General features: G+C 32.8%; 1 long non-coding RNA gene across 3 annotated transcripts; it reads left to right on the forward strand.

Moving 5' to 3' along the window:
• Window positions 1-49208: 49208 nt before the first annotated feature.
• Window positions 49209-56104, forward strand: LOC125864316 (uncharacterized). Of its 3 annotated transcripts, none has more exons than XR_007446224.1 (3): window positions 49209-50595; window positions 51610-51742; window positions 55809-56104. It is a non-coding gene; the product is annotated as an uncharacterized LOC125864316 (long non-coding RNA). The 3 variants fall into 3 exon arrangements; XR_007446223.1 differs by having other exon boundaries at window positions 49209-49517; XR_007446225.1 differs by lacking the exon at window positions 49209-50595 and adding an exon at window positions 51221-51408.
• Window positions 56105-72089: the final 15985 nt, after the last annotated feature.

The following is a 72089-nucleotide window of genomic DNA, read 5'->3' on the forward strand; positions in this document are numbered from 1 at the left end:
TTTATAATATATTTATTTCACTTAAAAGGAATGTCTATTTCATCTGGCTATTCATCATTAAGCCTGATATCTTGAAGATATTTAATATTTTTTTGGTTAAAATGATAATTTTATTTAATAAAACAACGAATAAATGACTATTCAATTGACAACCAAAATAAAAAAATTATATTTATTTAAAACATGATTCGACTTTTATATTTTACAAAAAATAGTCAATAATGAAGTCTTGTAAGAAATTATAATTCATAATTACAATTTTATCTAATTTAATATTTATTAATTTATTAAGGGTAGTCATAAACTGCGATTGATCATCTAGGTATATTCTGCATAGTTTGCTATAACTAATACAGATTTACTTAAGATATAAGTGTTTGTTATGTTATGTAACGCAGAATAATTTTTATATATCAATTCGTGTATTACAAATTAAAGATAATTGAATCCTCTTTCCAACGCCACCAAGTCTGCTAAAATACAAGCACAGAGTAAAAAGTTATGCTTGTTGTAGTGAAGCCCTGTTGGGCAGACAACGAACCACAACCCAGTTGATAGGCAGTGGTTCAAACGATGGCCCGTCAGTCCCACCGTGAATTACCTTCGTCAGCTTTTAAGTGAGGGTCATTTTGGTCCTTTTTTCCTATGCATTAGGCATTTAAACTACGTCGTTTGATGCCTAAACTACATCCTTTTACTTAGTCTAAGTCTAATAATCTAGTCAGACATACCCAGAACCCTCATTCTCCAAAAATCATCCAAGTTAGAACGAAAAGAAGAGAAAGAGGCGCCAGTTTCTTTCAAGAACAAGCAGCAATGTTCTTCAAAGTTCAGCTCCGAAATCCAAAGTATTTCTCCATAGATTTCGTCACCATATATGTGGGATTTCACTAGTGGGTTCCTTTCACCAATTCCCTAGATTTCAGTCATTTCCTTGATTCTTCATAGTTTGTTTAGATCTAAGGCTTATAAAACCTTCGAGATTCATAGTGATTTTGTTGTTGTAGTATCTTTAATCGGAATATCATGTTTTGTTGGAAACTTTGCATAATTCCTTTTATAAAACTCAGAACCCTAGTTTATGTAATTTCTCTTAGTTCATGAATTATACTTGCTAGGTTAGTTAGACAGAAAATCATGCTCCAGATTTCGAATGTCACATTCTCAGTATATAAATGTTGCATTCTCAGTTAGCATGTCAGTATTTTGAGCTATTCAGTATTTAGTGCATTTTAGCTTCATGAATATTCAGTTGGGAGTAGACTTAGCACTGAGTTGGACTAGGGTTCAGCGTACCCTCAAAGTCCCAAAACTACGTGCCCACGTAGGTTTATAAGTTCCCTCAGTTGGGCATCCATTTTAGTGATCATGCCACAGGCATGCCTTTATAACCCTGGCAAGGTATATTGGGTCCTCTCGACGGGGCGTATACATCAGACTCCACGTTTAGCTCACGTGATTTTATGTCAGTTAATAGTAGCTCCCACAGTCAGACTCTTAGTGCATTGACCAAGTTTTCAGTGGTTACTTCAGCATACAGTTCAACCTTTTATCTTCATGATTAGTACTTGTTCATTGCATTCAGTTTATCTTTCGGTTATACTTCATTACATATCTATATCCTTGTTCAGATTATATCATTGCTCAGTTATTCATTGTTCAACTTATATACTTTGTTCAACTTAGCATTTCTATATCTTGCATGCTAAGTACATTCCAAGCACTAACACATATTTTGTGCTACATCATTTCATGATGTAGATTCAGGCACTCAGCATCTAAATCACACTTAGATCGATTCTAGATTTGACTCCAGCAGCTTCAGTGGTGAGTCATCATACTTCAGGGACAATGCATGCTTTCTAATTTAGTCTTTATTTTCAGTTTTCAGTTTTGTTAGAGTTAGCTGGAGGCATGTCCCGGCAACTCAATTCAGTAGAGGCTTTTCAGACATAGTAGTAGAGTAAGCTCGAGTTGTTAAGTGTTGTTTCAGTCATCACTAAACTCTTATTATTATATCTTATATATTCAGACTAGTTGGGTTTTTCCCAGTTCAGATATCCAATGTTTTTAGCTTCCGCATAGTACATGTTTTACTGAGTCATTTTCAGTATACTTGATATATACCAGACTCAGGGTTAGCTTGGGGTCACTCGTGATCCTAGATCCCGTGTTACATTTAGGGTTAGCCGGGGGGAGTGACAATTAACTTGCCATTTTGTTGTTATAGACAATGACCGGAGCTCAGAGGAAAACGAAGCAAAATCTACATGAGGTTTTAGGCTCAAATGAATGACAGTGTTAACGTGGAATATTTTTTGCATCAAATTATTTTTTATTTTGTTGTTGTTTTCGACTTCTTTACAATATAGACTTTGCATTGTTACTTTGTTACTTGCTATATAATCTTTACTATCTCCTTCTTCTTTGTACCTGGATTTGTTGCACTTGAGCATGAAGGTCTTTTGGAAACAATCTCTCTACCTCCACGAGATAGTAGTAAAGTCTGCATACATTCTATCTTCCCTAGACCTCACTTGTGAGATTTCACTAGGTGTGTTGTTGTTGTCGTTGGCGCTTGTAATTGTTTATGATCAGGTATGTGCAAAGTCTGATTAAATGTACACATAGTATTGTGTTGTATTGTATCGTATTGTATTGAGTGATATCCTTTTTCGTGGTTACATTGTGTCACAACATCAACAATTTGAATAACAAACCTACAAAAAATCAACAAAGCAGAAATTTAACAATAACATTTAGTAACAATCTAAACATACCGATGTACAACAACTTCAAGACAATTTACACAATGAATAAAGGCATTTGAGAATCCTTTGTCACTGCAGTTTAAACAAATTTTTGACGTCTGCATAACATGGAAAAATAATTATTAAAACTACAGTCATATGCATAGCAATATACAAATAATGCAAAAGATCTAGGTACTCTATATAATGGAAGTTAAAGCAAGATATCAAAGCATATGTCATAGTCTCCATTCTCCAATTTTAGGGTTTGTAATGAATCAAATCAAATTTGAGTTGTGCTATCAATGTAGTCAGAATAGGAAACACACTTTTGCTCTCTTTATGGATCTTTTGGTGGAGATAGCTAGAGTACCATAACTTGAATCCTCTTAATCAAGAAAATTATACTATAGATTTTAGCTAGAGTACCACATATTCTCAAAGTTTTATTATTTTCTTAAAATACGATTGATGTGATTATAATTGAAAAAATTATAGCAAATTAAATTTGCAATTACGCTTGACTTCTTAATTTGTCTAATTCACTTAAATATGAATCAATCATGTTTGAATATTAGCTTTGTAAAATTGTCTTCAATTCTTTAATATGTGTTCTTAGACATTTCAATCTCAAACTAATTAGATTATCAAATAATTAGCTTTAAAAAGACATTATCTTAACCTTGAATGTCTTCTAAAGCTTTACAATCACTACAATATTGATGGTTTAGACTTTATACCTATTTTTGTAATTAAAAGTAATACAAAATATTATACAAGTAAATTTTTTATTCTAATTAACATACTCAATCAGATGAAGACTTGATTCTATTTTTAAATATTTCTACTATTAGAATAATTTTGATAGCTTGTGCAACAATTGAAACTCCTTTTTCAAAATTTTATTGGAACTCTAACAATCAAAGATTGTAAAAAATTATACAAGATCAAACAAGGCAAATGAAGAAATTCTAAGAGACATATCATGATGAAAACAAAGATAATTGGAGATTGATGAGAATTCAGAACTAGGTAACAATATGGTAAGCGGATATGAAGCGATAGAAGTTTTTTTCTTTTTGAGAATTCAAGAAATCTTAGTCAATCCCTTTTTGTTGAACAAAATTAGCTTGACGTTGAAGCTAGGTGATGAAAATAAGGAAAACTTTATAGTTTGTATACATGTTGTATTGGTCAAACTTTATAGATTAATGCAATCTAGTAGGTGAGGTCTTGGGAGAGCAAAGATGGGATATGTACAATGTAGATAATACTTATTGATAAAACTAGTTTTTGGACACATGCTTTGCACGTGTATTCCATGTGATTTTTTTATATATAAATTTGTTAGAACGATAAATATTCTATTAAAACATACATGTAATGAGTAATAAAATACAATAGTTATAAATAATATTTTAAAATATGACAAAAAATATCAAATGAGAAGTATATTTTAATATTTAAAATTAACTTCTCTTACACAACCAACTATAAATTTTAAATTTTGGTTAGTAGTCAGCAAACTTTCAATAAAGTCACAAATGACTAATTTGAGCCCAAATAAATATATAAATTAAAGAAGTTTAATGGTGAGAAAAAAAAATAGAAAATAAAAATACAATGTACACATTCTTCCTAGGATTGTAATCATAACAATATTGATATAAAAAATATAGAATCAGTACAAAAAATTTCAAGTTATTGTGGACTCCTCCCATATCGCCTTCTTCATCGAGTCAAACTAAAGCATGATCTCACTTTTCAAAATTTTACTGAAATTCTTACATGTTAAAAGAAACACAACAAATTTATAACACACAAAAAGAAGAAGAAAAATACTAAAACAAACAAGATGAGTGAGGAAAATGTTAGAGACATATCATGATGTAATTAATAGAAACAATTTAGGATTGATGACTTTTTATTGATCTCTTTTTAAAATTTTAAGAGATCCTATTCAATCACTTTTTTATTGATATTTCCTACATAAGATTTTCATTCAAAAATGTTGACTAATAGAATAGTGAAATTAGATTAGACTGAGAAAAGGGCTAAGAGAGAAACTTAGGATATTACTTAAGTAAAGGGGTAGCATTACAGTCGAGGTCGAAGTAAAGGGTAGAATTAAAGTCGAGGTCGAAGTAATTAAGGGGTAGCATTACAGTCGAGGACGAAGTAAGGAGTAGTATCGGAATGTAAACGTTCACTATACGTCAACGGACCAGGTCCCTTGACTCAGCAAGAACAGTAATAGAAATAAATGCAGAAAATAAGTAGCTCAAAGTAGATCAGACACAAGGATTTTATGTGGAAACCCCCTTACTCAAGGGCGGTGAAAACCACGAACTGTACTCACATGATTTCAACCCAAACTCCATTTCACTCAAACAGAACAATGATTCAGATTACAACTTCTTGCAACCTAGGAATTTACCTCTAAATACCTTCCCCCTCAATGTAGCAATTGTACTACAAAGAAAGCAACTAAGCAATAACTCTATTGCCCACTAAGCCACCTAACTCTGGATGACTTAGACTTCAACTAAGCAACAACAATGTTTCCCACTAAACCACCTAACTCTAGATGATTTAGACTTCAACTAAGCAGCAATAATGTTGCCCACTAAACCACCTAACTCTAGATGATCAAGACTCCAACTAAGCAACAACAATTTACCGACTAAACCAGTTAACCCTAACTGACTTAGACTTTTGTTTGAACCGAAAAAAGATCTAATTCCTTTATAACATAGGAATAGATTTACAATTTAAGCACATAAGACACAAAGCTCAACATACAACAAAGACGCTTCAGCACCCTATCAGGTCCCTTTGTTGAGCATGAGCAGTGTTCTTCTTTGAAGATGACCTTTTCTTTTTGAGCTTATGAATTTTCAAAAATTCATAACTTGTTTGCCAAAACTTGGGTTTTTTTTTGGAGAAGAGACTATATCAAAATAGACATAAATTGTCACGCCCCAAGCCTACACCCTGGGCGGGACTGGCACTCGGAACCATTGATGGCCCCAAGTGAACCCTTGGTCTGGCTTACTTACTCAGCGGAAGAATTAAAAGCATTAATATAAGGATTCAATGCATCTCTAATCAACTATTTAATAAAATAACTTAGAACGTTTAAAATTCAAACATTCAACTTGGCCAAACTGGCCACTCAAGTCTCAACATAAGAAATAACAATGTAAAGACAACTGAACTACTAATGGTCTATGAAGCCTCTAAAACAAGGAGGGATGTTGGGACAAGGACCCCGATCATCTTAACAACTTAAATACTAGAAAATAGTGTAACAAGGAGCTCTCCAAAAAGCAAGGAAGCTCACCAACAGACTATGAGTGCTCAACTAGATCAACGAGGTGTTGGAAGATGATCCTAGTTACTTGTGTCTGCATCATAAAATGATAAAGGCCAAATAGCATCAGTACATTAAATGTACGGGTATGTAAGGGGAATTCTAAACATAACATAAGCTTGAAAGGAATCTGAAAGAAACACTTACCTTGGCTTTACTCAACTCCTCAATAACTTAACTCAATATAAAGCAACAATACACATGCAATATATGGAAAGCTTTTAAAAATAGTAGAAAGCAACTCAGTTTAAATAAATATAATAACAACTCAACTTACTCATATAATAAAGTAATATAATTTATGTGGGAGTTTCTCTAACCGACAACCACCACTATAAGCCTAAGTGGTGATACAGTGTCTTGCCCACGCTGCCAAAACTATTCTATACTTTTCCGTAATATAGGACTCCTTAACTAAGTGGATCCACTACTCTATGCTAAAAACCACTAAGGAATCATCTAGAAAGTATGATCCTTCTCTACCCATGATGGCTACATGGTTTATGGAGACTTAAGTTATTATGAACTCACATCACCATATCGGTTCTCAATACTACTCCCAAAAATATACTTAGATCATATATTTTTAAAACAAAACTCTTTCTTTGGTTTGAGATAATTACTCAAAACTTGCTCAAATGTGAAAACATTTTAACTCTTGGGAATACTTAGTTCCCGTATAACCTTTGAAGAAATGAACTCTTACTCTTATTCTTTAGTTAACTCAAAGCTTAAGTCTTTAAACAAAGTTAAAGCGTTTGTGAAAGACTTTTGAAAAACTTTTATGAATTTCTCTTGACTTGATTCTTAACTTCTTAGCTTGACTCTTAAGCTTCATTGAATTGAATTATGGATTCAAGGTTCATGATTTCATGTTTATGGATGATTTCATGATGTTTAGACGTACCTTAGAGTGTTGGAATCAACTAGAAAACATACGTACGTTGCTTAGGAACTAGTACGGAAAGAAGGAGGAAAAGTGGGAAGAACTGGCATCCCTGGCGCTTTGAAAGGCGCGGGGCACCAACCCTGAAACTTTAGAGAATGACTTGGGGCGTTCTGGATGGCACGGTGCCCTAGAGGTCATTTTTCAAAGACATATTTGGGGCGTGTTGAGAGGCACGGCTCCCCAACCCCTTTACCTAGACTTTTGACGAAATTCCTCCTTCGTTTTTCAACTCTAAACCCTCTAATTTCACTTAGTTCTTTCTCCAAAAACATAGAATCAACTATACCCTCAATATATACAAGATTCAACTTAACATCACACCTGATTATATGAATCAACCACAAAAAACTTCAACAACAGGAATCCACAAGATTTCAAACGAATTAACATCAAGAACTCATAGGATTTGCTTTCAAAACAATACAACTTCGCTAAATTGAATCATGTTTGTTGCGTGGGTGAACTAACCCAATGCTTTGTGATCTGACATACCTTGTAGGGATTAATCCTTGGCGAAATCCACATGCAATTATCCACAAAATTGACGAATCTTGAACATTTTTCTCCTTTCTCCTCTTTTCTCTTTTCTCCAAGCCCTAGCGTGAATTTCCAATTGACTAAACTGATATAATTCTTATTAGACCCCAAATAAACTACTAAAAATTAAATAAATAATTGGGTAAGGAAAAAACTAAAATACCCTTCCAAAATCCGATTTAGACTTTCCTTATTTGAACAGCCCAACTTCAAATGGGTATATCTCATTCATACGAACTTGGAATCGCGCAAACTCAGCGGTGTTGGAAATATAATTCCAAGATATTGCCTACGGTATCTAGAAGCACACCTAACTCATCCTAATCTAGCAGTTATAGTTGTTTCAAGTTTATCCAAAACTCAAACTTACCATAACTTTACAAATTTCCAGATTCTTCATTCTTTCCTAAAATGACAAATTTCCAATTCTAACTCTTTCTAGCTCTTACTAGGCTAAGGGTGTAACATCTAACATTCAGCTCAAACACCTAACAAGTAAATTAAAGAGTACTACGAAGAGAATTTATCCCTTGGTCTGGAATTTCTTCGGGCTCAAATAGATGTGGATATCTCTTTTTCATATCCTCCTCATCTTCCCAAGTAGCTTCCTCATCAAATTGGTTCTTCCAAAGGACTTTGACTGATGCTACCTCCTTAGTCCTAAACTTGCTGACTAGGCATTCTAGAATCTAAACCGGAATTTCCTCATAGGATAAGCTATTCTTGATACCAATATCTTCAGTTGGTATGATAAGTGAAGGATTTCCCATGCACTTTTTCAACATGGAGACGTGAAATGCCAATTGAACTGCGACTAACTCTTGTGGTAGCTCCAACTTATAAGCTACATTACCAACCCTTTTGGATATTCTGTAAGGGCCAATATACCAGGGACTAAGCTTTCCCTTCTTACCAAATCTCATAACACCCTTCATGGGTGAAACTTTCAAGTAGACCCAATCATCTACTTCAAACTCTACCTCTTTTCTCCTAACATCGGTGTAGGATTTCTGACGACTCAGCGCCATTTTCAACCTTTCTTGAATGACTTTCACCTTATCCATATCTTGATGAACTAAGGATGGTCCTATCAACCCAGCTTCACCAACTTCAAACCATCCAATAGTAGATCTGCATCTCCTCTCATAAAGAGCTTCATAAGGAGCCATTTGGATGCTAGAGTGGTAACTATTGTTGTAAGCAAATTCAATAAAAGGTAGGTGATCATCTCAATTTCCCTTGAAATCAATCACACAATCCCTCAACATATCCTCTAAGTCTGAATAGTGCATTCTTCTTGACCATCTGTCTAAGGATGAAAGACAGTACTTAAGTTCACCTTTGAACCCAAGCCATTTTGGAAAGACTTCCAAAATTGTGCAGTAAATTGCGTACCTCTGTTTGAAATAATGGAGACCGTTTCCCATGGAGTCTAACCACCTCTTGAATATACAACTTAGCATAATATTCTGCTGAATGGGTAGTCTTTATCGGCCAAAAGTGGGCTGATTTTGTTATTCTATCAACAATCACCCAAATAGAATCATGTTGCCTGCGAGACCTTGGCAAACCTATGATGAAGTTCATATTGATCATCTCCCACTTCCATTCTGGAAGTTCTATACTTTGAGTCAAACCATCGGGCCTTTGATGTTCTACTTTAACTTGTTGGCAATTCGGACACTTAGCAAAAAACTTTACAATGCCCTTCTACATACTACCTCACCAATAAACTTCTCTAAAATCATGATACATCTTTATGGAACCTGGATGGATAGAATATCTGGATCTATGAGCTTCCTCCATGATTCGCTCTTGGAGTTCATCCACCCTTGGTACACACAATCTACCTTGATATCTTAATACATCATCTCCCCTTTGCTCAAAAACCATTACTTTTTGCTTATGAAGATTTGCCTTTAATTCAAGAAAAATAGGGTCTTGATCTTGCTTCTCTTTAACTTCAGACACTAATGACAATTCAGCCCCATTCATCACCACGACTCCTCCTTCTGTGGAATCCATTAGGCGAACTCCTAAACGTGCAAGTCTGTGCACATCATTTGCTAACTCTTTCTTATCTTCCTCAAAATGGCGGTACTACCCATAGATAACCTACTCAAGGCATGAGCAACAACATTAGCCTTACCTGGGTGATAAAGAATACTCATGTCATAATCCTTGAGTAATTCTAACCACCTCATTTGTCTGAGATTAAGCTCTTTCTGACTAAACACATGTTGAAGACTCTTGTGATCGGTGAGCACATCCACATGAACACCATAAAGATAATGGCACCATATTTTCAAAGCAAATACTACGGCAGCCAACTCTAAATCATGGGTTGGGTAGTTCATCTCATGAACTTTCAACTGTCTGGAGGCATAAGCTACAACTTTGTTATTTTGTATTAACACACAACCCAAACCAACTCTAGATGCATCACAATATATGACAAAACCTTAAGTATCTTCTGGTAAGGTCAAAACTAGTGGCAGTAGTCAACCTCTTTTTCAATTCCTAAAAGTTTTTCTCACAAGATTCAAACCATTAAAACTTAACTGTTTTTTGAGTTAACTTGGTCAATGGGGATGAAATAGATGAGAACACCTCTACAAACCTTCTATAATAGCTAGCCAAGCCCAAGAAACTCCTAAAATCAGTTGGAGATATGGGTCTGGGCCAATTCTGCACTACCTCTATTTTCTGAGTATCAACTTTAATTCCCTCTCCAAACACAATATGGCCTAAGAATTCCACAAACTCAGGCCAAAATTCACACTTAGAGAACTTAGCATACAACTCTCTATCCCTTAGAGTTTGGAGAACTATTCTGAGATGACTAGCATGATATTTTTCATTCCTTGAATAGATTAGTATGTCTTCAATGAATACGATAACAAACATATCTAAATAAGGTTTGAATACTCTATTCATACGGTCCATACATGCGGCAGACGCATTAGTCAAACCAAAGGACATAACTAGAAACTCATAATGACCATAACGGGTCCTCAATGTTGTATTTGGTATATCACATTCACTTACCCTCAATTGATGGTAGCCTGATCTGAGGTCTATCTTAGAGAAACAAGTAACACCCTGAAGCTACTCGAAAAGATCATCAATTCTCAGAAGAGGATACTTATTCTTGATGGTAACCTTGTTCAACTGGCGATAATCTATACACATTCTAAGGGAACCATCCTTCTTCCTCACAAATAAGACCGGAGCGCCCAAAAGTGAGACACTTGGTTGAATGAAACATTTATCTATGAGATCTTTCAACTGCTCTTTTAGCTCTTTCAACTCTGCTGGTGCCATTCTATATGGCGGAATAAATGTCAGACGAGTATCTGGAAGAATATTTATTCTGAAGTCTATTTCTCTCTCAGGAGGGACTCAAGGAAGATCATCAAGAAAGACTTCCGGAAACTCTTTTACTACTGAAACTGACTGAATAGGAGGTATCTCAACACTAGGCTCATTAACTCGGACTAAGTGATAGACACACCCCTTGGAAACTAACTTTCTTGCCTTAAGGTACAAAATAAAACGACCCTTAGGCACTACTGAACTACTTTTCCACTCTAAGACTGGCTCATTAGGAAACCGAAACTTGCAAACTCAAGTTCTACAATCAATAGAGGCATAACATGCATGAAGCTAGTCCATACCAAGAATGACATCAAAATCTACCATGTCTAATTCAACTAAATCAGCCATGGTGTTCTTGTGATTGATGGAAATGACACAGTCACGATATACTTGCTCAACTAGGATAGACTCCCCAACATGTGTAGAAACACAAAAGGGTTCACAGAGTTTCTCAAGAAGAATATCAAAATTATTTGCAACATAAGAAGTCACAAAAGATAAACTTGCTCATGGGTCTAGCAAAGCATAAACATCAAGAGTAAAGACTTTGATCATACTAGTGATAACGTCTGCAGAATTCTCTTGTTCTTGACGACTAGTGATCGCATAAAGATGGTTTGCTGCTCCACCAATACCGGAAGTAGCTCCTCTAGGTGCAGCCATGTCTAGTAGAGCAACTGATGAAGATTGGGCCCTATACCTTGTCGGTTCTTAAGGCACTCTTTCATGAAATGACCCTTTTGTCCACACTTGAAACAACCTGTAGAGACATCGCGACACTTACCTGGGTGGGTTCTACCACACTTAGCACATGTAGGATCCAGTTACCTCCTTGTGCCACACTGCCCTGAGACTGTGCAGGTCTTGCTCTGAAGCGTTGGGAATTCTAACTATTTATACTCACCTTTGTTTCTGGGTGCAGGTGCACAGCAGATGATGGAGCAGGTCCCTTTTTCTTTTGTTGGAAAGAAGACCCGTTCACATTATTTCTTCACTGCCCGGACTCATTCCCTGACGTCTTAGCCTTCTTATTTCTGAATTCCTCCCTATCCTTCAGCTTCTCTCCCTCAACCTGCTGCACATAGACCATTAACCTTTCTATATACATGTCCCCAATTAGCATGGTTGCCTTACCTTCCTTACTCGATAGATGAGACAGCCCAGCAACAAACAAACTCATTCTACTCCTTATATCCGCAACCATCTCCGGAGCATAATGGGATAGTTGGGTGATATTCAGCCCATACTCATGAACACTTAGTGAATCTTGCTTAAGAGTGAGAAACTCTTGTACCTTGGCCTCTCTCAGTTCCTCAGGGAAAGAAACGCCCCAAGAAGGCCTCCTCAAAACAAGCCCAACTCGCAGGTGGTGCTCCCTCATCTCTACCCTTCTTCCACTAGTAAAATAAAGTCCTAGAAACATTCTTTAGTTGATATGCAGCTAATTCTACTCGCTCAGCATCAGCAACATGCATAACTTCAAATACCTTTTACAGCTCCTCAATAAAGTTCTCTGGATCCTCAGTAGTGCTTGAACCAGTGAAACTTGGAGGATTTATCCTCAAGAACTCTCGAATCCTCGAAGTATCAGCCACTTCCTGTCTAGCTCCTATTTGTTGCCCAACCTGGTTAGTCATAGTTTGGCTTAACATTCGAATTGCTTCTCTGAACTCAGCATTTGTGACTTCTCCTTGGGGTTGCACTTCAAGTGCATTAGGTACCCCTTTCTCCTCAAGGTTTCTCCTAGTAGGACGGTCTCGAACAGCTCTTCGTGGAGGCATGATTAGAAAGACATTTGCAAGCATGAATTAGAAGAAAATTTTTAGAGATCAAACTCTAATGCACGAAATGAGTGTGAAAGAAGTGAGATAATTTCCTAAGTGTTGCAGCCTCCTAATTATAGATGTGGCGTGCTTCACACCGAGAACTAGGACTCTACAGACACGGCTTCATAGACTCTCTATGACTCTTGAACACTATGCTCTGATACCAGATTCTCACGCCCCGAGCCTACACCCTGGGCGGGACTAGCACTCGAGAACCAGTGCTCGCCCCAAACGAACCCTTGGCTAGGCTTACTTACTCAGCGAAAAACTTAAAAGCATTAATATAAGGATTCAATGCATCTCTAATCAACTATTTAATAAAATAACTTAAAACGTTTTAAAGTCAAACATTCAACTTGGCCAAACTGGCCACTCAAGTCTTAACATAAGAAATAACAATGTAGAGATAATTGAACTACTAACGGTCTATGAAGCCCCTAAAACAAGGATGGATATCTGTACAAGACTCCCAATCATCCTAACAACTGAAATATTAGAAAACAATGTAACAAGGAGCCCTCCGGAAAACATAGGGGCTTACCAACAGACTCTGAGTGCTCAACTGGATCAACGAGGCGTTGGATGCTAATCCTGGTTACTTGTGTCTGCATCATAAAATGATGCAGGCCAAATGGCATCAGTACATTGAATATACGAGTATGCAAGGGGAATGTTAAACATAACATAAGCTTGAAAGGAATCTGAAAGAAACACTTACATTGGCTTTACTCAACTCCTCAATAACTTAACTCAATACAAAGCAACAATACACATGCAATATATGGAAAGCTTTTAAAAACGTAGAAAGCAACTCAGTTTAAAGAAATACAATAACAACTCAACTTACTCATATAATAAAGTAATATAATTTATGTGGGAGTTTCTCTAACCGACAACCACCACTATGAGCCTAAGTGGTGATACAGCGTCTTGCCCACGCTGCCAGAACTGTCCTATACTTTGCCGTCATATAGGACTCCTTAACTAAGTGGATCCACTAGTTTATTCTAAAAAGCACTAAGGAATCATCTAAAAAGTATGATCCTTCTCTACCCATGATGGCTACATGGTTTATGGAGACTTGAGTTATTATGAACTTGCATCCCCATATCGGTGTTCAATACTACTCTCAAAAATATACTTAGCTCATATGTTTTTAAAACAAAACTTTTTCTTTAGTTTGAGATAAATACTCAAAACTTAGCTTAAAAGCTCTCTTGGAAATTGGTGTTTCCTTTCTTTCTCAAATGTTAAAACATTTTAACTCTTGGGAATACTTAGTTCCCATATAATATTTGAATAAATGAACTCTTACTTTTATTCTTTATTTAACTCAAAGCTAAAGTCTTTCAATAAAGTTAAAACGTTTGTGAAAGACCTTTGAAAAACTCTTATGAACTTCTCTTGACTTGATTCTTAACTTCTTAGCTTGACTCTTAACTTTCCTTGAATTGAATTATGGATTCAAGTTTCATGATCTCATGTTTATGGATGATTTCATAATGTTTAGACGTAACTTACAGTGTTGGAATCAACTAGGAAACATAGGTATGTTGCTAAGGAACTAGTACGGAAAGAACGAGGAAAAGTGGGAAGAACTGGCGTCCCTGGCGCTCTGAGAGGCGCGGGGCACCAGCCTTGAAACTTAAGACAATGACTTAGGGCGCTCTGGCTGGCGCAGTGCCCCAGAGGCCATTTTCTAGAGATTGATTTGGGGTGCGCTAAGAGGCACGGCTCCCCAATCGCTTTACACAGATTTTTGACAAAATTCCTCCTTAATTTTTCAACTCTAAACCCTCTAATTTCACTTAGTTCTTTCCCCCAAAAACTTAGAATCGACTATACCCTCAATATATACAACACTCAACTTAAAATCACACATAACTACATGAATCAACCACAAGAAACTTCAACAACAAGAACCCTCAAGATTTCAAACGAATTAACATCAAGAACTCATAGGATTTGCTTTCAAAACAATACAACTTCGCCGAATTGGATCATGTTTGGCATGTGGGTGAACTAACCCAACGTTGTGTGATCTCACATACCTCGTAGGGGTTAACTCTTGGTGAAATCCACACGCAATTCTCCAAGAAATTGACGAATCTTGAACTTTCTTCTCCTTTCTCCTCTTTTCTCCTTTCTCCAAGCCCTAGCGTGAATTTCCAATTGACTAAGCTGATCTAATTTTGATTAGACCACAAATAAAATCCTAAAAACGAATTAAAATAATTAGTTAAGGAAAAGACTAAAATACCCTTCCAAAATTCGATTTAGACTTTCCTTATTTGCACAACCCACCTTCTAATGGGTATACTCACTCATACAAACTCAGAATCATGCAAAATAGGTGGCGTTGGAAAGATAATTCCAATATCTTTCCTAGGTATCTGGAAGCACACCTAACTCATCTTGAGCTAGGAGTTTTGATCGTTTGAAGTTTACCCAAAACTCAAACTTACCATAGCTTTACAAATTTCTAGATTTTTCATTCTTTCCTAAAATGAAAATTTACAATTCTAACTCTTTGTAGTTCTTTCCAATGGAGAGGTGTTACACTAACCCTTGGGACGAGGCCATTGGCTGAGAGTCTGCTGTTATGAAAAGTTGTGCACCAACCACATCAGAGTTGGTAGCTTTTTAACAGCTGTCTTTTTGTCCTTTTCACGTACTCAGACTTTCCAGCACCCGGTCCCTTGTTGTGTTATTTGATGCTTTAGTTCTTAAAAAGGACTTGCTAGCTCTCTCTCTCTCTCTTTGATTGAATAATGTTGTTTGTTTATTGTTTTATATATGAGTTACGAACAAGGGTTTTGATCACTTAAACAAACAACGTCGTTCGCCCTTTCTATTGGTGATGTACGTTGCACATCTCACCAACCAATCCGACAAGACAACTATAAAGATAGCTTTACAGTTGTGCACCACTACGAATCTGGACTAAAGTACTCTGCCAAGGATCGGGTCCCTGTATTTGTAAGGATCACCAAAACACTAGAATATAACAGGTAGCATTAATTAAGTACTAGTATGTTGTTGTCGTCGTCTTACCCTCTCCAAATTCCACTTTATTGTGAGATCACCATTAAGTATTACTATGTTGTTGTTGTTGTTGTTGTCGTCGTCGTCTTGTGATTTTGATTTACTCAGCAAAATCTAGGGAAGGTTTTCGCTTGGATTTAAACTTTATGCGGTCGTTTGTTATGACTATTTATTACTGCTACTATTTGAAAACACGTAGAAAAACTTTTGAAATCTTGATCAATTAACAAAAGCACTTATCAAATTAAGTAGCTAATTAACACACTTTTTAATTAATCGACAGTTAATTGTATGAGTCATTAAAAATAATAAGAATACCATACGGTTAAATGTGAATATACTACCAAAACTACCTTGTATAGCTAAACCGATGACATATTACATATGGTAGCATTTTGTAACATCCCAGAAAATATTTGAGCTTAGACTCGAACCATCCTTCATTGTGAGTAAGATTTTACCGAGGAATTTAAATTTTTCTAAGTGTTAAGGTCAATAGATGTATCACCTTGAGTTCCAAGAAGAACCAAAGAGAAAAGCATTCAAGTCATTCCTAGTTCTTCTAAGTTTTGGGTCAACGACAAACAACCATAACTACTAGTACAAGATTAGTTAGTTAAGATACAGGATATAAAATTAAAGCCCTTCAAATCCTCTTTCCAACACCACCAAGTTTGCTAAATTCGGAGCTCTGAGTAAAAAGTTATGACTGATTTACTAACGACGCACAAACCTAGCAGCAGCTCCGCGATGGCTCCGCGTTACGGAGCAAATACGGACCTCACTGCCTCGTGAAAAATCATTCCAATTCCCAGCTCATTTTATCTATTTCTTTAGGGGTATTTTAGTCCTAAAAGCCCTTAGGAGGTCATCTAAATTACCCTAAACGTGTAGAAAATCAGTTTTCTTAAATCAACCCCTCTCATTCACTCCAAAATTCTACGCTCAAGAAATTCAAGAAACGCTAAGTCTAGGGTTCATCTTCCAAGATTTTCCTTCATGTTCTTCAAGAAGATGGTTCTTTCAGGTATATAAGCTTCCATAGTGTTGGGTTTGTTCACCCACATGCCAAACATGTCAATTTCAGCGTTAAATTCGTTCTAGAAAGCGGAAAGTATGATATCCTAGAATTATGTTGTTGAAATTGGCTTTAGTTCTTGAGTTAGATGAGATTGTTGAGTTCTTGATGAAATCATGTCGATTTTAGAGTTGTCTATGAGTAGGTTCTTAGGATCATGTGTTTGGTATATAAAGCTAAAGAGGAATTGAGAAAAAGAATCAAATTTAGGTGAATTGGGTAAGAATACGAAGAAGCAAAAAGTCGAGCGAATCTGGCAACCCAATCCGCCTCATAGACCTACCTCCCCATTTCATAAAAATTTTCTTCGCATCGCGGAGAGGTCCGCGACCTCTCTGTCTCAAAAGTTATTTTGTGATCAAATATTAAAATGCATCTTCGCATCGCGGACTTGCTTCCAGACAACAATTTCTTTATCGTTTATCCTGTTTAACTATCTAAAACCACTCCTAAACATCACGAGATCTTTCCTATCACAAATCACAACCTTGAATTCATAATCCAAGTTCAAGGTAGAGTTAAGAATCAAGTCTTGAGAGTTCTTTAGAACATTTTGAGAAAGTCCCTTTGAGTCTTTTTGAGGAGTCTTCTACAACTTCTAGTAACTTGTTTCAAGATTCAAGTAAGAGAGTCAGAGGATGAGGAAAATGTATTCATGAGTTTACTTTGTCATCACGAGATCTTTCATATAATGATTCATAACTCTTGAATTCATAATTCACATTCGAGAGAGAGTTAAGAGTCGAGTTCAAGAAAGCTTTTGAGTTCAATTGTAAATCCCTTGAGATCAACTATTGATTTGAACTAAGTTTTGAGTAAGTAAGTATGAGAATGAGAAGAGTCGTATACATGAGTTCCTTATTGATATTTTGACCCTTGAGTCGAGTTGTTCATATCCATAACTTCTGCATGAACTCCATCAGTTGAGTACCTTTGAGAGGAGTAGTATCTTCAAGTTCTAAGTCTTGAGTATCGAGTTCCTAACCTTTTTGAGATTACATGTTACACATGCAGTCCTTGAGTTGAGTTGTTCATGCCCATAATTCCGCATGAATCCTATAAGTCGAACAATCTTGAGATGAGAAGTATCTTTGAGTCCTTGAGTAGAGTAGTTCATGCTCACAATTCCGCATGAACCCTCTAAGTTGAGCATTCTTGAAATGAGTAGTATCATTGAAGTTCTTGAGGTCCAAGTATTGAGTTCTATCTATAGTTATTGAAAACCTTTCATTGAGTCATTCACGTCCATAATTCTGCATGAACCATACTTTAAGAAGTCTTTTACAAACGTTTTAACTTTGTTTTAAGACTTAAGCTTTGAGTTGAGTAAAGAGTAAGAGTAAAGTTAATTTCTTCAAAGATTATACGGTAACTAAGTATTCCCAAGAGTTAAAATGTTTTCACATTTGAACAAGAAAGGGAACATCGATTCCAAGAGAGATTTTAAGCTAAGTTTTGATAATTATCTCAAATCAAAGAAAGAATTGTTTTAAAAACATATGAGCTAAGTATATTTTTGGGAGTCGTATTGAGCACCGATATGGGGATGTGAGTTCATAATAACTCAAGTCTCCATAAACCATGTAGTCATCATGGGTAGTAAAGGAACATAATTTTTAGATGATTCCTTAAGTGCATTTTAGTATAGACTAGTGGATCCACTTAGTTAAGACGTTCTATATGACGGCAAAGTATAGGACAGTTCTGGCAGCGCGGGCAAGACGTTGTATCATCACTTAGGGTCATAGTGGTGGTTGTCGATTAGAGAAACTCCCACAGAGTTATATTATATTTTATTATATATAAATTGAGTTGTTATTGTATTTTTCAATCACTGAGTTATTTCTACTGTTTTAAAAGTTTTCCATATATTGTATGTGTATTGTTGCTTTATATTGAGTTGAGTATCCATAGTTGAGTACCCGTTGGTCTGGTTGACTAAGTGATGCAAGATCTTGAGATGATCTTAGGCAATTTTGAAGAGTGTGAAATAATTTGACATTATACCTTTTTTTGTAGCCTACCTTGTGAGTGTATGAACTTTGCTTGAACACCTTTTGAGCCTTAACCTTTCTTGGAAGAAACTTGATGAAATTGTGACCTTTCTTTATCCATTACCCATAATCCTCATGATTTGTGGTTTGTTTGAATAGCCAACTTAGGCCAAAAGCCTAAATTGGGGGTGTAGTGAAAAAAGAAGGTAAATCAAGAAATGCAAAGAAGTCCCCTTTGACCCATGATTTTGAGAAAAATGGAACCCTCCACAAAAAAAAAAAAAGAAAAATAAGAAAAGAATGAAAAAGTTGTGGAATAAAGTGGTGAAAGTGAAAAGAAAATGAGGTGTCCAACAGTCCATGGAAGATGAATAATGGGGTGACTTTTGAGCATGAATGAGAATGATGAAGAAAAGGAAAGAAAGAATTGTTCATACCACATTTCACGAGGATTACAGCCATTGCGCCTAAATGACCGTACGTTTGCTCTCAACCCCGTTACAAGCCTTGAAAAGACCTTTTTGATCTTGAGTGAGCTGAAACAATTGTTGGTCAGAAAATAAGGGAAAACCTATGGGTGAAGTCATACATTGTGTTTATCTTTCTGAGTGTGAGTGTTAATTATGATTCCGGAGCTATAAGTTGTTGAACCATTGTGTGTGAATATGGAATCATTCTTTGTGTGAGGGCATTTGAGTACCTTTGTTGAGCTCGAACTTGCATTTGAAGAAAGTGTTGTGAATTTGAGAATCTTTTATAATGGTGAGTCACAACTTGAATCTTTGAGTGCACAATTGATCCTTGCATGAGTAGGTTGAGTCTTTTGGTGTGCATTCATGATTGAGTCTTGTGTAGCACTATTTGAGACATCTTTTTTGAACTGCTGAACTTGAGTTTTACTTGAGGACAAGCAAAAGTTTAAGTTGGGGGTGTTGATGAGTCCACGATTTGGACTTATTCAAGGCTTTATTTGGATAGATTTATGTCCTCAAATGCCTATTTTATGCCAATAACTAATGTAAAATCCTTGATTTCCAGGTATTTGGATCTAGGAACAAGCATGGACACTAATATGCAAAAAGGAACGAAGCGAGCTAAACGAATAAAGAAATGAAGGGCTGGTGATCTCCAATCTCACTCGGCGAATCGCCAAGTTGCCACTCTACCGCCTAAAGTTACAGAACACTGGAGCTGAACTGAGGGTAACTTCAGCGAGCAGCAATTCCATTCAGCGTGTAGCCGATCGATTTGGCGAGGGATGACCTCGCCAAACGTACTAATGAAGATTCAAACAAATGCTGATGGGCAAGATAAAAGGAGAAAGGGCGACTCGTGGAATCATTCGAAAATCCCGATCTGGATCGCCTAAAATTACAGTAGTTGGACCAAGAAGAAATGAAAAATGAAGGCGAGAGGAAGGACAATCGGTGAGTCGCTGAACCGTCGGCGAAGCCCAACTTACCTCGCCGATTGGTATTAAATAGTCACACATCAGACTTGTTTAAATTGATTTTTTGCTAGAGAGAGAAGGCATTCATAAACGTGAGGAACAAAAGATTGAAAGAAAGACCGTTGCTAGAGGCGATTTCCTAGGGATTTTAACAAGATTTTCTTAGAGATTTTGTAATAGAGGAGATTCTTAGTTGATTTTAACTTTCAATTTTCATTTTTACTCAGCTATGGAAGGCATGATGGATGTTGATTTTCCTCTTTTTAATATGATTGGCAAAAACCCTCTTCTTTGGGTTTTGACTACATGACCAATTATTGAGCTTTACTAAGTGGGTGTCATTGATTTGCAAATAATGGTGTTTATTTGAAGTGGGTCTGATTTGCTGCTGTGTTTTGAGGTCGTCTTGCATGATTAGTGTATCAAGTTCACTGTTTTGTGCTTACTCGAGAGAGAAGTGCAGAGCCAAAGTCGCAAGTTCAGCATCCTTAGTAGTGGTTATTCATGATTTCAGCTTGAGAGAGTGAAACATGGAAACTATCCTTTGTATCTAGCTTGAGAGAGTGGATTTGATGAGGACAAAGGCTGGGCATCTTCCGTCTAGTGTTGAAGTTTGAGAGAATTCGACAAAGATAAGGTAATTGTTCGAGAGAAAATTGTTTTACATATAGTCATACCTACCCACGACAAGTTATCTTATTGTGAGCATCATTGTTCATCCACTAAGTTGAATTCAATAATTGGTTGGTCAATTCCCCAAGTGCTACCTCATTATTTGATCAGTTTGTTATTAAGTGTTGAATTGGATTGATAATTATAACCTGAAATTCGAAGCTTAAACACAAAAGGTGCAATAATTGTTCAGTTGAAGAGATTGTTGTCATACTTCTATAATTGAATTCAAAGGAAAAGTTACTCTCTGTGGGATCGACCCCAACTCATTTAGTTGGGTTATATACTGACTAGCGATCGTTGACACATAGAATTGGATGAAGTGTCTTAGAATTAAGCAATATCTAAATCTAAAGAGGAATTGAGAAAAAGAATCGAATTTAGGCGAATTGGGGTTAGAAAACGAAGAAGGAAAAATTCGGGTGAATCTGGCAACCCAGTCTGCCTCGCGGACCTTCCTCCCCATTTCATAAATTATTTCTTCACATCATAGAGAGGTCACGAAACTCTCTGCCTCAAAAGTTATTTCACGACCAAATATGAAAATTCATCTCCGTGTTGCGGACTTGCTTCCAGATAATAATATCTTGATCATTTATCATGTTTAACTATCTAAAAACACTCTTAAACATCACTAGATCTTTCCTATCACAAATCACAACCTTGAATTCATAAATCTAGTTCAAGGTAGAGTTGAGAGTCAAGTCTTGAGAGTTCTTTCGAATATTTTGAGAAAGTCCCTTGAGTCGTTTTGAGGAGTCTTCTACAACTTCTAGTAACTTGTTTCAAGACTCGAGCAAGTGAGTAAGAGGATGAGGAAAATGTATTTATGAGTCTACTTTGTCATCATGAGATCTTTCATATAGTGATTTATAACTCTTGAATTCATAATTCACATTCAAGAGAGAGTTCAGAGTAGAGTTCAAGAAAGCTTTTGAGTTCAATTGTGAATCCCTTGAGATCAACTATTGATTTGAACTAAGTTTTGAGTAAGTAAGGATGAGAATGAGAAAAATCGTATACATGAGTTCCTCATTGATATTTTGACCCTTGAGTCAAGTTTTTCATGCCCATAACTTCCGCATGAACTCCATCAGTTGAGTACCTTTAAGAGAAGTAATATCTTTAAGTTCTAAGTATTGAGTATCGAGTTCCTAACCTTTTCTAGATTATATTCCTAATCATGGGACTATTACATGTTACCCATACAGTACTTGAGTTGAGTTGTTCATGCCCATAATTCCGCATAATCCTATAAGTCGAACAATCTTGAGATGAGAAGTATCTTTGAGTCCTTGAGTTGAGTAGTTCATGCTCACATTCCGCATGAACCCTCTGAGTTGAGCATTCTTGAAATGAGTAATATCATTGAAGTCCTTGAGTTCCAAGTATTGAGTTCTATCTATGGTTATTGAAAACCTTGCATTGAGTCGTTCACGTCCAAAATTCGGCATGAACCATATTTTAAGAAGTCTTTTACAAACGTTTTAACTTTTTTTTAAGACTTAAGCTTTGAATTGAGTAAAGAGTAAGAGTAAAGTTCATTTCTTCAAATATTATACGGGTACTAAGTTTTCCCAAGAGTTAAAATGTTTTCACATTTGAACAAGAAAGGAAACATCGATTTCAAGAGAGCTTTTAAGCTAAGTTTTGAGTAATTATCTCAAACCAAAGAAAGAATTGTTTTAAAAACCTATGAGCTAAGTATATTTTTGGGAGTAGTATTGAGCACCGATATGGGGATGCGAGTTCATAATAACTCAAGTCTCCATAAACCATGTAGCCATCATGGGTAGTAAAGGATCATACTTTTTAGATGATTTCTTAAGTGCTCTTTAAGCATAGACTAGTGGATCCACTTAGTTAAGACGTTCTATATGACGGCAAAGTATAGGACAGTTCTGGCAGTGTGGGCAAGACGTTGTTTCATCACTTAGGCTCATAGTGGTGGTTGTCGATTAGAGAAACTCCCACGGATTTATATTATATTTTATTATATATAAATTAAGTTGTTATTGTATTCTTCAATACACTAGTTTATTTCTACTGTTTTAATAGCTTTCCATATATTGCATGTGTATTGTTGTTTTATATTGAGTTGAGTACCCAAAGTCGAGTTGAGTCTTTTGAGTTGAGTATCTATTCTCTGAGTTGAGTATTTTATCCTTGAGTACTTCTGAGTTGAGTAGTTTTGAGTATTCCTTGAGTTGAGTAAGTTTGAAAAGAGGTAAGTATGTTTCCTTTTTATCAAGTTCAAACTTATATTTATGTTTTAGAATTCTCCTTACATGCTCGTACATTCCACGTACTGAGCCATTTGGCCTGCATCCTTTCATGATGCAAATACAGGTATCCAAGGTTATCAACAGAAGCTTCATCGATACCACATGCAGTTTGAGTTAGCTATGGTGAGCCTCCTTGCTTCTAGAGGATTTCATTTAGCTTTCAGTTATATCAGTTGTTAGCAAGTCGTGGGTCTTGTGCCGACTTCCATCTTTGTCATTTAGAGGCTTCATAGATAAACAGTAGAGTTTCAGAAGCATGTTCATTTATTTTATTAATGTTTTAAAGACTTAAGTTGCCTATTTTGTGGCGAGTTGAATATATTATATTATTAGAGTTTTCTTTTGAGTTAAAGTTGTATTTAAGTTTTTCATGAATTTTATTCTGTTTTAAGCTTTGTATGCTTAAGTTAGTCTTTCGCTTGTAGTCAGCCAGGATAAGGGTTCGCTTGGGGACCAGCAATGGTTCTCGAGTGCCGGCCACTTCCAGGGTGTAGGTTCGGGTCGTGACACATTTCACATAACATCATTGATGAAAAAAAAAATATTTACATTTGTTGAAAATCGAGAAATCCTCGAGAGCCAGCAATACTAAGATTCGAAACATAGTGAATAATACGAAACTTTTGTCCATCGCACAGTTTCATTTCAGTCAAATGGTAGATAAAGAAGCTTATATTGATTTCCCTGTCCTTTTGGCTAACTCTAAAACAACTCAACTTTAATCCCGACTACAATCATATATAGTCATCAAACCTATCAATTATTTTCTGATCTTCTTGCCTCTTCCCAACTCGTCCGTCATAACTTGTGCATTGTCCTCAGTAGGGGCCCTATCATTCACAGCATCTCTGGAAGCCAAAACATTGTCAAGAGTTTGATCCATGTTTGGTACCAGTAGACGACTACTAGAACCCTGTATCGCTTTGAAAATGCCACATAAGTAGCATTTCCGTTGGTACATGTCAACCAGTTTCTCAAATAAGTTAACAATGAACATGGAATAACAACATTTAATGAAAGCATGAAATAAGTAAAAACTTACTCCAGTGACGCAGTGGCAGTTTTGTGGATGTGAAAACCAATAGCTCCCCATATGGTGTTAATGCTCGCAGAGCATGTTCTCCACCAATCATATCTTGAACCATACTATCAAATTTATCAAGTTGTCTGTACGGAGAAAATGAAAACAAAAACAAAGAGAATTTTGATGAATAGCACTAAGCATAAAATGGTGAACATATAAAGTACTTACCTTGCCTTCGAGGGGAAGAAAAACAACTCAATTTCATCGACAGTAGCCTGTGGTCTATTGAAATACTTAAGCCATAAATCCTCTTTTGGAACCATTTAAAAGTGAAGATGAAGTTGAAGTAACTTTTCTTTTTCAGAAACACTTTGACTTGCTTTGTCGGAGAGGTGAGCAACAACTCCGTCAAACATATACTCGTTGTTCCAAATGTTATAGCAACCCCTGCCAGAATGTGCAAGAAAAAAGATATTTTTATTCACAATGTATACAACAATAAATTCCGAATAATCTGTGAGATATGTACGTACTCACCTCCAAACAGGATCATCAACAGGTTGTACAACACGACTATGCTCTACCAAATCAGTTCCACGATAGCATCAGAATTCGTCATTCTAGTGATTTCATTCTCTTTAGGGACGAATTCAGTGAAGGTGACTTTGTCAAGACAGTAGCTGAAGAGATTTAAAACACACAAAATTATTAAACCATGTAAAGGTTGACCTAAAACCATCAGTTCAATGACACAAGTTTTGTGTAATTAGGTCACAAGATTATTACAACAATGGTTTTCCTTAAACAAGATCATCAAATCCATAGAATCTTAGCTAATACATTTGCGCACTACAAAAAAATGCATACTTCGTGGAGGTTTAATTGGGGAAGTCAGACTAACCTCACAAATTATGTCCAATTGTGGGGGTTTATTTAACCTGTGCAATTTAATTCCAAATTGCGGCAGTTATGACTCCATTAGTTTATTAGTATTTACTAAAAAAACCATTATAATGAAAATGTGTGCCGGGTTTGGAACTTTCCCTCACTATTTTTCCTCCCAAAATTGTAGGGTTGCAGGAAAAATGCTCTCAGAATTTTCTCGCTCTCTGTCACTCCACAGCATCAATTAGATGAACAGAAGAAGAGAAGTCTGGTGATTTATGTTCGTAGAAGAGAAGTGGAGCTCTCGTTAGGTGTTGATTTTCCATTAAAGAAGAGAAGAGAAGATTGACTGGATTCTCTCTAAGCTCGCAAGTTTGCTCTTCCATGGACGAATATTCTCAAAATCGTCTGTCATGACCTGAATAAATGAGCTAAGTGAAGAATAAAGAAATGACGAATAGAATTATAACACCTGGATGTACGAGATTTAATTGGAGTTAATGAAGTTGAAGGGCTGTGATTGCACGTGAGCATCCTATAACTAACTTCCTAGAAGAGCAAAAGCGGCATTGATCAAATTGGTATTATTCTCGTGCTCATCTCTCTCTCTCTTCTAACAAACTCTCTTCTCTTCTCTTCTTTTCAATCTCCTTCTAAATTCTTTTCTCATCTAAATCTGCATGTCCTTATGGCTATGGCGAGTTCTTCAGTTAGTTTCCGTTAAATGTAGTTTTAATTTCCATGTAGTAGATATCCTTGTCTCTAATTTTCCAGTTATAAATCAGAAAATCCCAAAAACTATTGTGTTCGATTATTTTCTTTTCCATTTGAATTTCCATATCTCAATCGAGATCATAACAATTGGTATCAGAGCAACGAACCTATCTCGACTGTGGGTAGTAATTCGATGAAGATGTTCCAGGAATCAAAAAAGAGGTTGGCGGTGTCATATAACACTTTGGCTACGGAAGGAGTGACTGGAATAGTTGTGAATGTTAAGCAATTGCAGAAGTGTGAGGATTGCATATGCAGCATTGACTGTGATTGTAACTATTGCCTCTATGGTTGCATACGCAGCATTGATTGCCATTGTTACTTTTGTCTTGATGACGTGATGGAGAAGAGCAATGCGTTGAACGACTCTATCAAAATTGAGGCAGAGAAGCGAACCATAGAAGCTGTTTCAATTGCACCTTTACAAATTCAAAAAATGGCAGAGATCAAGTTTATCATGACAACTGTGAAGGTTGAAATAGCAGGTAAAACATCGGTATACTTTCTCGCTCATGAGTTAAATTTGCAACAAATTGGTGAGGTTTCTTGGATTAGTAGACGAGTCTCTGGATATGTAGTAATGAAAGAGAAATTGAAGGAAATGAAACTAAGAGTTGCTTCCCACTTGTTTGATGAAATGTCCAAAAGGAATCATGTCCGCATAGTACATGTATTCGTAGGAATTAAGACCAAGTTCTCTATTAAATTAGTTGGAAATGGACTGGTTGTTCCCATATGGGATCCAGGGATAAGTTTGAAGACCCTGAAGTTAACTGGTCTCACAAGTAATGTTCGAGAAATTTTGATTGTTATGACTAGCATGTTTTGTTTGCATAGATCTTCTGATAACATCAACCGAGTGTGGGATACGGGATGGCAGTGGTTTATGCATTCTCCTGTTGTCCATATTGATTCTATATGTTCAGTTGATACCATTCCAACATATAGCCATGTTTACAGTGGTACAGGAAGTCTCTCCTTACACGGAACAACATCGTCCAGTAAGAAGATTATGTTATTTTGGAGCTCTATTTTGCCATTAACCTTGTATGATGACTCTAAAAGGATAGCCACAATTTATTTGTCTATACATTATTGGTCAGTTGATGGGTGTACAATTCGGAAAGCTTCTCAAAGAAGAGGTTCAGTCATGGCTAGAAACTTGTCGACTGCTAGAGTAAAGGCTTCTTTGGCAGAACAACATGTCTGTAAACAATGTCAGCCTTGGTCATTTGGTTTTATCCTCCTTGTTGCAATATTTCTGGTCCTTTTAACTTCGGTAATAGACTTAAAGATGGCAAAGCTACATGGTTACAAATTACTCGAGCAGGGCTGCTAGTGAATTGGTCAACCAAAACTGAAGTTAAATTAGGGGCATTCAGCCTGGGTACATTTTGGAAGGTTGAATATGCGAGGGGTACATCTATAGTTGATGTAGTTGGCCTACATATCCTTTTATCAAACACCAACAACTCTGCTAAACTAAGAGATGGAGCTGCAACAGTAAGAACAATGGTGTATGGTTTGTATTTGACTTTTGACCCAGGTGGTATGTCGATTGGCCTGGAGAATGAAGCTGTTGGGTTGCATCCTATAAAACTAAAACATTTCAATATTTTACATCAGCACACATGCATCTTCACGAGATATGTGACATCATTCTTCCCTATTCTCTCTTGGAGTCGAGTGTATGAAAGCAAAGTCATCTCAAATATTGCTTATATAGTTTTTCTGTTGATGGAGAAACTTGCACTACACCTTTTACATCACCAACTAGGCAACTTTTGTTGGTCTATTCTTAACACTAAGGAAGTGGAGTGTTGTTTCCATGGTAAGAAATTGTATTTCTTGATTGCTACAGCACCTGAAACTCGAGGTCTTTCACATCTATTTCAATTTGATCCGGGCATATCCTTTTTAAAGAAGCATTGTTACTTGAGTGACTCTGAGCACAACTTGGTCATTTCTACATCTGGTAGCCCCAAGTATACAACAGGAATTTTACTATCAGCTTATAATGCTTTATCTTTGAGCCACTGGAATGATTTTGAGACACGTAGAGAACATTTATGCCTATCAAATCTTGCAAAAGGTGTGTTTTCCCTACCACTTGTGGAAGATTCATATTCATCTACGTTCTGAACTTCATATATCAAAGGGTCAAATATTTGTGGGCAAAGCTTTTCTTGAAGAATTTGGAGAGAAGAATATATTTTTTGTTGATCTATTAACACCATGTAGCACTGAAATTCCACTGGTTTGTCTTGGAAGTGTTGATCTCCAAAAGCAGCTCCACGTCTCTACAGCAGAGGCTGAAAAGCTCTTTGACAGAATAGCGGAGTTGCAGACAAAACTGGAAACAATACTGAGAAAAAGTACTAGCCTATCTTTGCTTTGTGATATAAGGGAAATGATGGCAGCGAAGGTCAATCAATCCAAGTCTCTAATTGAAGCTTTTGCGAGAGAAGTGTTCAAAGCGAATAGGCATATTGCCTTGGGAATTCTAGCGAGAAATAATCTGATGATTTTGTTTTTTCATGTGTGGGTGTGGACAACAACCTTGAGGACACGGTTGATTTCAAGTGGGAAGGATTGTAATGCGCCTGGACGGGACAGATTTTTGATAACCGTCCTTGGGTCAAGGACTGTTTGATCCGGGCGGGAATGTCATGACCTGAATAAATGAGCTAAGTGAAGAATAAAGAAATGATGAATAGAATTATAACACCTGGATGTACGAGATTTAATTGGAGTTAATGAAGCTAAAGGGCTGTGATTGCACGTGAGCATCCTATAACTAAGTTCCTGGAAGAGCAAAAGGGGCATTGATCAAATTGGTATTATTCTCGTGCTCCTCTCTCTCTCTTCTAACAGACTCTCTTCTCTTCTCTTCTTTTCAATCTCCTTCTAAATTCTTTTCTCATCTAAATCTGCAGGTCCTTATGGCTATGGCGAGTTCTTCAGTTAGTTTCCGTTAAATGTAGTTTTAATTTCCATGTAGTAGATATCTTTGTCTCTAATTTTCCAGTTATAAATCAGAAAATCCCAAAAACTATTGTGTTCGATTATTTTCTTTTCCATTTGAATTTCCATATCTCAATCGAGATCATAACATCGTCACAGGTGAGAATATCTTCTCCCTCATGTGCAATATTAGGAGTTATGAATAGTGCGTTTGATTCAGATAGAGCTAAAGTTAATTGTTTGTTCGATTTATTTCTGAATTTTGATTCTGGAATTAGTGTGTTTTCGTTGAGTATATTGATGAGGTAAGTTGTACTTTATGAGGAATCAGCTGCATTTCTGAATTGTTAGCACTGAATCTAACTCCTAAGCTCTTAGATGTTTCAGCATATAATGCAATGTGAATGAAAAGTTATTATTTGGTGCAAATTGCAACTCAATGAGTCAAAGTTTCTATTATCATTTCTAGACTGAATTTTCCAGTCCTAGTATCCAATAAAGTTCTGAATGTTGACTGAATTTGAAGGATCTGGATATTGTTATGTGCAATTGTAGTACCATCGTGTTATCTATTCTAGATTATATAGATATACATTTGTTCTACTAGAGTGATTTTCGATATATCCTCGGCTCGAATGTTAAAGACTCTCGGCACTAGGTGGAATCGGCCCCACATGCTCTTGTATGTTATTTGATTGCCAATGTCAGTCAGGTTAAGATTTAAATTCTGGACAAGTAATTAAGTGTTGTAATCACGATCATAGGAAGCAACTCATTTCTTGATATATGTAGCTTTAATTATATATCTACTTAAGTATCCTTTCAAAAAATACGTTAGATGCATTATTTTGGACCTCGTTCGTGACAAGTTGCTGTCCAGTTTGTTGCACAACTTCTCCTCAAGAAATTGAGTCCACAAACTTATTAGATGCACTATTAGTGCTCAACCAATACATCATATTTATCCCTATAAATCACTACTCTAATTTTCTATAAGGTTGCTACAGCTTTCTCTTCTTGTACTTGTCTTACTATGCCCTGTTTGGGCTGATAATTTCTACCAAGACACGACGGTCAAGTTTGGTGACCAGCGCGCTCAGATACAAGATGGAGGGCGCCTTCTCGCCTTCTCGTCGTTCCACACTTACTCAAATGTTTGGAACTCTCAACGAATCATGTACGTTACAAAATAAACAAACAATTACAAATAGTTACTTAGTGTTGATGTCTGACATTTTGGGGATTTTTTTTCGAATGGTTCAGATTTTTGGTGGATAATATCCCAATAAGAGTGTTCAACAACCACGAAGCACTTGGTGTTGCATTCCTAAAGAATCAAGCAATGAGAGTTTACGCGAGTCTATGGAATGCTGATGACTGGGCAACACAAGGAGGACGGGTGAAGACAGATTGGTCTATGGCTCCGTTTACAGCTTCTTACAGGAATTTTAATCCAAATGCTTGTGTTTGGTCAGCTAAACACTAGCATTGACTGATCCCATACTCCTCCGCCCATTTCTTCGCCATTTAAGGCACGTCTTTGGTTTTCCTCATCTCAATCTGCACAATGGCTTGATTTTACCGAAGATTGAATCTCTGACTGGGAAGTATTGTACAATATTACTGATTGAATTCAATAGGTAAGTTCCTTTTTTTGATGTTTGTATAGATGCATGGAGGTAGAATTTGGATTCTATTCTATATGCTTATTTGAGATTTCTACAATTATTTTGGAGTTTATCTGATTGTTTGAGATTTTTGTATTGGATTTGGGTTTTATCTGATTATTTATCAAGCAGATATTGAATGTATGACCTTTGTTTTGCTTATGTTTCAGATTTTTTTAATCGGTTGTTCTAGTTTCATTTTTCTTGAGAATTTGGTGTAATTTTCCCTTCTAACACACTTTTTTCTTTTCTCCTGAAGCTTAGATACTGGATTTGTGCCAAGATAAGCAACAAATAGTGGCGATTGATAAGTTTGCCAAAAGTATTTGACAATAACATAACTTCGAATCACTGACAAAAGTAGATAGTTATGATTTCTTGTTGTTGCCTTTCAGGTAATGATTTTCCTTGTGTATTTGTTGTATTACTTTATGTGAGTTGTGACAAGAATTTTATGAATTCGATACTACTGTGGATTGTGACGTACACTGAATTTGATTATATTAGATTTAGAAGCATAGTTCCTAACTTTTAGTGATAGATAAATTGTATGGAACTATTAACATCTTTTAGTATCTATTCTGTGAAGAATTAGTTGACAACTCCCCTAGGTCTTTTGTTCAGTAGTAAGGACACGTCAAATAATCTGTGTTAAGGCACGTCAAAGGTTCGAATTCTATATACAAACTCCTTTACTCGTTGCTCATGTATTTTCTACCCACGGTTTACTGTATACCTCTTATTCAACGTATGTGATGATCTTTGGATTGATAGTATCATACAAGTCTCTAAAATTATATGCTGACATATGTACGTCTTGTTTCAGATAATGTAGACTTGGGGACAGCTAGTGGTAAATACTACAGGGTCTGTTGCCTCAGCATCATCGATCCAGGTGAGTTTCTTGCCTGACTCGATTTACTGTTGGTTGAATATCCTTCAAAGTATTTTCTTGATTCTAATGTTCTATTTTTAAAATTCTTTAGGTGATTCTGACATCATTAAGAGCATGCCTGGTGACTGTACACTCACCCCTTTAAGTTTCTCTCATGAGCTCTGAATGTTCAGCTGCCATTTTGCATATTTTCCTAGATTGTTTGTTTCTCGTATTTGCTCAATGTGCTTTTTTAAAAACTTGTAATACAGTATTGTACACTCACCCCTTATTGTGTTTATTTGCAAACCTAATCAGCCATTCAACATGATTTGTCTATACACTGAAACTGGGTTATTTAGATAGAGTAACTTTAGGTGTAAGTTTCAATTCTGCTGCATTATTCCTTTTTTTTTCTTTTGCCTGTGATTTTTTGGTTTAGCATTTTGTCATTCATCTGTTTTAAATTGGATTGATTGCATCATGGATCAGTGACCTTTTAATTGTTTACTGACCAAGACTTGTCTCCGCAGTGGTATTGCAGTATCAATGGTGATGAAGTATGCTGACAATATTGTGAAGGTAGGGTTGACTCTAGTTGTGCATCTGCTTTAGTTTGTGTTAAATGGGTTCATCAGTAAAGTGCCGATTATCGTACATCTGAGATCACTGTAGAATATCTATGTTGTGACCACATATTTGCTATTAATTACTTGATTATATATGTCTTCAGCGCGCCAATACTGATGAGATAAAGCAATGTGAACATATTTGCAGAATGAAAAGGATGGTTATCAGTGGAGGAATATGAATGCTGAAATGGTGACCTGGACAGAATTGGAGCCAGTGTACTTGACCACTTTTGTGATGAACGATAACCGAATGACGAGCAATTTCAACTATACCTTGCGTCAACGATAAGCGAATGACGAGCCAGATTGTAAAATTGCAGGCATGGAGCACTTGGGCTAAGATTGGGGTACCGTTTCTATCCAACTGCTTCAGAAGGGCTTACGTTTTTGCTCTTTCGAGACTTCCACAACCAGCGGATGAGGATGTATGAACAACTATTTTTTAGGAAGTTATCTTTTAACCTGTATTAGTTTTCTTTTTTTTTTTTCTTATGATGAATTTACTTCTCATAGTGATGAAGTATCTTACTGGATGCCCAATTCTTAATGTTTTTGGAAATTTGTTAGAAATATGTACAACACAAATGGATTGGAAAAATATTAGGATATTACTTTTAATATTGTAACTTGTTGGATACTCCCTCCGTCCCTTTTTAGTTGTCCACTTTGGAAATGGCACACAGATTAAGGCAACAATGATTAGCACAGTGAAGTTACAATTTTACCCTTATGACAACTTTTCACTTCAAAATTACAACCACTTATTTGAATTAAAGTGAAATAAATTGGAGGGAAACAACATACACTTTTACAATTTTCAAGAAGTGTAAATAAGGGTATAATAGGAAAAAATTTGTTGTCTTTTCTTGATTTGTCAAAATGGACAACTAAATAGGGACAACCAAAAAAGGAAATATGGACAAGTAAATAGGGACGGAGGGAGTATTACTTTTTATACTATAACTTTTTTTTATTGCTGGCAGCAGTATTATTACTTGTAAACTTGACTTAATTAGCTTTAGAGCACTGTTCTAAGAACTAATTTGTGAGGGTTCAAATTGCCGCAAAATAACCCCACTGCTTGTTACAGGGGTTAGTGAAAAACTCCCACAACTTAATTATGGCAGACCTAATTTTGGGGTTGCTAAAACCTCTGTTACAACAAACTGCGGGGTTCTTAACCCCCATAGTATGTAAAATAAACTCCCGCTATTTAGGCTCTTTTTTTTGTAGTGGCGTAACGAGCAGTGGCGGATTCAGAATTTTAAGATCATGGGTGCTCACTTGTTGATATAAATGTATAATTATTTTAATTAACGTGAAAATAAAAAGCTTATTATTAAAAATAAGACTTCTAGTCATAAGTTACCGAGCGAACTACGATTAATATCAATATATATATTTTTAAAAAAGTTTCTAGTAGTATGATTCTCGACAACCTTTCATATTTTGAAGATATTGAATAATTGTTTCATAACATTGCGTGTTGACAATTACAAATATTTACACTCTGGAGTTTTTAAACACTTAAGTTTTTTAATGACATAATACATAAATATTCCCTTTAACTTGGCTTCAAATCACATTTATGCCCTTCAACTTTGGATTTACACAAGTAGACACTTAAACTTGTATAAAGTTGAACAAATAGACACACATGTCCTACATGGCATCATACGTGTCATTTTTTATCCTACGCGGTGTCCTACGTGTATTGTGTCATGTAGGACTCATTTGTTTACTTGTTCAACTTTATACAAGTTTAAGTGTCTACTTGTGCATATTCAAAATTGGAGGACATAAACGTAAAATGAGGCAAAGTTAAATGAGACATTTATGTATTATGCCTTTTTTAATACCGTAATAAGTGAGATATAGGAAATTTAAAAAGCGAAAAAATAAACTAAAAGAAATTTAAGATTGAAATGTTAGCGGAAAAAACGGCGAAGATTGGAAAAAAAGGAAAAAAGAAGAGAAAATGTTTAGTAATATTAATATGAAAGCAGTTAGTAACAAACATAAAAAAAATTGCTTCCACCGGGATTCGAACCCCCGTTCTCTCACGTGCCAAGCACTGTATATTCAGCTTTAGAACCAAAGCGGCTAAAGCACCTTCGTGTTTGTGGGTGCTCAACTGTTTAATATGTTAATTTTTAAATATTTACTGTCTAACTTTATACGTTACGCTTTGAGATTAGTGGGTGCTCGAGCACCCGAAACCTACAACGTAGGTCCGTCCCTGATAACGAGCACTATATACCCAGTAGCATGCCTTTGATTCAACTTTTAGACAGTGAAAGACATATCTAATAAGGAAACTATAACAACAACAAATATTGTGATAACATTATGAGAACGACACAAATAGCCTTCTCCAATGCATGAAACTCAACCTCAATGGTCTTGTCATAATTTGCAAGTTGCCAAATTAGGAAAGAGACATTCTTTTTGTAATAGACTAAAACGGAAAATATGACAAATAAATTGAAATAGAGGAAGAATTAATTACTTGCCACAACTTATTTACCAAGAAGAGAAGTAGATTCTAGCTAAAGTGTCTAGAAGTCTCAAATTTAGGCGTCGTTACAACTCTCACAATTATTTATGTTCTTTTCATATTCATGCAAAATTAATATTAGCATAGCATAAATTTAACAATAACATTTAGTAACAATAAAAGCTTACCGATGTACAACAAATTCAAGACAGTTTACACAATGAATAAGGGCATTCGGAAATCCTTTATCACCACAGTTTAGACATATTTTCGATGCCTGCACAACATCGAAAAATAATCATTAAAACTACAAAACATATATATGCAAAAGATCGATGTACTCTATATAATGGAACTTATAGCAAGAAATTAAAGAATATGTCACAGTCTCCATTCTCCAATTTTAGAATATGTAATGAGTCTAATCAATTATGAGTTGTGTCATCAATGTAGACTGGTTGTGTTGGTGGAGATAGCTAGAATATCACAATTTGAATCAAAAAAATTATACTATATATTGTAGCCAGAGTTGTGTAATTACAATTAAAAATTATTGACTATTAAGTTTGCAATTATGTTTTACTTCTTAATTTGTCTAATTCAATTCAATTTGAATCAATCATATTTTAACATTAGTTTTGTAAAAATGTCTTCAATTGTTTGAGGTGTCTTCGCTTAGACATTTCTAGCTCAAACTAATTAAATTATCAAATGATTAAATTTCAAAAGACATTGTCTTAACTTTAAATGTTTTTTGAAAGTGTAATACTCACGACAATATTGATGATTTAAACCTATTTTTGTAATTAAAAGTAATACAAAATATTATTCAAGTAAAAATGATACTCTAATTGATATAATCAATCAAATGAAGTTTCAATTCTATTTTTAAATACTTCTACTACTAGAATAATTTTGACTACTTTGCAACAATTGACTTAATTGAAAAAGTTTTCCAAACTATTATCCATACGAATTATTACAAAAAAAAATACTATATCACTAATTGAAAAAAATTAATTATCAAATTATAATTAACTATCATGTATTTTAATATTTTATGAAAATAAAATATATAAGAAAAAACATCAAAAAAAATTCCATCTTCAAAGTTTTTTTGGAATTCTTACCCGTGAAAGAAAACACAACAAATTTATAACAATCAAAGAGTGTAAAAAATTATACTAAATCAAACCACACAAGTGAATAAATCCGACGAGACATACCACGGTGCGGAATCAAAACCAATCGGAGATTGATGGAAATTTTAGTACTAGATTAGAATCTGGTAAGCTGGTATGGAGTGATAGAAATTTTTATTTTTTTATTTTTTTGAGAATTCAAGAAAACCTAGCTTGATGTTGAAGCTAGGCGATGAAAATAAGCAAAACTTTATGGTTTGTATATATATATATATATATGATGGGTTGGTCAAATTTATTTTTTTTAGCTAGTAGCCATAAGTGTTTTTCACATGAAAGAAAATATTCATTTCATCTGGCTATTTACATTAAGGCTAATATCTTGAAACAATCTAATTTTATTTTTTTTTGGAAAAATGATAATTGTATTTAATAAAATAAAGACTTAATTTACTCTTTAATTGACCATCAAAATCAAAAGGTTATATTTATTAAAAGCTTTATTCCATTTTTATATTTGACCAAAACAATCAACACGAAGTCTTGTAAGAAATTAATAACTCATAATTGCAAGTTTATCTAATTTATTCATTTATTTTCACTTAAAAGAAAATGTCCCCTCATCTAGCTATCCACCGTTATGGTTGGTATCTTGAACCAATTTAATATTTTTTTGAAAAAAAAAAGTAATTTTATTTAATAAAATAAAGAATTAAATGACTTTTTAATTGAAAACCGAAATCAAAAAGCTATATGTATTTAAAATATTATTTGACTTTTATATTTTACCAATATCTCAAAATTAAGGAATATATTTGATTTTTATTGGCGCAAGTTCATATACTAATTAAGGCAAATTTTTGTAATTAAAAGTAATACAAAATATTATACAAGTGAAAATGATGCTCTAATGAGATGAAGTTTTGATTCTATTTTTAAATATTTATACCACTAGAATAATGTTGATAGTTTGTGCAACAATTAACCCAATTAAAACAATTTTCAAAACTGAAATCCATAAGATAAGTGACAAAATTCTAAGATAAATATCATATCGGAAATTTAGATATATATTAGACTCTGCTAACGGATATGGAGTGATCGATAGAAGGCTTTTTTTTCTTTGAAAATTCAAGAAATTCTACCCGACCTTTTTTTGTTGAAGAAAATTAGCGTGACGATGAAGCTAGGCAATGAAAATAAGGGAAACATTATAGTTTATTTATATGATGGGTTGATTAAACGTTATAGATCAATGTGATCTCAAAGCAATCTAATATTTTTTGGAAAAAAATAAATACTCTGGTAAGCGGGCATGAAGCGATAGAAGTTTTTTTTTCTTTTTGATAATTCAAGAAATCTTAGCCAATCCTTTTTTGTTGAAGAAAATTAGCTTGACGTTGAAGCTAGGTGATGAAAATAAAGAAAACTTTATATTTTATATACATGTTGTGTTAGTCAAACTTTATAGATTAATGCAATCTCGTAGGTGAGGTTTTGGGAGAGCAAAGATGGAATATGTACAATGTAGATAATACTTATTAATAAAACTAGTTTTTGGGCACGCGCTTTGCACGTGTATTTCATGCAAACAAAAATTATAAATTTGTTAGAATGATAAATATTCTATAAAAACATAGATGTAATGAGTAATAAAATACAATACTTATAAATAATATTTTTAAAATATGAAAAAAATACCAAATATGAGAAGTGTATTTTAGTATTTAAAATTAATTTTTCTTACACAACCAACTATAAATTTTGAATTTTGGTTAGTAGTCAGCAAATTTTCAATTAAGTCACAAATGACTAATTTGAGCCCAAATAAAAATATAAATTAAAGAAGTCTAATGGGGAGAAAAAAAACAGAAAATAAAAAATACAACGTACATAATCTTCCTAGGACCGTCATCATAACAATATTGATATAAAAAGAAATATAGAATCAGTACAAGAATTTTCAAGTTCTTGTGGTCTCCTCCCATATTGCTTTCTTCATTGAGTAAAACTAAAGCATGATCTCACTTTTCAAAATTTTATTGAAATTCTTACATGTAAAAAGAAATACAATAAATTTATAACAAACAAAAAGAAGAAAGAAAAATACTAAAACAAAAAAGATGAGTGAGGAAAATGTTAGAGACATATAGTGATGTAAATAGAAACAATTTAGGATTGATGAAGAATCTAGTAAACGTGATGGAGCCACAGAAGCTTTTTTTTAAAAATTCAAGACATCCTATTCGATATATTTCCTACGTTTGTTAGATTTTCTTTCAAAAACCTTGACTAATAGAATAGTGATTAGGCTGAGAAAAGGGCTAAGAGAGAAGCTTAGGATATTACTTAAGTAAAGGGATAGCATTACAATCGAGGTCGAAGTAAGTGATATCATTACAGTCGAGGTCGAAGTAAGGGGTAGCGTTAATTAAGTACTATTATGTTGTTGTCGTCGTCTTACCCTCTCCAAATTCCACTTTATTGTGAGATCACCATTAAGCATTACTATGTTGTTGTTGTTGTTGTTGTTGTCGTCTTGTGACTTTGATTTACTGAGCAAAATCTAGGGAAGGTTTTCGCTTGGATTTGAACTTTATGCGATCGTTTGTTATGACTATTTATTATTGATACTATTTGAGAACATATAGAAACATTTTTGAAATCTTGATCAAACATAAATGGTTGCTCTAGTATTGACAAAAGCACTTTTCAAATTAAGTAGCCAATTAACACAGTTCTTAATTAATTAATCAACAGTTAATTGTGATGAGTCATCAACAATAATAAGAATATCATACTGTGAAATGTGAATGTACTACCAAAACTACCTTGTATAGCTAAACAGATGACATATTACATATGGTAACATTTCACATAACATCGTTGATGAAAAAAACTTGTTTATATTTGTTGAAACATAGTGAATAATACTAAACTTTTGTCCATCGCACAGTTTACTTTCAATCAAATGGTATATAAAGAAGCTGTTATTGATTCCCTGTCCTTTTGGCTAACTCTAATACAACCCAACTATAATCCCGATTACAATAATATATAGTCATCCAACCTAGCAATTATTTTTCTGATCCTATTGCCTTTTCCCAAATCGTCCGTCATAACTTGTGCATCGTCCGCAATAAGGGCCTTATCGTTCACAAATCTCTAGCAGCCAAAACATTGTCAGGAGTTTGATTCATGTTTGGTACCAGTAGACGGCTACTAGAACCCTGTGTCGCTCTGAAAATGCCCCATAAGTAGCATTTCTGTTGGTATCCTGCAACCAGTCTCTCAAATAAGTTAACAATGAAAAGTGATCTTCAACTTGACTTTATCTTCAACAATAAGTTCTAATTATTTAGATAAATAAAAGAAAATGAAAAGAAAGATATAAAGCAACGGACCCGTCATAGTCTGTTTTAACTCCTCCGCAAGGAAGGAACGAGTCGCTTCCCCCTTTCCTTCACCACCAGCTGGAGCACAGTCTTCGCCGGTCTCAAGGTTATCAACAAGACAAGCCCAATAACGCGGCTACGAGCTCTTTCCTTACTCAGACCCCAAGCGGGCAGGATTGAACATGAAATAACAACATTTAATGAAAGCACAAAATAAGTAAAAAACTTACTCCAGTGACACAGGGACAGTTCTGCGGATGTGAAAACCAATAGCTCCCCATATGGTGTTAATGCTCGAAGAGCATGTTCTCCACCAATCATATCTTGAACCATACTATCAAATTTATCTTGGTGTTAGTACGGAGAAAATGAAAATGAAAACAAAGCGAATTTGATGAATAGCACTAGGCATAAAATGGTGAACATATAAAGTACTTACCTTGCCTCCGAGGAGAAGAAAAACAACTCAATGTCATCGACAATAGCCTCTGGTGTATTGAAATACTTAGGCCATAAATCGTCTTTTGAAACCATTTGAAAGTGAAGATGATGTTGAAGTAACTTTGCTTTTTCAGAAACACTTTGACTTGCTTTGTCAGAGAGGTGAGCAATAATTTCGTCTAGCATATACTTGTTGTTCCAAATGTTATAGCAACCCCTGCCAGAAAATGTGCAAGTAAAATAGATATTTTTATTAGTAACCTTTTTGGGTGTGTAGTGTCCAAGATCATAAGTTAAGTTCACCTAAATGCAGGTTGATCCCCTAAATAGATGAATATCGCCACACAACTTGGTCCGTCTACGAGTGTTTGCTTTACCAACGCTTACGTGGCGGAGCTAGAATTTTTGTGGAGGGGGTTCAACATATAAAAAGTAAGTCGAAAAATAGAGCAAAACGAATCGGAGAAGAAAAATATCCTTAATCCGCTAAATTGAACATGCCTTGTCATACCACATTTAATGTTTTTTCCTACTTTTACCCCACTATAATGATTCTTCTTAAAAATTTGTGACTTTTTGTTTCCTTTTATATTGTATTGTTCTACTTTAATTTGAATTTTTAAAATAAATTAAATTATTGTTCATTCAATCATATGTTACTTCGAAAATTGTTTAATACTCTTTAAAATGTGTAGGCATTGATTTACTACTATTATAATGAATATTAAAATGATAAATAAATGGCATCGCTGATTTTTAGTTTATTTATTCAATTCATAAGGTTTTTCATCCGTAAAAAAAGATGAATAAATCAAATAAATTTAGTTTACATACTAGAATAAAATTGAAAAATACGAAAGAAATATCATGAATATTCATGCCTTTCAAATTTCTTCGTTCGATTAAAGTTAGTTTACCTTATCTTTAAAATATTTTATCTCTATCTCAATTTTAAGTTTAAGAACAATTTATAATTTTAAAAGAGTTCCTTTAAATTAGTATATAAAGACAGTTACATAAAAATAAAATGAACAATAGAGATAAAAAAAAATACAAAAATGAAAATAGTGCGCCTAATAAATTTGAACAATTGAAATTGAAAAGGAGAAATAGCATAAAAATAGGGGGGAAAATGAAAAAAAATAAATTATGCTCCAGCCCCAAAATAATAAAGTTATCCACTGGACAGGGATTGTGAGCCCAAATGCTGAGTCCATCTCAGCTTTGCTATTTGATAGTCCAAAGAAATAAAAAGGAAGTAAATGTTGTTGCGTAGAATCAAACCCAAGACTTTGGGCCAAATTCCTGAACCCCCCTTAACCGCTAAGCTAGCCTCTTTACTTGTGTTAAGGGGGGTCATTTTGATAGGTATACTCGTCAAAATAGAAATTGGCCTTATATATGCAATGTAAATTTCCGACGAAAGGGAGTTCGGGTGAACCCTCTGACTTCACGTAAATCCGCCCCTGCTTACGTCGATTCCAAATTAACTATTTTCGAACAAGGTCAATCTATTAGATGAGGGTTGATATCCCCAAATCTCCTTTGTATAGTTCTTTTTCCCATTCTTTACTCCTTTGGTCCCACAAGTAAGAATAAGTTGAGTTTTAACATTTGCAACAGTTAAAAATCAATCAATACAAAGGAATTAACTTGGGAAATTTTTCAAAATATCAATATTTTAGCATTTAATAGGAGATTTCTTAGCCACATTTTCAATATTTCTTAAAAGTATCAATAGTTTAGTTTGTTATATATCTGATTTATGTATTTTTTAAATTTGAAAGAGTACAATTATTTAATAACAGAAGGGAGAAAATCAAGGGAGAGAATATTTAAAAAAAAGGTAAATATCACTTAATTTTGTCATCAGTTATATTTTCAGAGAAAATTCAACTGTGTGCCTTTCTCAAAGTGTATTTTTGTTTTTTTCCCCAGAATTTTGTAACGTTTTTTAATCGTATTCATTCCAATATGTATACTATTTGTATTCATTCTAGTTTTCATGTTGTATTTTTGTCTGATGAAACATGTATTTTTTTAATTAGTTTGTATTCATTCAAATAGGTATGTCAAATGAATTTATAGTTATTTAAGAAACATATTTGTATTCATATATTTTTTTTAGTGTGTAGTTATTTTGTTCTTTAGAATCCTGTATCCTTTCTTAAGTCGTATTCATTCCAATATGTATTTTATTTGTCTTTGTATCCATTCTAGTTTTCATGTAGTATTTTGTATAATAATATATAAAATACAAAAATCAATATGATGAAAAAGTGAAAACGAAATATAAAACTAAAAAGGAATAAGTGAATATTTGTTGCAATCATTCTTAAATAAAATACATAACTAGTTGGCATACCTTTAGAATGAATACAAATTAGGAACAAATACCATATTCACAAATTATGCAACATGATTTTGAATGAATACAAATATTAATAACATACATACGGTTTTAAATGTAAATTGAGAAAGGATACAAAATTCTGAATTTTTTTTTATAAAAAACAAAACAAACTAATTGGAAGTTGTCCTTCCTATAAATAAAATACATAACTAGTTGACATACTTTTGGGATGAATACAAATTAGGAACAAATACAAAATTCATAAACTATGCAACATGAGATTTTGAATGAATACAAATATTAATAGCATACATATGAATTTAAATATTAACTAGTATACGTACCCGCGCGTTGTGCGAATATTTTAAAATTTGGAAATAACTAATACAAATTATTATTGAGTATATATACAATCAATGCTAACAAAATTTCCCCCCTAATATATGTGCAATGATGATACGTTCTTCAAATACACTAAACATTATTCTAACAACTTCCTCTTCTTCTGGTATACTGAAAACTAAAAGCATATATGGTGTTTGTTGAATTAATCTTGTGCTAATTAATTAAATTTTAAATTTATAGATCAATCTAAAACTTAGTATTAAAAATATTGACTCTATTTTTAGCTAAAATCTAAATATAATTTACAAAGTATTTTGCAATCTCTTTAGCACAATCATCTCTCGTTCAATCATGCAAAATAAGACAATTTTCATTTAATCAAATAATTGCATAAAATAAAGATGTACAAAAATCAAAATAATGAATTTAGGTGACCAATTTTAAAAAATTATTATAAGTAAATTAATTAATATAACCACATAAAAAAAGTTATCAAATTAATATACCACATAAAAATAAATTATATTTAGTGCAAAGAAAAAGTTGAAAGATGAAAAAACAGATCAACTTTTATTCCTTTAATTTACTATAAATCTCTTCTTTTATTTCATGGATTTTTAGATTTTTAGATTTGTTTAGCTTTTTAAAATATATTTTTATTCTTTAGTAGATATGTTTATCTTAACATAGTATAAAAACTTAACATAGTATAAAAACTTTAATCTAATTTTATATAAATAATTAATATATTATTTTAAATTTAGATAAGGTAATAAATTATAAGTACCATCAACATGCTATTATCACTGAAAAAAATGTTGTTGTGATTAATAAGGTTAGTTTCAAGTCATATCTCTTCAAAGAAAAGGAAAATAAAATTGTGTTTTTAAAATGTTTAAAAAATTATGACAGGTTGTTTTTTAATTAAAAATTTCATATTTGTGATATTTAATAATTTATTTTTAAATAATTCTTATGCAACCGTATGCACTATAATTTCCCATAAAAATAGTATTTATTATTAAAAAAAATTAATCTTAAAAGATTCTTTATTTAAAAATAAATATTTATAAAAAAATTACAAAAAAAAAAACACATGCATGTAATTGCAGTTAATTATTTTAAAGTTAGTGGATCAGTTTTAAATAAGTTAGTGAGATCAGTTTTAAATTCATGTAAATATTTTTAACTTTTAAATTTTGAGTTATGTAAAGAGAAATAGTGAATTCCTAAAATATAAGTAAATTGATTAAGAATTTTCAACTTCCAATTTGAAATTCCATAATTCAAATAATTTTAATTTATAAATTAAAATTTAACAAAAAAGTAATATAATAAAAATTGTTAATTATAATTTAACAAAAAAAATAATGCAATAAAAACAAAATGGAAACAAAACAAAGAGTTAGCAGAAACTCCTATTTAAAAACCCACTTTCTCTATATTTCCTCTCCAGTTCACACTTTACTAACAATTAAATTATTTTTTTTAGATAAATTGATTCCAAAATTTAAAAAATAGTATAACGGAAACGTAAAAAATAAAAATTGAATGTTACCATAGTTAACTCTTTTCTATTCTTTTTATTTTTAGTTTAACAAAAAAAATGATTAAATCTTCTTAATTATTTTTATTTTTATTTTTTCTTTAAAAAACGGCAAATTACGATGGGTGAGAATTCTAACGAGAAAAGAATCAAAATTGTCCTTTATCTTTGAGTTAAGTATCAAAGTAGTCCTTGTCTTTTAACATGGAACACTAATAGTCCTCCATGTTTCAAGAATTGGTACACTTATAGTACTCTTTCTACCATATGTCTATTTTTTTTAATGGAGCTTTTCTTTGCACGTGAGAAAACATATGCACGATAACTCTGTTTTCATCGTTGCAAGCTAGTTTTCCCCTTCTTCTGCTCCGATAACTCTATTTTCACCATTGCAAACCCAATTTTCTCCTTCTTCTTCGTATTATCCATCCTAATTCTTTGTTTTTATGGATGCCTAACAGTCTTCATCGAGCCTTCTTCAATGTCCTCGACATAGATTATTTAACTCGAGGAAAAAAGCTATAAATTTCTGAGATTATGGTGATCATCGGGTGTGTGCTCGTTGTTGGTAACATACTAGTCACAAGAATTTTAAATTAAATTTAATTGGGAGGGTACTACACATGTTTGTGTGGTTATTCATCGTGCTCTCATATTTGGGAGGGTACTACACTTGGACTCTTATTTGCTTAAACTGGAGAAAAGAATCAAAATCATCCTTTTTCTTTGAGTATCAAACAAAGTTATCGGAGAAGAAGGGGAAAATCTAGTTTCCATCATATTTGCATTATTTCATAAAACATCATATTGCATTGTTTCATCATTTAATTATGTTAAACTAACATAAAATAGATGTATTGTGCTTCCAGGATAGATTGGAATGTGTTGAAGTTTGGCAGAAAAATATGAAGGAGAAGAAATGAATCCTTACAGGGTCGGGGAAGATTCACAACAAACCCAAACAAAGTGGAGTCACATTATTAAATACATCAGTTTTTTAGTTAAAAGATAGATCACCGTATACGTTTTAAGTGTAAATTATATTTTGCTATCGTTTTTCAGTTTCTTTATTTGTTTGATGTAGTTTTTGTGGGAATCTGGTGCGGTTTTTGATGCAATTCTAGTGATGTTTTATTGAGAATGTGGTGCTGCTGTTTATGTTAAATTTCGGGCTTAGTTTTGGTGCTTTTGTTTTGGTGTTGTTTTCATGTCGATTCGGTGCCTTCAACGGGTCTTTTTGTTGCTATTCTTGTGTTGTTTTTTGTGCAGTTTTGATGTTTTTATACTGTTATTTTTGGTGCAGTTTTGATGTTGTTTTAGGGTGATTCTGGTGATACTTTTTTGGTATAATGTTGGTGCCATTTTGATACTTTGCTGGTGCAATTTTATTGCAGTTTTGATGTTTTTTCAGCTGTTGTTTTGACGCAATCTCTGTATAAGAGTGAATCTAGTGCAACTGTTCTTGTACAATTTGTTGTTGAAGACGATTTTGCATCCATAAAAACAGATAATTAGGGATGGATACTATGGAGAAGAAGGGGAAAATCTGGTTTGCAATGGTGAAAATAGAGTTATCGGAGAAGAACAAGGAAATCTAATTTGCAACGTGAAAACAGAGTTACCGTGCATATGCTTTCTCACGTGCAAAGAAAAGCTCCGTTAAAAAAATAGACAGATGTTAGGAAGAGTACTATAAGTGTACCAATTCTTGAAACATGGAGGATTATTAGTGCTCCATGTTAAAAGACAAGGACTACTTTGATACTTAACTCAAAGATAAAGGACAATTTTGATCCTTTTCTCAATTCTGACTAATCACATTTCAAAACAAACACATGCATCTAAGTTTTTATATTTTAATTAACTAGTTGAAAATGTTTACATCTTAATTCAAATTAAAAATAGCTATATCAACTTAAACTATACATAATTTGTTTATTTATAAATTTATTCTCAACTTAGAATCTAACTTTTATTTTTGTTTTTAGGTTTAAAATTTAAAATGGGAAAACAATTGCATTTGTTTTTTTAAAAAAACTATTATTTTTTAAAATACAAATCTTTCAAAGGTTTGCCCTACGAATGTCAATTTTTGGTTGATTATTTGGTAGTAATATTTTTGGTTAGAAGTATTTTTATATATAAAATTGAAAAATAATTAACAATAATTTAAAATTTAAGTAGATGTAAACAAATGAATTTTAGAAATGCCATTTTATCTCATACATATTTTGTGGAAATACGGTTTCAAAAGTATAGGAACTCAGACATATTTTGTGGAACTAAACAACGTGTGTAACTTGCTTTTGAAACTGAAAAGATTGTGTGATTTTTAATTGTAAAAGACTTTATACTTAATTATTTCTTAATTATTTAAAATTCGATTTTATTCTATAATTATTAAAATCATGCATTTACTTTTATTTTATTCTCTATTTATGTATATGTTTCAATAAAATTTTAAATTCATGAACATTTCTAAATTTAATTTTCATTATATGTAGGAAATTTAATTTAAATTAATATCTAACAGATCCCATATAATAAATTGTTATTTATATGTTGAATCACGGTTGAATTTGATTTTAGGGATAAATCTAAAGTTTTAATTTTTAAATTTAACATGTTACTATTTAATTAAATTTAAAATTACTCATATATCATTTCAGAGGGATACATCATTTATTGTGAATTTGGCATGTGAGTAATAATAACACTCAGCTTAAAGAATACTTGGGAAATGGCGACAAATCCAAATTATTATTGAAATAATCAATTTTTAACTCTTTATAATAAATCTTTGTATGCCTAAATTAATCAATAAGTACATATGCATGATAATTTTGGTTTCATGTTTCATTATATATAAATTATAAGTGTACATTTTCTCCCTCGTATGAGAACTCTTTTTTCTTTCTCTATTTTTTTCTTCTTAATATGTTATAAGTTAATCAAAGTGAAGTGTAGCAAGCATGGATATCAATTTACATTAAGATTCTACAAATTATCAAGTTATTTGTAATTATAATAAGATAGACACTTTAATAATAATAATAATAATAATAATAATAATAATAATAATAAAAGAAAATTAGTAACTCAAACTAATAATTAATTTAACTTTGGTGAATTAAGTGATAATTTAATTTAAGAAGATTCTTCAATGCAATTACTTATGTACACTTTTAATTATATTTAAAGTGAATTTTTAAAACTATAATTCTAAGAGACGAAAGAGTTTTTCATTCAGGAATTATGGCTTTAATATATGCAATGATAATACTAAAATATTACATAAAAAAGTTCACGTATAATGTTGTCAATTCATTCAAAAAGTTGATCAACGTTTTCATAATTCGTAATATATACACTATTAAAGACTAAGTCGAAATACCTTCACTTCAATCTTATGTTGAATTTGAATCCTTCAAATGAAGATCCCCTTGTTTATGATGAGTATTTTCTTCATTCGATTTTTATTATAGAAACAGTGTAAAGAGATAAACTCATTGAAATAAGAGAATAATTTAATTTGTTACCTAAAAGCCAAGAAACATAATCAAAATTTTTCATGATGATTCTCTTTCAAAATAAAATCACATAAAAATAAAGAACATAAGTATTGTGTTTTGTATTTATAGAGAGAAAACAAAGAACAAAAAAGTTAAAACTTGTAAATAGAAGTTAGAATCAATTTTGAATTCAAAAACCTCAACTGATTAAAGATAAAATCAAAATTTTAAAAATGCACCCAAGTTAGTTTTGTTTTTATCTTAGACGTTGTTTTTTTTTTCTTTTAAACAGAATTTATTTATTATTTAATACCATTATATGTAATTAATTTAGAGTCCTAAACGGTTTATATTATATATATAAAAGAGATAAGGGTCTGAAAAATATCCTAACTTTAATCAGATTTGCTATTGCGATACTAAACTTTTATGAGGACCTATTACCTTCCTAAACTATTTAATACCGTATTTTAAACATATATATTTGCCCACGTGGACATAAAAAATAATGCAAAATTATAAATAGCAATGTGTCCACGTGTGCACATATATACCTTTAAAATACACTATTAAATAGTTCAGGGGGTAAAAAATACGGTATTAAATAGTCTAGGGAGGTAATAGGTCCTTATGAAAGTTTAGTATCGCAACAGCAAATCCGACCAAAGTTGAGGTATTTTTCAGACCCTTATCTAGGGGTGTGCATTCGGTTTTTCGGTTTGGTTTTACACTATTCGGTTTGGATTTTCGGTTTTTAGTTTTGTAAAAATGTAACCCAATCCGATCCAAAATAAATTTGGTTTGGTTTGGCTCTCCTCTATTCGGTTCGACTTTTTTTGGTTTGGTTATTCGGTTATGTCAATAATTAATAACATATATAACCAAAGTAATAATATTTAATCCCTTAAATATACTTTCTAATATAAATCATAAGTAAAACTTAAAACACAATACTTATAAGTATACCTATTATAGATGTAATTCAAACATAAAATATAAACGTAATCATCATGAAAGGCAATAACCAAAAAGGGACAAAAGTGGTTAACTCCAACTTAATTCTAAGCCTAAACATTATATATATATATATATAATTCAGTTTTTATTTTTAAAATCCAAAACCAAACCAAAAAAACAAACAAAGTAATTTATTAATCCAAAACCAATCCGAAAAACCAAAAAATCAATTCAAATAAAAATTTGGTTTAATTATTCGGTTTAATCCGAATAGTGCACACCCCTACCCTTATCCCTATATAAAAAAAAGTCCAAAACGTCTTTTTTTTACCGTGTTTTCCAAAATTTGTGGGAATTTTTTACCATATTCACGTTGTTTTTTTTTCCTTTTAAACTGAATTTATTTATTATTTAATAACGTTAAATGTAATTAATTTAGAGTCCTAAACGGCTTATTATAAAAAAGTGTCCAAAACTTCTTCTTTTTACCGTGTTTTCCAAAATATGTAAGAATTTTTTTTTACCATATTCAAGTTTTTAATATTTTTTTTTTAAAAAACAAAACAATTTTTCAGTTACATGGGACTAATTTTTAAAATGATTTATATTTAATTATCCTAATTTTATTTTAATTATTTAAAAATATGATTTTTGTGATGCTGACATGTATGCGTTTTTTCCTCTTCTATTATAGGGAAAATAATTGTTTTAGTTCCTGTGTTATTGCCTTATTTTGGTTTTGATCCCTGTGATATCTTACTTCCCAAGTTTAACCTTTAATTAATTATAATCAATTATTTTAGTCCTTCTACTAACAGTGACAACTAATACAAACAGATTTGTTATTTCTGTCAAGGGCAATTATGGTACTTCACAAAATATTATATTAAAAAAAAATCAGATTCACGTGACAAACACATTTCACAAGAAATTGTTCTGTCCAAAGTAAAGTGTTGAATTGTAAAAGTTTAGTGTTTATAATATTACTTTCTAAAGCTCTTTCTCTCTCCATGTCTTTGTAGATTTTTAACTTCTCTTCAAATGAGAAAATTTAATCAATTCTTGATGAAATTTCAAGAGAAAAATCATAGAGGAGCTCATATTGGAGTGATTTTTGCTCAAATTATGTCAAATTTTGAATTGTGTTATCCAGTTTTTTATTCGAGGCAGAGGTATACTTTCTTTTCGTCCCTCTTCCATCTTCTTTTTACAGGCTTCGATCAAGTTTTTTATTTTTGAATTCTGTTATTTTTATCTAATTTTTTTGATTAAGCTCTGAAATTAGTGTTTTATCTGATTTGATATCTGAAACTTTTTCTTACAAAAAAATTATGAGTTCAAGATTAAGGTGGGTAAAATTGCAGTAACAATTAGTATTGGCTTTTCAACTTTAGAATTAATCATTTTCTGCAATATGAATGGTGAAATCTATGAATTAATCATAGTCTTCTTTATAATTTTGAATTGTTGTTGGAGCTGAAAGAAGTTAAACAAGTGACAACCTAAATTGCTCTTTGTCTCTTCAAAAATGTCAATTAGAATCTCCTACAATCATGTTTGTCGACCAAGATGGCAAGACCTGTATGTTGTATACATAGCTAGTCATAAACCTCAACCTATACTATGTTTCTCCTTAGTTACTCATGTAATTAAGAGCAAAATAAGACTTGGCGTATTGAGAGAAAGGTGGGCCTTGAAAAAACTAATTTGTTATTTGGCAGTGAAATATGAAGGTACATCCAAGAATATGTTTATTGTGAAAATGTGTAGTAATACCAACTCATTAAAGTGATGAGATGCAGAGATGAACTCACTTGGAGTCGATAGGCCCTTGGGTAACACACCCAAACATGTTCTTTGCTATTACAAGCTTCCCGAATCTTATATGCAAAAATGGTATCAAATGAAAGTTGTGTTAGCCTTGATAAATGATATGGCAGTTTTGGCCGATAGAGTCGTTTAGAATTCTTTCGTATTTTATTTTATTTTTCAATTATCGGTGCGCCCCTAAGAATACTCTTTTATGCTACATTGAAATGGACATGGACGGAATCACTATCCTGTACACTGAGCCTTCTTTTGGAGAGTAAGTCTTGAAAGAGATCGTGCCCCTTCCCTCCATATTAGAGAGGCATGATTGTACTTCGTCATGGAAGGCTGCATCTTCGCCAAAAGCTTAGTTGAAATGGGGTTAATCTAGTTAACATGCACCTATTGTTTGAGTATATATGCCCAAATGATGTGATGAAGGTAAACGTTAACTTAATCAATTGTTGGGTTTCTTGTTATGGATTGTATCAATGTCACAAGAAGTGCAATTTTGGTTCTTATTCTTGATTGACATAACTTTTTTGGTTGCTTCTTCCTAACATTATATTCAAGTATCTGATCATGTTGGGCTTAATTTTGTTGGCAATATTGGTGTTCACCGTTTAAGCGTAAGGAATGCCTCATGGAATTTTGTTAAGAATTTGGTGCATTATATCTATGTTATTGCTGATAGACCGGCCATTTGTTTTCCCTCTTTTTCTCACCTCTGTATTTCAATACCCAAGATCAAGTAAATTATCATGAAGATGCGTGATACAACAAATGTTTAGCAACAAGTTTATGAGTTGATTTTTTTTTGGTTTAAAAGGGATCTTTACTTAAACATAATTAGGTAGCCCTTACATTATGGTTAAGGACTAATCCAGGAACTGGATGTCCTATAGTAATAGCATCTCTATTAACTTCTACATTAGCTAAAAAACTACTAGTTAGTACATTTGTCCTTAAGATACTAAAATTGCCCAGTTTGGCTAGGTAATTACAAACTACTAGATTAGACTTTCTACTAATAACTCCTTCTTTATCTTGTAATAGGGCTTCTTCAGTCCATGTTGGAGAGAGCTGCAAAAACTTTACTTCATTTAGTGTGGCTCTTTTAAATCCTTCCATCGCTAGTATGTGAGCCACTTTGTTGCCTTCCCTAAATTTGTGTAGGATGATTGTATAGGCTGATTAGGTTGAGAAGATACCATTGGGGTTAAAGGACCACGTGATGAAGTCTGAGGGACTAAGGTAATCTTGAACAATAGCATTACTGATCCTATTTTGGACCTCTTGAGGGAAAACAAAGGAGCAGTTTGTGAGTTGATTATCAATGCACACGATAACTGTATGTCTACTTTTTTATTACACATCTTTCACTTGCTTTTTTCCTCTAATCATATCCTGGATTAGGCGTTGACTATTTCAAGCTAATTGCGTTGTTGTTTTCAGGTTTGGTGAGTGTTTGTAATAACTTTTAGAAAGAATTGCAACAGAGATAAGGTGGTTACATCTCTCTACATGAACATTTTATAGAGATCTCCACAAGCCTGCTCTCGTAATTGAAGGACGCTTTGTATTAGTGGTAATAATCCTCTCTCTTCTCTTAATTTTTTTCAGCATCTCAGATACTATACTAATCTGGTAGTGAGTATTCAATTTAGGTATACGTTGAGAATCAATTGAGATAACCTATGAAATGCACTTAGTTTTTTGAATTGTTAATTGAGATTTATATCAAGGAAATAAAGTTCTAATTAGACATAAAATTATATGATTTTGGTGCTCTTTGAAATTAAATTGATAGGCTAAAGCAACTCAGTAAACTGATTATTTTTGAACTTAAAGCTGATCCAAAGTTTCTAAATTAGTAACTTCAAATTCTCATGAGAATTAAATGAATTGATTCTCTTGTGTTTTGGAGATTTGGTTCTCGTGAAATCCAAACTTTTTCCTTGCCTGCCGACATATTTGGGAACTGTTATGAAGACTGACAATGTAAAGATAAATATTTAAGTTGCATACAGTTTTAAAAGGAAAAACTCAATCAGCCATGAGCATGATTAACTTTAAAGTCACAGAGAAAGAACTAGCTCTAAATTCAAGTACATATTGTCATCAATTTTTTGTAACTTCTTTGTTCAAGGAACATTTTTCTTTTTGGCTCGTGGGTTACTTCTCAATCTCTTGCTACTTTGAGAAAGTGCTTCTTGTAATCTTGATGGTGGGACATATTGTTTTCCCATTCTCTCGATGAAAAGTGGTCTTGTACCTTCTCTGGAATGGTCACCGGTTTCTTCTAAAACGAATGCAGAACTCCTCAATTGATCTTGTGATACCCTTGGTTGTTTGTTAAGTTGATTGACCTACAATATACAAAGAAAATAAGTTAGCTTTTAAGATTTGATACAAATAACATATGTCGAGAACAAGAAAAGGTAATTACAATTTGTTCAGTAACAAATGAGGAGCTGGGCTGCATTGATATCACACTCTCAATAATGGTGTTTGAAACCTACAATAAGAAAATATGTTTAATGTTATTATCCTTGTGAAGTGAATCAACTTATTTGATTACTTACTTCTGTTGCTGCATTAATAAGTGTAGAAGGGCCTTCTTTTTCGACTTGTTGATGGACTGGTTGTTGTTGAACTTCAGAGTGGTTACTTCCCATAAGAATAGGGCACTTTCTGCTATTGTGCCCTAATTTTCCACATGATCCACACTTCTTTTTTCTGCCTTTTCTTGATGTTTTTAACAAGGTATGCTTTCTAGAATCTGATTCTTTTTAAGTTGTCTCATCAATTCCTCTCTTCCTTAGTTTTCTTGGTCTGCCTGGTTGTGCTTTGTATATGGGTGGCAGAAGTGGTTCAATCCCTGTCTTAGGCCATTGCTCAGTGCTAGCAATTGGCAAGATGGATGGACTATAACTTTTCATATACTGCTCAACTGTGTAGCATTCATGAACATATATATCGGGCTCATCCTTCTTAACCCATATAGCTGCAATAGCATGACTACAAGGAATTCCTGTTAAATCCCATCTCCTACAAGAGCAGGTTTTCGCCTTAAGATCGACAGAGAATAGTCTAAGATAGATATCCTCAATTTGATAGTGGAATTGGTCAGATTTAATGGCAATACATTCAACAGCTTTAGCCTTATTTTTCTCTAGCTTTAACATGATTTTAGGGCAGATTCGTTGGCAATACTTCATCATTTTGTCTCTGTTCTTTTGAAGTCTGGACATCATATAGATCCTAATTAATTCAAGCATTTTCAAAATATACTTATCTCTTGCATGTAGAAGTACACTGTTGAATGACTCACACAAGTTGTTTAATAAAACATCACATTTTGGAAAAGAAGAAAAAAAAGCCCTTGACTAGTGAATGGGAGGTTTATTAATAAACCATTCAGGGGCTTTTGAATCTAATTTTGCCATCTCTTCCATATGCTTGGAGAATTCAGGTTCTGTTATTGCCCTGGCAGCTTTCCATAGGATATCTTTCATTGTTTGTCCTCCAAAACCTTCAGTTTTGAAATTATTGTGTAAATGCCTCACACAAAATCTATGCGCAATATCTGGCATTATCTCATCAAATGCTGGTATTAGACCTTTTTGCTTATCAGAAATGAAAGTCCATGCAAAAGGATTTTGTGAGATTCCTAAGTCTTCATCAAGAAGTGTAAGAAACCAACTCCATGTTTCCTTCAGTTCACCTTCCACTACTGCGAATGCAATAGGATATATGTTGTCGTTTCCATCAATGCCTACTGCTGTCAATAACTGAGTCCCTTTTTGGTGCCCTTTCAAATGACATCCATCAACCCCTATTATGGGTCGACATCCAGCTAAAGATCCCTGTTTGCAAGCTGCATAACATATATAGAGTCTTAAAAATCTTTTTCTGCTATTGACCATTGTTTCTGGACTTTCATCCAACTTCAAGATACATGTAGTCCCTGGATTACTCCTCCTTAGCTCAGTACAATAATCCCATAACATATCAAATTGCTCTTCTTTAGTCCCTGTTATTAGATCTAATGCCTTCTTATTTGCCATATAAGCTTGATTTCGAGTAATGGTACAATTATGAGCCCTCATCACATGAGTTTAAAATTCTTTTACTCCCCAACTTGGATTAATTCTAAATTCTTCTACGTACTTCTTAGCTAAAAAACCAGAGTCGATAGTCTTGTTATCTCTTTGATTGCCACAAGAATGGCCAGGGCCTATTGTCTTGATCTTGAAAGGTTCATCTTGATTAGCCTTTGATGCAAATATGAACCATTTGCAATTTGACACTTTACAAGTTGCCCTCGATCTTGTACTTTCATTCTTTTTGAACTTGATGTCTTTTTTTTGTAACACGGCTTGTACCTCAACTGCCCACTTGAATTCTTTGCTATTACTGAAAATCATATTAAGCGCAAACTTAAATTTTGGATCCTTCAAATCCGTAGTTGGATTAAAAACAATGGTTCTTTTAACATTTTCATCATCCGAATCTCCATGTAAACTCATTAACTTCTCATCCGATGTAGCACAATCATCTTCTTGTGTGTCGTTAGGAAACATAGCCAACATGTTTGAGGCAACTCCAAGCTCTATAATTTTTCCTTTATCTTGATTATCTTTATTTTTCCCATTGAAACCAACCCATTCTACAGTAGAGTCGATGGTTTTATCAAAAATCACATCATCTTCCTCCATTGAATAATCAGAGTCATGAAATGACTCACATTCTTCACTTGTGGCATCACTCTCATCACTTTTCTCTATTATATTCACATCTATCAAACCTTCTTCGTCCTGTAATGGGCTCCCCTCATAATCAACCACGTCATAGTTCCATTGGTCCTTATCTGTGTGCTCGACAAATATTTCCACCTCTCTACTGTCAGGCATTTCATTGACAAGGTTATATATATCTAAATCAGTTGGTAAATGCCTTCTATTTGTCTCAAAATAAGGTCCGGACTTGAACCAAAATTTCACTTTCCTATCATTAACTTTCAGCCTTTTCATACACATTCTCATTTGAATGATGGAATTTTCATCTCCCTTGCAATAATCATAATAAGCGATCTGTCCATCAACATAGTTCATCACTGGCTCAAAAACCCACCAACCCTTATAATATAGTTTGATAGTGTACATATTTGAATCTTCACCTTCATCTGTTGTGTGAAAAAAAAAAGAATGTATTAGAGTTACTATAATAAATAGCTTAACAAAAAATGTAAATGATACAAATTCAACAGAAAACCAATACAAGTAGAATCATCACTGTATTGTGTTTACAGAAAACCAATACAAGCATAAAATTAGACCCAGCATGCTAATGACAATTACAATATATTCATAATATAATCTAGAATATATTTTTAAAGATGATTGATTATATAGAATCGAACAAAATTATATTGTTGCATTAGTAATCTTATAACTAAATTTACTCGAAGATTGCCATGTAATCTAAGGTTTTTATTTCTTTTTATCAATCAACATTGAAGATTATGCTAATTAATAAATTGATCAAATACTAACACGTTGGTGTGAATTGTAGCCCACTCTTATAACAGAGTTTCATTGTCTAACTAAATGATTTTGTTTTTCTTCAACAAGTGCACTGAATTATTGTAGGTGTAACAAGAGGAGTTGCTAAATTGTGTTCTCATATAAGAGGGGATGCAACTAAAGAGAATAATTGCTCATCAATCAACAAATAGTATGCCACTTTCATCATTGTATTAGAGGATTGGCATCCTAATGGAAGAAGGGAGGAGGGCTGAATATGATTGTGTATGAGAAAAGATGTTATGGAACGATTTGTGAACTTCTTCATATTTTTAGGTTTTGCTTTCGGTATAAAAGTGTTTCTTATTGTGAAGTGCCATAATTGCCCTTGACAGAAATAACAAATCTGTTTGTATTGGTTATCACCGTTAGTAGAAGGACTAAAATAATTGATTATAATTAATTAAAGGTTAAACCTGGGAAGTAAGATATCACAGGGATCAAAACCAAAATAAGGCAATAACACAGGGACAAACAATTATTTTCCCTCTATTATATATAGATAGAATTTCCAAAATTTGTGGGAATTTTTTTACCATATTCAGTTCACGTTGTTTTTTTTTCCTTTTAAACTGAATTTATTTATTATTTAATAACATTATATGTAATTAATTTAGAGTCCTAAACGGCTTATTATAAGAAAGTGTCCAAAACTTCTTTTTTTACCGTGTTTTCCAAAATTTGTAGGAATTTTTTTTTACCATATTCAAGTTTTAAATATTTCTTTTTAAAAAATAAAAATAAAAACAGTTTTTCAGTTACATGGGACTAATTGTTAAAATTGTTTTAAAATGATTTATATTTAAGATCCTAATTTTATTTTAATTATTTAAAAATATGATTTTTGTGGTGCTGACATGTATGCGTTTTTTCTTCTTCTATTATATATAGATAGAATATAGATAGATATTTTTTTCAAAGTTGTGGGTTTTGAAGTTTATATTTATTTTTAGAGATAAAGTTAGTTATTATTTGAAATTTAAATTTGAAATTAATTATTTAGGTGTTTTGTGGTTGCCAGTTTTGAGATTTATTTTTTAAAGGATGTGGTTTACTTTTTTTTTAACTGAAAATTGTTTATTTCTTTTATTAAATAAGGCATGTTGTATGGATAGAATTTAATAAATTTAAAAAAAAAGAAAAAAAAAAAAGACTATCCCATTTTCCTACGAAAATCCACAATTTTCAACCTCTTCTTTTTGTAAAATCATTTTTTAAATTTCTTTATTTATTATTAGATTATTTTATTTTAATTGAATTTTTTCCTTTCTTTTATTAAATAAGGCATGTTTTGTATGTATAGAACTTAATAAATTAAAAAGAAAAAAAATGGAAAAAGTTTTTTTAAATCAATTAGTAAATTTACTTATTATATATAGTATTTTTTTAGTTCTTTATTTTCATTTTTATTTTTAGATTTTAAATTAATTTTACTAATTAATAAATTCCATTTTCCTACTAAAATCCACAGTTATTAACTTCTTCTTTTAAATCATTTTTAAAATTTATTTATTTATTATTAGATAATTTTATTTTAATTGAATTTTTCTCTTTATTTTATTAAATAGGGCATGTTGTATGGATAGATTTTTTTAATAAATAAAGAAAAAGGAAAAAGTAAATAAATAAAGAAAATAGAAAAAGTAACTACCCCATTTCCCTACGAACAATTTTTAACTTATTATATTTAAATTTTTAGTATTTAAATTTAATCAATTTTACTAATCAATAAATTTAGTATTATATTTAGTATTTTTTAATCAATTTTTAAATTTACTTATTATATTTAGTATTTTTTTAGTTCTTTATTTTATTTTTATTTTTAGATTTTGGATTAATTTTACTAATCAATAAATTCTGTTTTCTTACGAAAATCCACTGTTTTTAACATCTTTTTTTTTTTTAAAAGGTCATTTTTAAATTTATCTATTTATTTATTATTAGATTATTATTTTATTCTTTCTTTTATTAAATAGGGCATGTTGTATGGATAGAGTTTAATAAATTTAAAAAAGGAAAAAGTAACTACCCATTTCCTACGAACAATTTTAACTTCTGTTTTTTTTTAAATTTTAAGTTTACTTATTATATTTAGTATTTTTTCAGTTCTTTATTTTATTTTTATTTTTAGATTTTAGATTAATTTTACTAATCAATAAATTCCGTTTTCTTACCAAAAACCACTTTTTAACTTCTTCTGTTTTTAAAATCATTTTTAAATTTATTTATTTATTATTAGATTATTTTTTATTCTTTCTTTTATTAACATGTTGTATGGATATAATTTAATAAATTAAAAAAATGGAAAACGTACCTACCCATTTCCCTCGAACAATTTTAACTTCTGTTTTTCAGTTTTAAAATTTACTTATTATATTTAGGATTTTTAAATTGAAAATAACTAACACAAATTGAAATTATTTAAAAGTTAAATTTTTAAAATTGAAAATTTTGTGGTGCTGACATGTGACACTTTTTCTTCTCCTATTATATATAGATAGATTAAGAAATGATACAAAATTCTAAAAAAAAACTATAAATACAAAACAAACTAATAGGAAATTGTTCTTCCTTAACTTGGTCTTCAACATGTTTTTTCAAAATCTTCAGCACCCAATTTTTTATTAATAGTTCTTTACGTAATAGAGTGGAAATCTCAAAAGATACTTGGTGACAATATATTCAGTATGTAATGACTCGTAAGGTCATTTTTGAAAATTTTCACAAAATTACCATTTTACCTCTCTCGATAGTTACTCCGAGTTATTTTTTGACTTGTTCGTGAAATTGGTTTGAGAATTTTAAACTATTCGATAACTTCGATTATTTAGTTGATGATATTTATTAAATAATTAAATTTTATTAGTGGGTGATTAATGGGCCAAGTCCATAATACCCTTTAGCATTTAGCCCATATAATTAATTTAAGTTAATGGAATTTAATATTTTAGTTAGATCACAATTTGAGAGGGAGAGGTTGGGCAGAAAATTTATCCACGGCGCCAACCTAGAATGACTGCGCATCCAGGTACTTCAAACTCTCAATTTCCTTTAATACCTAGCAGCTCATAAGAGTCATAAGTAGAATGATGCATGGTTACTTAGAGAGTGTTGGATTATTATATTGTATAAGTTATTAGAAGTAATGAATCTTTTAAAATTAATATTGCTGTAATATGACCTTGGAATTGTTAATTACGCAATGATGGCTAATGATGTGCCCATCATTGGAGAATGTGATTACTTGTAGGATAAATCAACATTTAGTTAATGTGTAAGAATAATTGTTAGTATTACTTTAATGTTGGCTTTGAAGAGGAAAAACAGTAAAAGTGGGTTTGGAATAAGAAAATTGGAAATTGGTATATTTGTATAAAGTATTTTTGGAATTGAGAAAGAGGGTGTTGCTGGGTAATCATGTTGTAATGATTGAGGATATAGTTGGGTTATGATGTCTGAGATTAATAAATAGGAAGAAAGGGCATATCAATTTGAGGTTCTAAAACAGTAGAGTTCTCGTGATTTTGCATGTAACTTGACTTCGTTTTTTTTTCTTTGAATTTTCTTATTATTATCCTATTATGATTCAAGTTTTGATATATTGATATATACAATTAAATAATGGATGTATTGTATTATATGAAGATCATTAAATTTATGGTATTGAAAAATATTGAAACTAAATCCTAGGCTTGAAATTTTGAAAAAAAACATGAGAATTGACATGTTAGCAAGAAAAGGAGATTGATTATAAATTTAGGTGAGTTTTTGGGTCTAAGCTAGACATATAGTGGTATGGGTGTTGTTAATTTCGAAACCTTATTGTGATTACTTATTTGAATAGATTGCATTTATTTGGAAGTCCAATGAAAAAGGAAGACTCAAGTCCCGGAATGATTGTTTGACTATTTGAGGCAAGTGGATTTCTAAACCCTTGTTAAGTGTATGAAATTCGTGTATTTCCTTGTAATACGTGTTTGGGGGTAATGAGACTTGGTGATGAGTTGACCTGTCCACATTGATTAATTCTAATGATGAAAAAGGGGTAATAAAAGGCAATGTGATTAATTGTTTGTATGTGATGTGTTGAGAATTGTTTGAAAGACCTAGTTGAAGGATATTTTTCTAATAAAAAAATTAAAAATGGAATAGACCATGGGTAAGGGCGAAGGATGGGGGTCTCGTACCAATGGTGTGACGGGCATTGGTACGAGTACCGGTGTTATAAAGGGAAAGTTTATTACTATAGAATGCAGATTGTAATCCGAGAATGCCAAAGCATATGGGCATTAGCTGATATATTATTGACTTGATTTATTATGTGTGATTGTGTTCTTTATTGAACCCGCATACTTGTGATAGCTGAGGTGATTACATATTATATTGATATTTGATTGAGATGCATCATCCCTTTTATTGAAATCATAGTGTGCACATGCACTGAGATGGGATTGAGTATAAATTGGGCACGTGGAGATCGTCCGTGCTGGGATAGTGAGATGTTAAGATTATAATTTGGGCACGTGGAGATCGTCCGTGCAGAATTTGTTTGATTTATGGTAGTGCGTTGAGATCATCCGCACAGACACGTGGAGATCGTCTATGTCGGTATATGGACCTCGCGAGTCCCCCATGGGTCATGAACTCTCGATGTATTTCCGAGGAGTATTATGTATGTATGGTTGAGAGAGTACTTGATATTCTGAGGCATATCATTTCATGGTGTCATATTGCATTGCATCCCATGACATCCGTCATTCTTGATGATTTTGTGTTTTATTAGTGGTTGGAAAGTACTTGATATTTGATTATCTCTATTTGATGAACTTGATCTTGTGTGTTGTTGATATTGTGAGTGTTTTTTTTTGTGGAAGTTGTGATTGATGAATATTGAGTTTATTGTTGAGGATATGTAATTTTTTAAAGTGATTGTTGTTGAGCTGGGTGCTATGTAAACTGTGAACTGTTAGGTTGGGCTGGTTTTATGCAGGTTGTAGTTGTGGAGGTTCGGTTGGTGTGTAAGGAGTACCCGTATTTTATTCCCTTAGCTTGTGTTTACAAGTTTACTTGCTAAGTACCTTGTGGTTTGGTACTCACCCCTTACTTCTACATTTTTGAAGGTTACTAGCCTGGACCTTTGTGATATTTTCTCTTCTCCTTGTCCGAGGCTTCTTATGGAGGTTTGTGAGGTAACTGCTTGTCATTTCAGCGGACCTTCTTACTCCTATTTATGATCTTGTTCTATTCTAGAAACAATGTCATTTGAGACTTATGTTTTTCTTTTGAATCAATTGTAATACTTTAGAGGCTTGTACACGTGACAACCAGATTTTAAGGGTATTTTTGAGTTTATTATAAAATTTCCGCATTTTATTGTAATGGTTAAGTTTTAGGCTGACTTGTCTTGGTGGGATAAGACGAGTGCCATCACGTTCAGTTTTGGGTCGTGACACAGTGGGTGAAAAATATTTTGAAGGAATTGTGAGATTTCTTAAACAAAGTGGAGGGAAATAAAAGAGGTGATTTTCTTAGACAAAGAAAGGAGAGAACAAGGAAAAACTCAAGAGAGAGAAAGGAGAAATCTTGGATAAAAACCTAGAAAGAGGGTAATGAGAGTTTTTTTCTTTTTTTTCACGGATAAGGGAGTAAAATTAGTCTAATGTGAGGCTTGATTTGAGAAATAAAAGAAAAAAAAATTAATTATATTATGATACATTTTATTTGCTAAAGTATTGACATTTTCAATAATTATTTTAAAGTGTAGATATTTTTAATAATTATGTTAGGGAATTTGACTAGTTTACTGATTTATACACACATGTATACCGTTTAAAAATTACTAATTATTAGGTCTAGTTTGTTAATTATTTATGATTCCTACAATTCTAGTTGTGAGTTTAGCTACTCATAATCGTATAATAACAATCAATGATTAATGAATTATGAAAATGCATAATCATACACTTAAATCGTAGAAACCTGAAATCTTGATTTACAACTCAAAGTCAAAAGCCAATAATCAAAGTTATGATTTGTCTCAAAATTCAAGAATAAAGTAGAGTACTCGTTTTCCCTTAAGTTTTAAATCAGAAAACGAGCGTAAAGTATAAAAGAAAACCTAGAAAAAGTATTTATAAACATTAAAGACATTTCCTAAACAAAAGGAAACCTAGAAAAAATATTTATAATCATTAAAGACATTTTCTGAACAAACTAGGAAAACAATATTCAACAGTTTTTACGACTGCACTTTACAAGTCTTTTTCTTTAACACGAACTATGACTCATAGACCCTTTTACTCGCAGATCCTAATTTCACCAACAAGATTGCAGTAGAATTACATTGAATTTCTTGTTATGATTGTTGAACGAAGTGTCATCAATATATATATATATATATATATATATATATATATATATATATATATAACTGATACTGTACCAAAATAAGTTGCAAAAAATGCAGAGTAATCTGCAAAAGAAGGGCCAACTAGATGACCCAAAACTCTTTAGTTTATTCGTTAGGAGCCTCTCTTTTTGGCCTTAGTTCTGTAAGGACATTATACAATTGAGTAAAATTTGAGTAACAATTAAAACAAACATGATATTTAATTTAAACCAGCAATACAATACAATATAATGGGTAATAACAATCGAGAAATCCTCAAGAGCCAGCAATTCTAAGATCTGAAACATAGTGAATAATACGAAACTTTTGTTCATCGAAAAATTTAATTTCAGTCAAATGGTAGATAAAGAAGCTGATATTGATTCCCTTATCCTTTTGGCTAACTCTAATTCAACCCAACTTTAATCCTGACTGCAATCGTAGTCATCAAACCTAGCAATTATTTTTCTGATCCTCTTATCTCTTCTCAACTCGCCCGTCATAACTTGTGCATCGTCCTCAGTAGGGGCCCTATCGTTCATAGGATCTCTGGCAACCAAAACATTGTCAGGAGTTCGATTCCTGTTTGGTACCAGTAGACGGCTACTAGAACCCCGTGTCGCTCTGAAAATGCCCCATAAGTAGCATTTCTGTTGGTATCTTGTCAACCAATTTATCAAATAAGTTAACAATGAACATGAAATAACAACATTTAATGAAAGCACGAAAAAAGTAAAAACTTACTCCAGTGACACATGGGCAGTTTCGTGGATGTGAAAACCAATAACTCCCTATATGGTGTTAATGCTCGGAGAGCATATTCTCCACCAATGATATCTTGAACCATACAATCAAATTTATCCTGGTGTCTGTACGGAGAAAATGAAAATGAAAACAAAGCAAATTTGATGAATAGCACTAAGAATAAAATGTTGAACATATAAAGTACTTACCTTGCCTCCGAGGGGAAGAAAAATAACTCAATGTCATCGACAATAGCCTCTAGTGTCTTGAAATACTTAGGCCATAAATCATCTTTTGAAACCATTTCAAAGTGAAGATGAAGTTGAAGTAACTATGCTTTTTCAGACACACTTTGACTTGCTTTGTCGGAGAGGTGAGCAACAACTCCGTCAAGGTTATACTTGTTGTTCCAAATGTTATAGCAATCCCTGTCAAAAAATGTGCAAGAAAACAAATATTTTTATTCACAATGTATACAACAATAAATTCTGAATAATGTGTGATATATGTACTCACCTCCAAATAGGTATCATCAGGTTGTGCAGCATGACTATGCTCTACCAAATCAGTTCTAGGTGGGACAACATCAAAATTCATCGTTCTAGTGATTTCATTCTCCTTGCAATCATCGCACATCCAAGGGACGAATTCAGTGAAGGTGACTTTGTCAAGGCAGTAGCTGAAGAGATTTAAAACACACAAGATTATTAAACCATGTAAAGGCTAACCTAAGACCATCAGTTCAACAAATTGCCTCCATCAGTATACCAAATTAGAACAACAAACAAGAGAATGAAAATCAACATAATCAGACTTAGAAAGCTACAAACGATCTTTTGATAGCCTAGAAAGAAACCACCTGACAAGCCATTTATCATTCCAGTTTTATCATATGCCTTAAAAGAAACAACAAAGTCCATAGAAACCTTGAGGCAACATTCACAATAGGCAAAGGTGTTATGCTTCCTTTCTACATTCCATCTCATGTGTGGCCAATAGTTGTTTCTGCCAACAAGTCATAGAGTCTTAAGCACCATTATGGACATACATAGAAAAGACGACACTTTCATGGAACACCTAGAAACATAATTACTAGCCTTAAACAAGATCATCAAGTCCATATAATCTTAGCTAATACATTAGCATAACGAGCACTATATACCCAACAATATGCCTTTTATTCAAATTTTTAGACAGTGAAAAAAATATCTAATAAGGAAACTATAACAACAACAAATAGTGTGATAACATGAAAAAATATCTAACAAGGAAACTATAACAACAACAAATAGTGTGATTACATTATAAAATTCTGATCTTGCTTGTGAACGACACAAATAACTTTCTCCAATGCATGAAAGTCAACCTCAAATGTCTTGTTATAAATTGCAAGTTGCAATAAATGAGGCAAACTAATCTTACTTTACCCCGCCACAAAACCATTATCCTTCTTAATAATATCGGATAAAAGGGAAGCTACTATTCCCTAAAATTCACAATTATTAAAGTTTACATAAAATTTCCCCATCTTACGTATTTCAAAAATAGTTTGTATAACATAAAGTAGATGATCATTTAAGGAATTTCTAATACAAGAATATCATCAAAATAAACAAGAACAAACTTGCCCAAAAAAAAAAACTCTCAATACACGATTCACAAATCATTTATATAGGCATACTTTTACCATTTACAGGATAGTACAGGCAACAAAACTGTTAGGACCGTGAACTCGGGTAGTGCGGAATTTAGCCAAACAATGTTATAATGACAATAACAAAGACAATAGTAAGTTGATAATAACGAAAGTAAAGCAATTAAAGAAGACATAAATTTAACGTGGTTCGATTGGTGTGACGTAATCCACAAGCGGAGAGGAAAAATTTTACTATATCAACAAGAGTACAAAAGAGATTATAAAATTAGAGTAAATACTCTAATTAATCCCAAATACCCAAAGAGAATAGCCTCACAAGATCACTCCAAAGAAAGGGTTCACACAAGGTTTCCCAACACAAACTCTCTTACAAAATTACTCTTAATGGAAAGACAAAGAAAGAAAGCAATGAAATATTTTCATATGCTTCAAGGTGTGTTTCAACTAATGTCTAAGATCCCTATTTATAGAGAAAAAATAGGCTTGTTGATGTCATGGATGATGTCTTTGGAAGATACAAAATATTCAACATCTCAATGTGAATATATCAAATATGGTGGCTTCCAAATCTTTGACAAATATAGTTGCCAAATCTTTGACAAATATGGTTGCCAAATTTCCACATTTGTGGCTTTCAAATCTTTCACAAAAGAGAGATAAAATAACTTTCTTCAATCAAACAGAAGGCCACATTACAAATCTCCACCTTGGCCTGAGTTTGGTGAAAATAGTAAATTTACTTCATTCTTCGCAGAAGCCCATATGGGCTAAATTATTTTTCATAAATGCCAATCAAGTTCAAACAAAGCTTGAACTTGTTGACCGGAAGAGACTTCATGAACATGTCGGCAGGGTTGTCTCTTGTGTTAATCTTCTTAACAGAGACCTTTCCTTCGGCAATGATTTCCCGAATGAAGTGATAGTTGATATCAATATGCTTGTCCTCTCATGATACATCTGATCTTTAGTCAAGTGAATGGCACTTTGACTATAACAGAAAATGATAATACCACCTTGGTGTAAGTTGAGTTCAGCAAATAGACCCTTCAACCATAAGGCTTCTTTGATCGCCTCAGTCACTGCCATATACTCTGCTTCGGTAGTAGATAAAGCTACTACATGTTGTAATGTAGCTTTCCAACTGATAGCACAACCACCAATGCAAAAAACATAGCATGTTAGTGATCTTTTTTTATCAAGATCATCTGCACAGAGTCTACAAAACCAACCAAAGTGTTAGGATTTCTCCCAAACTCCAAACATGTGTTTGAAGTACCTCGCAAGTATCTGAGGATCCATTTCCCAGCCTGCCAATGTGCTTTACCAGGGCAAGCCATATACCGGCTTACCACACTTGTGTACATACCATTGCATACACAATACTGCCACATCACTGGAATATGGTACCTGTGCCATATACCTCTCTTCTTCCTTTGTCTGCGGTGATTGAGCAACTGATAACTTAAAATGAGCATCAAGAGGAGTACTCACTGGTTTTAGATCTTTCATGCCAAACCTCTCCAATACCTTCTCCAAGTACTTCTTCTGGGTCAGGAATACTCTTTTGATCTCCATGCCAAGGATTTTCTTAGCTGCTCCTAAATCTTTCATTTCAAATTCACTTTTCAGCCAACTTTTCAAAATGTGAATTTCTGTCAAATCCTTAGCAACAATGAGCATGTCATCAACATATAACAATCAGTAAACAAATGAACCATCATTTAACTTGCGAAAGTAAACACAACTATCATACATGCTCCTCAAATAACCATGACCTAACATAAAGGAATCAAACCTCTTGTACCATTGTCTTGGAGATTGTTTTAATCCGTACAAGGATTTCTTCAACAAGTAAAGAAAATCTTCTTTTCCTTCAATTTCAAATCCTTCACGTTGATGCATGTATATTTGTTCCTCAAGTTCGCCATGTAAGAAAGTTGTCTTAACATCAAGTTGTTCTAATTCCAAATTATACATGGCAACTAAGGCAAGCAAGACACAAATAGAGTTATGTTTAACTACAGGTGAGAAAATATCATTAAAATCAACTCCTTGTACCTGACTATAGCCCTTTGCAACTAATCGTGCTTTATACCTTGCATCTTCAACCCCTAGAATTCCATCCATTTTCTTGAAGACCCATTTGCAACCAACAATTACTTTACCGACGACAACTTCATAAGAAACCAAGTACCATTCTTGTGGAGAGATTCAATTTCTTCATTCATTGCAACCAGCCACTTGGCCGAATCAACATTAGAAACTGCTTCTGAATAATTGGATGGTTCTCTAATTTCTTCAGTTTCCTGTGCAACTGAAAAGGCAAATGCAACATAATCTCCATACCTTTCAGGTTTTTGAATTTCTTTCCTCTATTTGTGTGTGGCTATAGAATACTCATTTGGTATAACTTCAGAAGTCACAACTTCTGGAGCTTCAACTTCAGGAGTTTCAACTGTATTTTGCTCCAGGGTTGATGAGTTTGGCTTTGAAGGAATGCCAAGTTCAACCTCCACCTGCTCATGTATACCCTGCTCCTTATTCGTATTACTAGAATTAGAAGACTTTTTTCTTGGGTCTAACATAGAGGATTCATCAAAGGTTACATCTCTGCTAATTATGAATTTCGGTGACTTGAGATTAGGATACCAGAGTCTGTATCATTACACCCCATATGCGTATCCAAGGAAAATGCAACTTTTTTCCCTTGGTTCTAATTTACCATTTTTCACATGCATGTATGTGGGACAACCAAAGATTTTTAAATCAGAATAATTAGCAGGAGTACCTGACCACATTTCCTCCGGAGTCTTAAAGTTCAAAGGTGAAGAAGGAGGATGGTTGACAATGTAACAAGCAGTGGACATAGCCTCTGCCCAAAAAGCATTTGTCAACCCAGCATTTGAAATCATGCAACAAGCTCTTTCCAAAAGAGTTCTATTCATCCTTTCTGCAACACCGTTTTGTTGATGGGTCATCCTCACAGTGCGATGTCGAGAAATTCCTTCATTTTTGCAAAATTCATTGAACTCATCGTTACAAAATTCTAAGTCATTATCCATTCTAAGCCGTTTGACATGTTTTCCTGTTTGCTTCTCAATCAAAACTTTCCATTGTTTGTAAGTTAAGAAAACATCACTTTTATTTTTCAGGAAATAAACCCAAACTTTCCTTGAATAATCATCAATGAAAGTTAACATATACCTGGAACCACCTTTTGATGGGGTACGAGAAGGACCCCAAAGATCTGAATGAATATAGTCCAAAGTACCTTTTGTTCGATGAATTTCTGGAGATTTAAAGTTGACTCTTTCTGCTTCCAGAACACACAGTGTTCGCAGAACTCCATGTTCCCGGTACTTTGTCCACACAGAAGACCTCTTTTGCTAAGGATGGAAAGACCTTTCTTACTCATATGCCCCAATCGCATATGCCACAATTTGGTGATGTCGGAATCAGATTGGGTAGAAACTGCAACAACACCTGTAATAGGGGTCCCAACAAAGTGTACAACGTACCAGATCTGCGTGCTTTTATGATCATCAGAGCACCTAGAGATATTTTCATAACTCCACCTTCACTTGTGTATTTGCACCCAAGAGATTCTAGAGTGCCCAAAGAGATGAGATTTTTCTTTAAGTCAGGAACATATCTAACATCGGTGAGAGTTCTTACCACACCATCGTACATTCTTATTTGAATTGTACCTTTACCAAAAACTGTGCAGGGAGCATTGTTGCCCATCAAGATAACTCCACCTCCAACAGATTCGTATGTGGCAAATAAATCTTTATTAGGACACATATGATAAGAACAACCCGAATCCAAAATCCACTCATCGTTAGATTTAAAACATTACTAGTAGCTAAAAATATTGTTCCATCAGACTCATCAACAACTACACTTGCTTCGGTGGGGTCAATATTTTGATGCTCATATTTGTTTTCCTTATGCTTTTATTTGTTTTTCAACTTATAGCATTCAAAAATAATATGACCTGTCTTATGACAATATTTGCACACCACAATTTTTTATCTAGACTTTGACCTTGATTTAGACCTCTTACTACTTTATTCTTTCTCATTAGATCTACCTCTTACAAAATAAACCTTCACCATGGGTTACACTACTTTCTACAGTAATATCTCTATCTATCCATTCTTTTGATTTTAAGATAGATTTGATTTCCCTAAAAGAGATATTATCCTTTCCATTAAGCATAGTATCTCTAATATGCTTAAATGATTGGGGTAAGGAAATAAGTAATAAGACGGCTTGATCCTCATCATTAACTTCAACATCAATATTAGTCAAATGCATAAGAATAGAATCAAATGTATCAACATGTGAGAGTATAGAAGTACCTTCAACCATACTAAATGTGTAAAGCTTTTGCTTTTGGTAAAGTATGTTTTCCACTATCCTCTTCATATACAAGGTTTTTAGTTTTTCCCATATGCCTTTGGCTGTGGATTCTGTAGATACTTCACGTAAAACCTCATTTGAGAGATTTAAAATGCCTTTTTGTCTATGACGGCAAACTTCATGTCCGTCATATTTTCTGGCTTCTTCTCCTTTCCTTCTAGTGCCATATCTAGGCCATCTTGAATTAATTTAGCCTCCATCTTTAATTTCCACATCCCAAAGTCTTCACTTCGGTCAAATTTTTCAACATAAGTCTTTGTTACTGTCATTTTTGGCTACTGAAATTAACCCGATTAGATCCGGCTCTGATACCAATTTGTTAGGACCGTAAACTCGGGTAGTGCGAAATTTAGCCAAACAATGTTATAATGACAATAACAAGAACATTATAAATGGTATACTCACAATCATCGCAACCATATATTGATTACCATGAGGATAAACACAACTTAAATTGTGAATCCATTGAGTTGTTCATTAACTTTTAGTGTTTTCCTAACCTTTAAATTAGTCCAAATCAGACTTAGAAGCTACAAATGATCTACTGATAGCCTTCGATTCAACCTACCTTGTATTTTCAAGTAAATTAAGGCTTTGATGATCTGAACTAATGGAAAACATCAAAGGCAAATGGTAACATTGTCAATTAGCTAAAGACCTGATAACAACATACGTGGTAGTGAAATCTCACTTGTATGATTTGGGGAGGATAGAGTGTACGTAGACCTTACCCCTACCTCATGGAGGTAGAGAGACTATTTTTAGAGGACCCTTGACTCAAGTACAACAAATCAAAGTAGGTATGAAAAGGAAAAGTGATAGCAAAGAACATATCATCTAATAAGGAAACAATAACAACAACAAATAATGTGATACCTATATCATATGAAAGAGAGTTGATTATAGCACCATGAACCTTTTCATTAATGCATGAAACTCAACCTCAAAGGTCTTGTCATAATTTGCAAGTTGCCAAATTAGGAAAGAGACATTCTTTTTGTAATAGATTAAAATAGAAGATAAGACAAATAAATTAAAATAAAGGGAGAATTAATTAATTACTAGCTAAAGTGTCTCAAAGTCTCAAATTTAGGCGTCGTTACAACTCTCACAATTACTTATGTTCTTTTCATATTCATGAAAAAATAGCATAGAAGAAATTTAACAATGAAATTTAGTAACAATAAAAGCTTACAGATGTACAACAAATTCAAGACAGTTTACACAATGAATAAGGGCATTTGGGAATCCTTTGTCACCGCAGTTTAGACATATTTTCGATGCCTGCACAGCATCGAAAAAATAATCATTAAAACTACAATCATATATATATGCAAAAGATAGATGTACTCTATATAACAAAAGTTATAGCAAGTTATTAAGCATATGTCAGTCTCCATTCTCCAATTTTAGAATTTGTAATGAATCTAATCAATTCTGAGTTGTGCTATCAATGTAGATTGGTTGTGCTGGTGAAGATAGCTAGAATATCACAATTTAAATCAAAAAAATTATACTATATATTGTAGCTAGAGTTGTGTAATTATAATATTATTGACTATTAAGTTTGCAATTATGTTTCACTTTTTAATTTGTCTAATTCAGTTCAATTTGAATCAATCATGTTTTAACATTAGCTTTGTAAAATTGTCTTCAATTTTTTGAGGTGTCTTCTTAGACATTCAAGCTCAAACTAATTAAATTATCAAATAATTAAATTTCAAAAGATATTTTTAAACATTAGATGCTTTTTTAAGTTGTAACACTCACTACAATATTGATGATTTAAACCTATTTTTGTAATTAAAAGTAATACAAAATATTATAGAAGTAAAAATGAAACTCTAATTGGTGTACTCAATCAAATGAAGTTTCAATTCTATTTTTAAATATTTATACTACTAGAATAATTCTGACTATTTGTGCAACAATTGACTCAATTGAAAAAGTTTTCCAAACTATAATCCATACGAATTATTACAAAAAAAAAATTATTTTGCTAATTGAAAAAAATTAATTATCAAATTATAATTAACTATCGTGTATATTAATAATTTATGAAAATAAAATATATAAGAAAAACATTAAAAAAAATTCGCTTTTTAAATTTTTATTGAAATTCTTACCCATGAAAGAAAACACAACAAATTTTTAACAATCAAAGAGTAAAAAATTATACTAAATCAAACCACACAAGTGAAGAAATCTGACGAGACATACCATGGTGCGGAATCAAAACCAATTGGAGATTGATGGAAATTTTAGTACTAGATTATAATGTGGTAAGCTGGTATGGAGTGATAGAAATATTTTCTCTTTTTTTGAGAATTCAAGAAAACCTAGCTTGATGTTGAAACTAGGCGATGAAAATAAGAGAAACTTTATGGTTTGTATATATATGATGGGTTGGTCAAATTTATATTTTTTAGCTAGTAGCCATAAGTGTTTTTCACTTAAAAGAAAATATCCATTTCATCTGGCTATTCACATTAAGGCTAATATCTTGAAACAATCTAATATTTTTTTGGAAAAAAGATAATTTTATTTAATAAAATAAAGACTTAATTGACTCTTTAATTGACCATCGAAATCAAAAGGCAGTATTTATTAAAAACTTTATTCCATTTTTATATTTTACCAAAACAATCAATACGAAGTCTTGTAAGAAATTAATAACTCATAATTGCAAGTTTATCTAATTTATTCATTTATTTTCACTTAAAAGAAAATGTCCCCTTCTTCTGGCTGTCTACCATTATAGCTGATATCTTGAAGCAATTTAATTTCTTTTTGAAAAAAAAGTAATTTTATTTAATAAAATAAAGAATTAAATGAATTTTTAATTGAAAATCGAAATAAAAAAATCTATATTTATTTAAAATATTATTCAACTTTATAGTTTACCAATATCTCAAAATTAAGGAATATTTTGATCTTTATTGATGCAAGTTCATATACTAATAAAGACTTATTTTTGTAATTAAAAGTAATAAAAAATATTATACAAGTGAAAATGATGCTCTAATAAGATGAAGTTTTGATTCTATTTTTAAATACTTCTACCACTAGAATAATGTTTAGTTTGTGCAACAATTAACCCAATTAAAAAAGTTTTCAAAACTAAAATCCATAA

The sequence above is a fragment of the Solanum stenotomum genome, chromosome 5 (genome assembly GCF_019186545.1).
Source record: "Solanum stenotomum isolate F172 chromosome 5, ASM1918654v1, whole genome shotgun sequence".
In the NCBI taxonomy this organism is placed as follows: domain Eukaryota; kingdom Viridiplantae; phylum Streptophyta; class Magnoliopsida; order Solanales; family Solanaceae; genus Solanum; species Solanum stenotomum.